Source organism: Tympanuchus pallidicinctus, unplaced genomic scaffold, assembly GCF_026119805.1.
Source record: "Tympanuchus pallidicinctus isolate F22 unplaced genomic scaffold, pur_lepc_1.0 scaffold2, whole genome shotgun sequence".
Taxonomy (NCBI): domain Eukaryota; kingdom Metazoa; phylum Chordata; class Aves; order Galliformes; family Phasianidae; genus Tympanuchus; species Tympanuchus pallidicinctus.
In genome coordinates, this window is record NW_026294721.1 from 24,889,511 (window position 1) to 24,958,946 (window position 69,436).

The following is a 69,436-nucleotide window of genomic DNA, read 5'->3' on the forward strand; positions in this document are numbered from 1 at the left end:
AAAAGGAGAACTGAGAGCATTTAGCAGAACAGTGGCCCACATGGAATACGCATTTGTCTAGAAGAATGCAGCACAAAGCCTAAAAGAGAGATGCTGAAAAAATCCAAAATTAACTCACACCGAACAGTTACTCTTTTTTTCAAAAGTACACAATTGGCTACATTAAATCTACCGTGCGCTTTTCTGCTCAGCAACATTGTATCATACCGCTTTGCAAGGCGAAATTACAACACGGAATGCTTCACAGCCCCTGGCCGAGCACCCTCCCGCACGCACTCGGTCTGATGCGCGCTGCGTTGGCGCACACACGCAGATAAATCATACACACACATATCACACACGCACCGTACGAGGAAGGTGCTAAGATTTCTACACTCGAATAACCCAAGAGCTGTAAAGCATTCCATATGCAGGAGGAAAAGCTAGCTCCTTATGTACCACACCAAGCCCCACGGCCCCGAGAGCACAGGATGCCTTCTGTTCGCTGGGTTCAGGTCTGCCTGCATCTCATGTCGGAGCCCCTACGCATACTGGAATTGCACGAATGGAGTGATTCCCTTGTGAATAAACGGTGTCTGCCTTAACGAGATGTGAAGTGCATAAGGAGAAAACTAGCACATTAAAGGTGTGCAAACGGCTTCAACATTATCACCCAACCATAACGGTAACATACACAACTGAGCTTACCGGCATTAGGACCTGAAAAGCTTGAGCAACTCCAAACGCAGACTTGATGCTAGCCTGACAATTTTAAGACAGGCAATTCCTCTAAGTTTGGTGACTCTTGGACTAGAGTTAAATTACTGTTTTCCTTTCCTCTTCCCCCACCCCTGCAGTCCAACCAAACATTGACTAGAAATGAGGAGAGAACGTTGTGTAAATTTGAGGTATTTCATTCTTTTTTCTTATTCTTTCCCCTCCACCCCAAAAACTACATAGGCAAAAAATAGTAAGGCTTAGCAGATAAGTTAACAAACATTTTATTAGTTTGTAATACAGACAACAACGCTTTAAAAAAATCATATTGGAGTCCATTCCAATTCTGGGTCAGGTCAGGAAAAACAATGCTGATGTATTAAATAATATTCTATAATTCAACAATAGATTAACTTCAGTAATTTAGCAGTTGTGGTTAAATATTCTTAAATACGTGTATTTACAATTGTGCAGCCTTAAAAAGAAGTCCCGTTCTTTCTGTCTTCTCTCCCCAAAGCCCATGCCCTGTGAACACAGTGCTGGCCTCTGAATTTTAACAACTCTCATCCAGACTTAAATATTTGAAGAGGAATGTTACAAACGCAAAAATCAGAGCAACCCTATCTTCCTAAACTCTTCATTAAAGGGAATCCTCTGCAGGCTTTATCATCGAGTCCATATAAATAGCAGCTTCTTAATATCCAGTTCTATGTTAAATTATTGCTTATGCTTTTTCTGCTTCGTAGATCTAGCATAGATGCAAAATATTTATTTAGAAGTTTGCCATCTTGAAAGCTACCCCCCCTTAAGTGACTCACTTTCTGCTACTGCTTTTTATGTTTAAGAAGTTCTTCCTAAGCAAAGTCTGCAACCTTTTAAAACAAAATGAATTACATAGGGCTAGCACACAACATTTAGGCACCATTTTCTAGTTTATTATTCTTTTTATATTTGGAATTAGTCGCATATTCTCTTTGCCACATTCAGTCTCATATAGAAAGAATCACTTTCCAAATCTCTAAGTGCCCTGCATTTGTTGTTACCCCACTGAACCAAACCACTCATGGGCAAAACTACCACACAGTTAACACACAGAATATCCCAACAAGTTAGAAAGCCTGTTGCAAGCACAGAGGAGCAGAGAGATTTACAGTTGATGAGTGAGATGTGTGCACTGGTACAGTTAAATCAGTTTAAACAGAGCCACTAAAAATATCAGTTATATTGCATCTGGATATCTGACTCCTGTTTTGTTCAATTTCTAAGCGTGACCATAAAAAATGGATTCACAAACCTAAAGCACTGTAACAGAAAAAATCATCAGCTAATTACTATGTCTAGTTTCCAGCATGAGACAAAGAAACTATCAGTGATGTAAACGAGGAGAAAAAGCATGTTTCAGCAAAGCATTTAAGATCCGCTCTCCAAAAATGAGGATTTGTTAATGGCTCCCTTCTCCATAGAACTGAAAACTAACTACAAAGATCTCTTTTAGTTACCTGAACCTAAGCTATCCTAACTGGATGCCACCCCTGGCACTCGGATATACAGTCACATGACAGGAGCTGCCTGGGCAAGAAAAGAATTTTCTTTGGGAACAATCAGCCGTGCATTACAGGCCCCAGCCTAGGGAAAGACTGGTCTGCAATCTGTGCAGCTCTCACCAGTGATTCCTTTTTGGTCTGGATATTTTCAACTGAAAGATGCTGAGTTACAAAGTACACTTGTCTCCCTATCTGCATAACAGCACACTTGTTATAAAAAAACTACAGTAGAAATGAAGACACTTCATATGATTATTGAAATGGACTGTTAGCCTTTACTTAACTTTCATTATTTAATATCATTTCATACGGTTCAAAACTGTTTTCCAATACACACAAATTTCAAACCTAAACCTCGAGTTCAGTCTTTCATGTGTTGCTTCTTCTAATTTCCGTGTTTCATTAAATTTCCCCTAATGGTCTGCTGTATTTTCAAGAGCCAAGCATTTATTAATCTCTTTCAAGATAATAAATCTTAATGAAATATTAATGAGCTAATTGAAGCAGAAGAATTTTAAATAAATTCAACATTCAGTTAATAAGAGATGTTCTACCCAAATGCCACGTGGTGGAGATGCACACATCAGAACAAGTCAAGAAACAGTTTCATACAAGGACTCCTTTTTAAAAATTTGCAAAAAATCATTGCTAATTCAGCCCATGCTGACTGAAACACCATTGTGAAATAAGTTTTAAAAAAATTCATCAACTACGAAACACTGTTAGCAACAGAACAACCTGAACGGATATCTGTAACGAATCTGTAATGAAGAACAACTGCAGGATGGTTTTGGTTGTGGTTTTTTTCTTTTTTTTTTTTTTTCTTTTTTTTGTTTTCCTTCTCCCAGTGAAAGCATTTGCTTTCGGGTACTTCTCCCCTTGTGAAATGTTTCTACTTCCCTAGGAATGACACAGTTTCCTCATTACCAGCACCTCCTGATTCATCCAGCCTGAAGAGAGAACTCGATACAAGGAACAAACACAGCAACGAAGAAGGTAGCACCGTTAGAAATAATCACTCTGTCCAAATCAGCGGGAAAAAAAAGTTCATTTATCCTCATTCAACATACTTTGACATTCAGCAGCCTAATAATACAGGGTAAATAGAGCTCTCATTGCCATATATTGGTAACATTCACAATGGTCATGCATAATACAATCAGAAGTTTTCCGGGGTGCCGTTTGCAAGTAAGCCTTCATGCAGATAGGCATTCAGCTCATAAACTCCATTTTCCTATTTCCTATTAGTCCCTGAGTAGTTAATATTTCTACCTACAATATGGCTATTAAAGGCATTATAACCACCATTACACCTAGTTGTTTGTAACAGAAATGCAATGTGGCTTTAGGAAGAAGCAGCATGGAAATTACAGCAAATCAGTGGTGACAAATAGAGACTGCATTTTTTAAATACTTTGTTTTTGTAAGCAACGTAGCTGAAAAGCAACATGAGTTATTTTAGTCATGGGTACAAACTAGCCAGCTCCTCTTAACCCTTCATTAATAAGTCGCTACTGTGAAACCAGAGATTCGGGGCTCTGAGACCTCTCTAATTGAGCATTTCCTTCACACAAAATCATCCAGATTGTGACCAAATGTAGGGTCATCAATATCCTTCTTTTAATTACCCAACAGCAGTGCTTAAAGAACTTAAAAGAACCAGGGATTTTCTTGCTTAACAAGTCTTTTGCCTCTTCAATTAAAGTGATCTCTAAATTATTCAGAATTCAAATGGTGGCTTTTTGGTGGACAGCTTGCATTATTGCCAGCTGCTCAAAAACTATAAGCTAGGGCTCCCAAAACAGGGGGACTGATTGAAAATTAAGACTCTAGGATGGGGGCTGGGAGGAGGGAATGAAGACAAATTCTTTCCCTTTGACTTCTGCCTTCCAAGCAGTTACAGATTGCATTTTAAAGCTCTTCCCTGCAACCTTCAGGGCTAGACAACGACTGCTAGAAAAATGAAAACTGACTTCTAAGTAAGCATGTAACTTAAAAATATGTATTTTTTCAGCACATGGTCTTGACAGTTACAAAGTAAAAGTGTCATTTAACAAATTAATTTCCAGATTTAGCTTATGTCTAAGTACTGTAAATAAGTTCCTATAATATACTTCACCTGGTTTTGTGTATCATAGGGAATTTTTTAGATTTACTAGAGCTGTTTCTGGATTTGCATACACAGTGTATTAAAACTATTACACAATGTAACTTATTCCCAAACATTACAATTTCTGGTGAAATTTGCTAATCCCATTTTAAACTTCACATTATAATTATTTATCAAGAGATAAACTCTACAGAATTCTTATATATGGTCAGAAAGAAAGCCCTCCTGCCTCAAAACTTATTTCTAGGTATCACTAAAAGAATAAAAATATATTTTTTAATATTATGTTACAGAATAACTCTTAAACGACTAGCTGAAGGCCACTATACCTACAAACAATAATTAGCTTTGACAGAGTCAACGATGCCTCTACCAGTAGTTAATCAGGCTAAAGGTGAAACAGACATAATTAGCAACAATCATTTGTTAAATGATTAATACCAAGTGGCTATCTAAATTTCACTACTCGAGGAAAATGGGAATAGACAAGATCTGTAGGAATTGCTGAGTTACTAGAAGCTGAATAGGTTACTCTAATGTAATAATTATTTTAGCAAAGAACAGCCTGTCTTACAAGTCCTACTACAGCTTCTGATCTGCTCAATTTCAACCCTGGTCAATTGAACAAAAACAAGGTAAATATGTATTCTTACTGGCATACAAAATAAAATTAAACACTTTAGAAAAAAATATCAAAGAAAAATCCTGTTGACTGCTGCAGGCTTTAAGTAGGAGATTAAGTTTTTCTTCAGTTCAATTTTTGTTACTGTAATTACTGAATGGAAAGGCATTGTGCTAAAATGCTTGCTAACATTCTTACTAGACAAGGGTACTACCTCAACAGGGAGCAATGCTTTTGAGCTAAACTCATCTATATATAAATGCACTTTCCCAAGTTTTCTGGGTAGTACGCTCAGTCAGAGATATTAATAAGACAAGAAATGTTTTGAAAGGCAACTAGTCTACCACCTTACTGTGGGATTTAGGCTTTTATTTGCTCGAAGCCCTACTTTGGACCCTCTACAAATAGAATTCTCAGAGAGTAAGTGATAGAGAAAAATACAGAAATATCAAACAGCAGATGCACCTAAAACAGATGAGTTCTTAGAAAGCATTACTACTTATGAGGTATTCTAACTAACAAGGTGTTCTCCGCAAATCTTAAAGTCAGACTGCATTCAGTGCACTTGTTTCAGCACACATCAATCTCGGAGTACCTTTAAGAATCAGGTTTGGCAAGGTAGTCACAGTGTCACAGAATACAGCATGGGAAGCTTGGGGAGCAAACTAAGATCACTGGCTGACACTGAAGAACTACCAGTAAAAATCTGCCTGCGCTGTCAACTGAGAACACTGATAACAAAATCTAGGCATGGCATATTCAGTATTCATTTTATTGGAAACTGAGAGAAATCAATATACATTTCTGGTCACCAATATTAAACACTAGCTATTATTTAAGTTCATTTTCAACCTCATCACTGCAACTCTCAACCCCCAGAACTTCAGCTGCCATCAACTTTAAGCTTCTGTCCTCCTTCATAGGCTGAAATTGGTCCAAGATTACAACAATACTTCTGAGTGTGAAGAGTGCTGCAGATCAGATTTGTACTAAAGAAGAGGCTGTAACTGATTTTAAATGAAAATAGAAGTGAACATTGTAACTAGCTTCTTTGGAAGAAAACCACTGCGGGCCTCAGAAGACCTAGACAGCACAAAAGTGATACTTGTTGATTAAAAAGTCACCTTCAGTCAAATCAAACAAACACTCGTAGGCTGTATGAAAAGCATAGCTGAGCTATTTTCAAAGTAAACAGCAGGAATTCACACACAAAAGCTGAGCAATGGGTGGCTTTAGGGAGCTGATACAGAGATATGAATTTAAGAAAACTTAAAAGTTCCTAGATCACTCCCACTATCAAACATTTAGGAACATAATACTCACTGGAGAATATTTTACAGAGAATAAATATTTTGAAGACATAGAAAAATAGTTCACAGCATCAAGGTACCTGTAATATATTACCTTGAAATAAAACTTGTATTTAAAAGATTAAAAAGAGAAAATTACTCTTGTAGTGGTATCAACTTCTCATTCATACAAATATTAAGCAGAGTGTATCTGTTTTTCATATATTCACATTATTGCTTGCTACCACAACTGTACAAGGAAGATATTCATAGCTTACATTAATGTTCATGTACAGTAATTTTAGATATATAAAGCAAACCTTAAAACATAGGTAGCAATTTAGAAAAGCTATGTTTGAAGATATGTACAACTAAGATACAAGCAGAAGAAATAAAATACAACTGGCCTGACCCAAGCAAACATCAAATACCCAGTTTAAAAAAAAAAAAAAAAGACTTCGTACTGTGCAGAAAATAAGATTTGTAAACCAAAAGCAGACAATGAGCAGAAGCAAGGGTGCAGTACATAATTATTTAACATAATTACATTTACACTGCTGACCAGCATACCATATTTTGATAACTTCTGACATATGGCACCTGCATTTGTACCCAGAATTGTACTATTCAAAATTAGCCCAATAACTTTCTAACTTTCTTCTGCTTATGTGGCTTAAAATAAAATTAAAAATGGGAAAAAAAAAACAAAAAACAAAAAACCCACCACCCTGAAAGGTATGCCTGGAGAAAAAATTTTAGTAAAACAATCTTCTGCACCCCTGTACACCGTATGTGTCTGGTAAACAATACAAATAAAATGATACATGGCATTAGCCTGAATTAAAACTGCTACATTATAAACCAATATAAAATATTGGTTTACATACTAACATACTGTTGAAATCTTGAATTCTACTAATCAGATGCATGCAATTTGTTCAACAATTTTCTAATATGAGTAATTCTATTTTGCTTTTTTTCTTCTAAGTTTAGAACTTCTTCAGAACCAGCTGACAGGACTTCTTCATGAAAAGCACAGAGATTCCTATTAATGCAATGGCATATGGGTTCCAAAAAGCACAATTTCAAAAGGAACTTTATTACCCTCTTTTGTTGGAAGAAGCTAGCCAATATCCGAAAAGAAATAAAAATATTTACAACTGACTAGTCACTGACAAAAGTTTAGGTAGATCTTTGATGATATTTCAGCACATAAACTAATAATCAAGAGGACTTACACAATGTACAATCAAACAGTTTTGTCATTTGGGGGTAAAAAAAAAAATACCTGCTCACTTGTAGAACATTTTCAGCTGTGTATTTATAGTAATATATGTACACACGCGCGCACACATAAAAGACTCTCTGAAAATCAAGATACATTAACAAACAGAAGTAGTAAAAGTAATAACTTAAGTAGTAGTTAACATTTGCATGAAATGACTTTGCAGAGTTTGACCAAATGCACTTAGAACATGCTCTTATTAAAACAAATGAACAAAGAAAAACAAAACAAAAAAAAGAATGGAAACACCACAAGAGTCTGTAGAACCAATGCTATGTCACCACCAGGAGAGCACCAAGCAAGGCACCATTGGAAAGACAACATACTTGAATAAGTCTCTTAAAAATAAATCAAATGCTAATCTGGTCGAAAAATCGGTGTCTTTGGTAAAAATTCTATAAGGATGACCTGCACAAAAAGAAAAAAAAACAATATTAAATGGCAGTAGGAACCCTATTACTTATCACAATGATAATGCACTTTTTTTTGTTAGTTTTGTTTTGTTTTGAAGTCCATCAGGTAATAGTATTTTCAACAGGTGCAGAAATCATATTAAACAGAATGTTTTGGAGGAAGAAAACCATAACTAGGAAAGAACCAAGAGGAAACAAAAGTTTGTCTGGTAATATTAAACACATCTTAAACTGGAAGAACCAAAAACGTGTGCAACATCCATTTTCAGTTTCATATGCAATTCTCTTGGAAATTGTTTCCACTCAGTATAGGATTCTAAAGACAAGTCTACACTTCAAAACTCATGCAGAAATTTGTATCAACTACAGAAAAATTTGCATATCAAGCAAACCTGCAAGTGGTTAACAGGAAGCCTAACTAATGTTTCTGTATGATTATGCTTCAGGTCCCTATTCAAATTTTAACTACACAGATCCAGTATTGTAAAGTCAAGGATGCAATTCAAGTAGTTATCTTGTTTTATATTTAAACAGAAAGCTCCAAGAAAATATTTAAGTGTGCACTTTCATTCTTCATAAGACTACAAACAGCACGATGGTTGTATTAGTAAAAAATAAACATTCTCAGTAATACAAGTAAATGAAATCTTTAGTTATAAGGGGAGCCTGGTCTTCTATAGAGTTAAAAAAAAAAAAAAGAATTTCTAAACATTTTTTTATCAAAAAGAATAATAGAATTTGGCTGCGTAGCCAATGCTCCAATCTGATTATGTACCAAACACAAGAAAAAGTATCTCTGATATGACTTATGAGGCCAACTCTTTCAAGAAAATTGAATGGAATATGAATAATTTTAGAAACACTCAGAAGTGGTTTGATATCCTGAGAGCAGAATGCAATGCAAGCAGCTCAAATCCCACTGATGGCTGACAAGAGATGACCACTGGGTACTGGAGAGCTCCCAGGCCTTCTGATATTCAGGCAAAGTTTAAAAAGAGCAAGAAGAAAAGCTGGAACTCTGTGTTTATGCCAAGGAAGCATGACACCTTACACAATTTAGCATCTCCAGCAGCGGGTGTAGAATGTGTTTGTGTACAGGAACCTAATTTAAAGTACTTGTTTTGAAAAAATATATATACTTAAAATTAAACAAGAACTACAACATTTTGGGTAGGTTTTATAAGAGACAAGCTAGTTAACCGAAACTAAGGAAATGACATAAGGAGGTTTTTAAAATCTGATTAAACGTATCCATAGATTGCACATTCAATGTTTCATTTCACAAACTGAAAATAAAATCTTAGACCATCACCCTGTAAAGCTCTACATTTATTCTTACATATTAATGCAAATAGTTCCAATCATTTAAAACTGTATTTAACATAAGAAATGATCATCTTAAAATGCTGCTGAGCCACAGTACTTAAAAACTATCTGTGTATTTGTCGTTTTTTGTTGTTCTTTTTAAATTGAATCTGCAAAACACTGGATGAAACAGTTTTTCTTCAGAAAAATGAATCAGTGAACTACAATTCTTAATTAAAGAGAAACTCAAATTTACTTTGTGAAGTTTGCTTTATGCAAACTTATCTAAAGTTTATGGAAAAGGTGATACAAAGTCCCTACTTACTCAGTGAACTGAGTAGAGCTACTCTGCAAAAGAAAAAGGAACTTGAAAATCTTGTTTCTGACTAGAAATCAGATCTAGTGTAGAAACAGGGATATAAAAAAGGCTAAAGGGAAAAGGTTAATATAATTTCCTACTATTTAATCAGGCTTTAAATCAATTTTACACGCCTGATAGCTTTGTTGTTTCAAAAAAACAGAGTATCATTCAACAAAAAATCATAGATAAGTTGGAACTAATACAGTAGATATTTCTCAAAAATTCTTTATTTTTTCAAAAAAGTTAACTCCTCCTGTCACCTACTTCCCAGAGGGCTAAATGAAATTCTGCAAATTCAAATAAACCTTACATTTTAGCAGCTTAATTTCACCTTCTCTAGTACCCTCTGTGCAACTCCAAGAGATTTTCAAAATGGAAGCATAAACAGCATCAAGAACAAGTAAGAATGCTGCCAGCTAAAAAAACTGAAATCCCACACAGGACATGATATATTATACATATAAGTTATCACTGTGCATTTCTTAGAAAGGCTCATTTGGTCTCAGCCAAAGACTGGAATTTTGATTTTGAACACTAAACTTAAAAATATTTAGTGATGTCAATTTGAGATAAAAATACTTTCAAGACATTTGAGAAAAGGGGCAGTTAAAACCCAAAAAGGCTACTAAAGGTTTCTTAAGCTCCAACAGCTTAATTGAAAGGTCTTCCATACTTTTAGACTTGATTAGCATCATATAAAACAGCCATATCTGACTTGCTGCGTAACCAAAGTTGTGATTATTCTTTATACAGCATCTAAAATTTCACACTCCATCAGCACATGTTCGAGCTATTTTATCTTGGCAATTAATTTATTATTTTTTAGAACACAGTGAAGCCTTGTTTTCAAGTCATTCATAACTTTATAAATCAGTCCTGCACATGAAACCATGCATCTGTGAACCGTAGAAAATCCTTGCACTCAGGCGATTAAGCTCCTGACACCTTTACTGATTAATAATCACGAAAAGAATAAGATCAGAAGCAAAATAAATGATCATTTAATAGAGAAACTCACAAAACAGCCCTTTAACTTACATATTCCATCATGTTATTCGTTTCACATTTCCTTTTGCTTAGTCTCCAATGCAAGCACAGCTAGACAAGGAGGAAAGAAAAAGAAGAAAAATGAGCTGTATTTTATTGCAGCACACAGACTGGCCCATTTGTCCACCTTTCATATTTTTCGTTCAACAAAAGCATCTGTTTCCATACTGTGCAATTCAAACTCCAACAGTACGAAGCTGCTCCCTGCGGCACTCACCTTGTGGTATAACCTATTGTTTTCCCATTCTAATAACTTCTCAATCGATCTTCGTGTCTGGAAGACAAATGAGAAAGAATTTTACTCTTGAGTGGTTTTAGAAAAACTTTGTTTTGCAGCTGCTTTTGTGTGAAAAGGAGAGAGGTACAGGACAGTGACTGAGTACAGGGTGGTCTGTAGCACTACCAAAACTTCCCTGGTTTTAAAAAGTAACCAGTGGAGAAAATTGCTTTTTATGACAAGCAAATAACTATTGTCAAAAGATTGTAGAAAGATATAACCAGTTTGGAACAAAATCTGTTCACATATATACATCTTCGTAGCAGTTACAGCTTCAAAACCTATTTCAGAAACTTTAACATGACCTAAGCATAAATGCAGGAGCATAGCTCAGTGGTACCAGTGGTCTAAACTTCACTTCTTAGAAGGTCAGTATTTCAGCAGACAAAAGTTGCAAACAGTATTTTACAATGTCATAGGTTGAGTACCAACACGCAGTAGTCCATTTGAGCAAACAAAACCAGAGCCGTTACATTTATGCTCAGATTTTAGGGAGCAAATCCAAAACGCAAAAAGTCCCAGTAACTGACAGAAACAAGCGTTAGAAAACCTGTGATTTGCATAAAGAGCAAACCCAGTATTTAGGACTCTAAAACCAAGTTTGAATGCCTGTCTTTTCCACAGTTGACGCTTCAGATAGAGAATTCCGAAATCTGTTTCTTCACAGCTTTTCCAAACCACACACACAAGCATTAAAGGACTTTCTGCACTGTAAATTTCACGGCATTTTGAATATAATTATTCTGTTGTATTTACATTTGAGAAATACATTCTGACATTTATGGTCATTTGACTGCCAAAATATATATACTGCTCAGCTCTAAATGGGATTTGCTACTGACTATGAATAAATAGAGGATAATTCATGGTGCCAGGTGTTAAGATGAGACCAACAGAGCTGCAGGTGCAAAAGGACGGAGCAATGACAAGGATCAAATACAACTTAGTGCAGCTGCAGCTTCCTTACAAGGCACAGAGGGGTGAGGGGAAGGGATGAGAAAGCATCTTGCTGCTATTACTACAAAACATAAGTACTGTAAATGAACCTTAACAAATCAAGCAAAATGCAGCCCTGGCAAAAAAGCATGTCTGAACAAAATAAAAATTAGACAACAAGTTATTCATTTCCCATCAAATTCTAACATTTTCTGCTTTTAAACCTCCAGTTACTCTCCAGCATAATATTGTGGTGGCTACAGGGAAGCACGTCTAAGCATGGGCTGCGGTCACGTGATAAAAATTAGATCACTGCCATCCATAAATACTCATTAAACTGAATTTTTATTATTTCGTATTTCAAAAAAGCGTAAGTCAAGGAACTACCCAAAGGTGGAGGTGCCAGCGACTAATTTATCACTTCAGTTTGGAACTAAGCGTTTTGGGGGTTATTGTTATTATTATGTTTTTAAAGACAGTGCCCTTTAACAATAATCAGTAGACCTCACTTGTTTCTTTGTAAAGATAGCCTTTTAGAGTCTGCTCTCCTTTTAAATGAAAATAGGGCAGCAGTTATGGTCACACTTTTGTTAATTTAGTTGCCAGTCAGCTCCAAATCAAAAGAAAATAAGGCTGCAGAGTGTAATTAACATTCAGTTCAGTCGTTTTGTCCCTTGTCTAGCCCCCAAGCTTTGTTAAAATTGCCATCTGAATGCTGAAGGCTGTAGGGAAATCGATTTGATTCTAATCGCACCATGAAAAGAACATGATCTAACTGCTTTCAGCCCTCCGTAAATCTGTACTAGGTCTTTAGCACAATGCAACTTCCAATTTAAAAAGCACTGAATGTCTCGTCAATGACTTTGTGAAGAAAAAAGAACAAGGAGCAGACATAAAAATTCCAATAGTTGTTTAAGCATTAAAGTTCATTTGCATCACAGCAAACCTGAAAAGGGCTGACCTCTCAAACCGCCTCTCAGGTCTATGAAGTTGTAGCCTTGACAAGCTCACATTGACAGAGCTCATTGACTCTGAAAGGCTACTCTATCAATGGTGAAAAATGGCAATAGGTTCTACTCTGAGCAGGCATCTGCCTGCCCACCCGCTGCTAAACCAATGGCAAAACCGATTCAAAACCTGAATCTACCTTGTAATCTTCCTTGCCGGGACCTCTTAATAATAGATTAAGATCACTATACAATTTAATTTCATTGTTTGCCCAAAAGAGTGTGAAAAACATTTAAGCTTTTCAAATTCCAATAAAATTACAAATATATTACAATGCATACACATAAATAAGAAACTGATAGGTAGTTATGTAGTATTAATTGGTTGTCTTAAAAATGAACCCAGTTTAAAGTCATTTGAGCAGCATTAGATAAAAACACATGCAGCCTTGCGACCGTGATCATTTGAGTTCCCAAGGATGCACATCTAAACCCTCCAGTAGTATAACTTGGGATATTCACAGCTCCCAAATCATACCACATTAAATATACTAAAACGTTAATGAAAATTAGACTGTAAATTATTTCTGCAAATCTGAGCTTGGAATAAAAAGAAATGAATTAAGCAGCATCACACAATTCACTATAGTAAGTTTTCTTCCTACTTGACAGGTGAAAAAAAGCACTTGCACGTGCAGCTTAATTAATCACTGCTCTTGACATCTCAATGATTTACAGTGAGGAGCAGGTGAGGATATACAAAACCAGAAAGAAGCACTTGATTTGAGTGTAGCATTTCCAGCGCACCAGGATGACAAGCTTATATATTCTGTCAATGGTATACAGAAAAACCTATACAGCAAATTATTTGTTAGCCACAACAAAAGCACAAATTAAGTGGAAGAGAGACTTGCTAGCATTAGAAAGATCTAACACTATCCAGCTTCTACATTTTTTTTCTAAGAAAACACATTAATATTTGAGCAAAGCTGAAACTGCAATTTAAATATAGTTCTTAGTATACCAATGATATGAAAGTGTACTTTGTAACACGCTCTGTAAAATCGCACGTAGTGTTTAACGTTGGCTATACATTTTTGAGGCATAGATCCCTTCAGTCTACATGCAACCTTTAACAAAAGAATTTTTATTAAATGACTCTAAAGATGCTAATGTAAGACTGTATTCTTTGGATATTCAGACTACCAAAAAAGCCCAAATCAAAATGCAATTTACCAATTCGTGTTACTCTCAATCAGATACAGTTTTGCCCTGGACATGAAAAATATCAGAAAGACTATGAACTCATTGCACAGAGAAAAGGCAGCAATTATTACAAATAGAGCGCCACTTGTACTATCAACCACAAGAGCTTTCTCCTATGTCTTCACAGTGTCTAGTGACGTTAGGTTGCAGTTCCAGATGCAGTTATGATCTGGACTGCAAGGCTGTACAGACATAAGGCTCCCTGCAGTGCGTAACCTGGAATATAAACACTGCATCACGCAGTACTAGCAAATGAGTCAAAGCCCTTCCACCTCATGCTGTAACCCAACCAATGAGTAACGTAATGTTAAGCAAGAGGTCTTATGTGATACCCAAAGTTGTGATCATTTGAGTAACTCCCTACGCTTTAAGTGAAGAAACAATACAGACGGTGACAACATTATTCATCATTACCAATTTTATTCATAGGTGTCTGGAAACAGCAGAAGAATCTCCCCTTACGTGCATTTGATCTGAATCTGAAGACTTCCAACATTTATGCAAATGTAGTGTTATGCTAGTCCCATAAACTGCACATGGAGATTTTCAAATACAAAATCTTACCACAATCAAGTATTAATAATCTCAAATATTGCTTTGAAAAAATAAACATACTTTATGCTCAAATTTCACAATACAAGGAGACCAATTCAATAAACTTTTTGTAATGGTCATACTGCCCAAATTTCAAATACATCTCTAGGAAAATAAGCTGAGAATCCTATCAGAACTCTGACCTCCACCATCTCCTTTCATTCAAAGGAAAAAAAAAAAAAAAAGGATAGAAGTAGGAATGAATCCCTGTTAATTTTCCAGACAAAGATATACTGGTCTACAAAATTCACACCCAAGTAATTTCGTTATCACCCCTGATAGTGAGGTTAACCAAGTCACACAGTTGTATGCTCACTTTCAACAAGCCAGAATATCCCTAAACCACCTCTCTCACACACAAATGCTTTCAGAGATTTAATTCTTTCACAAAGAGTTTGAAAAAAGAAAAAAAAAAACACACTAAAAGTGTGGGTATATAGTTGACACTCAGGCAATATCAAGTATCTATTAACCATATTTGTGTGAGAAATGTAAAAACATACTGTAGACAGAGCTTAGATGGAGGAGGTCTTGGTATGCTGTCACACAGCATGTTGCTTCTAGTATTAAAATGCCTTCTGTAGAGTTCGTAATGTGTGGACTGTGAAAGAAGTCTAAACAGCTTCAAGTTCTATATTAGTGGCATGAAAATACCAATATTGTAATCAAAACATACATAACTGAACTACAAGTATCTTGATAGAGGTTTGAAAAGCTGTCTGTTAGATCACATTAGTGCACTTTGCACAACCTTTCCTGTTGGCAGCTAGGATGCTTCTTACAAGCTTAAGAGTGTGTACTCATATCAGAAGCCACTGCACTAAGAAAGCGAGTGAAACCCATATACGCATATTGAATAACATCTGGAAACAAATGTAGCACTTCTGGTGGAAACTTCCTGCTATGGAGAAGTCTTGTAGTGAAAAATTTTGACCTTGGCAAAACTGTGAAGCGCATAAACATTTCATGGACAGACATATATTGACTGAATCCCTGAAGCATCAAGATGATAACTAATATTGTTACTCCAAACTCAAATTGGTAAGCGACTTAATTCTTTCATTCCAAGATGAAATTCCATCTCTGAATCTGTCATTAAACCCACAAATCTCCTTCCCTCCAAATAGATTTAATTCTGGGCACGATAAAGGCATTCACCTCCTGCTGAAGGACACTCTCACAGAAAGGGTCACATGGAACATGGAAGGTAGAATTGACCACAGCAGGGATGAGAACAGAACAGAATCTACCAAATAACTAATCTGGTGTTGTCCACTGTGAGAAGTTATAAACTGAGTGCAGATTATTAAAATTCTACCTCCACCTCCCCTTTCAAGATTACAAAGATGTCAGTTTGGATCTTGATCATTTATTTCCAAAGTATCTAGTAACATGCCACAGAATATAGTTCAGGGCCAGAGTAGGTGGAGAAACTCAATGATCTCAGGTTACAACTGCATTAGGAAATGAAGCTGTGCCCAGAAACTTTCCCATTCAGTTGAAGCCAGCTGGCAGGGAAGAGCTGACATCTCCATCAGTAAGTTTTCGTAACTTCCAAACCACCCATAGTGTCTGAAGCACCCTGATAATGCCTAGAAATTGTTACACAACAAATTGTTACACAACACAGGACCAACACCTGCCACAGACCTTCCTACGAGTACAAGTTATAAAGCTCCAATTCCTAGGAACATTCCCAGGCTTCATTTATTAATAGGAAGCCTTTCATTCTTGCTGCTACGATTATCTAAGGGCAGGGTCAAAGAATGGAAGAGAAACTACATGAGAAGCAGCACAAAGCAACAAAATAACTTCAGAAGGCCCCGTAAAATCCAGCATGCACACTGAAGATCCTTCTAAAGGGAACAAGTCTCTAGCATCCTGCCTCTCTAGGACTGAACCAGAAGATCACAGAATTCTAAGTGTGCTGATTCTGTAGATAATCAATTAGCTGGGAAAAAATAAACATTGCTACATTAAAATTCAGATTTTTCCATCAATACCATCATTGTTCCAAATTCAAAAAAATAAGTTAATAGGGAACAAAATGAACAGTAACTTGTCACTTTCCACATGCATTTGGTACAATAGCAGACTTATGATCTCCTGCAGTCTTCTCTTTGTAGGAGAGCTGTCTCATCCTTCAGAATCAATACCAAAAAGGAGATGATTTGAAAAAACTGTATATTAGGCGCATACAAATTCTTCTTTTTAAAAAGTTTCACTAAACTGGCTAGACCCAATATAAATTTTGCATGTTTTCTGTTAGAATAAACAAAGAGGTTACAACTTTCCAGAATCTTCCAAATTAAATTACAATGTGAGCTTATAAGAGATTCTAAATAGAAAAAAAAGCAGCACCTTCTGTTTTATATGATTGTCCCTTGAAACTGTTTGGAAAAGTATTACCACATCAGAGCATCTCTAGTGTCAAGTTCCTGGCAGGTATGCAGAGAAGAAAATCTTTTTTTTCTTCAATTGTGTAAATAAATGAATTGTATTAAAAACAGCAATAAACAGAACTAATGTGGTTTATCACTATCACCCATAAATTTAATCCTGCATCTCTACTGCATGTTTAATTTAATCAGCAGTTTAGAAGTTGTAATTAGCTTATGTTTATACAGCACTCTGAAGATGTAAATTGCTATGCAAGTGGCAATTAATAATAGGGTTTAAGCAGCATTCATCAGCTTTGTTTGAACTCAAAAACAAACAAGCAGCTCATAAAAGTATTAGTACAGATTGCTCTTAAATATCTCATTCTATTCATTTTAAGAGACTGCCTATGAACCTCTGAAACATGTAATTTACATGCAGAACACTATTAAGAAATCTAGAGGTATGGCAATTTTATCATAGCTTTCACTATTACAGTTTCTCTTGAAACCATTTACCCCATTTACACATCGAGAACAACAGCACTTAGTACTGAAATGACTGTCAATTAATTTGAAAAAGTGGCTTCAAATGGGCACCTCAGCCTGTACACATTTTTGAATTATAACTCATTATGTCATTCTTTTATTTAAAGAAAAAAAACTCAGACTTACTGTCCATCTGTACAACCTGGAACTTGTCCCAGGAAGGATGGTACAATCTGTGTATAACTGCTGAAGATCACTGACAATCTAGATCTGCAAATAAGGAGCTGTACTTCCTGCAATTTTCTTGCAGATTTTATTCATCTAAATCCAATCAAGACCACATTAAAGGAAAGAGGCAATAAGATATTTAATCAAATTAAACATTTATTCTACTGGTGAAGAGTACCAGGCTCTTTCTCTAATACCTCATTGCAAAAGAAGAAAGGCTTGCAAATGCCTGTGATTTAAAAAACTCCTGGTTTAAAGGACTTGCTGATCTAAGGAGACAAATCCATAACTTAATTTTTACACAAATGCACAAAAATAAGCATATATTCCCATTATACAAATAGTCATTCAAAGTGTGTAGCTTCAAAATGATTTACTTTTGTGATAGCATTCAAATATTAGAATTCAAAAAGCTATTGCAAGCAGTAAGGAGAAAATAAAAAAGAGAATTACTGTGACTAATTCAAAATTCTGATGAAAGTGCCGTTTTCATTTCATCAAGTCTTTCTCAGCCAGATCCAGGATTAAGAGTTTCAATTTGGGAAAGCACTCCTGTATTAGTCAGTTAATTAATTCTCCTCTATATTATAGTCATCAACTCACCCAACTGAGTTCCCAGCTCTTATAGACAATAACCCTTTAAACAGACATCTATATGTTGCGTTGCTGATACAGACAAATGAAGTTGTCACAACATCTGACTTTAAGGATTTTCATTCCACAGCAATAATCAAACAGCCTGAACGCATGTATTCAGTGCTATCACAAAGGCTGTAGGTATCATGTCTAGTGCCACTATGCCACTCACAGTGGCACAACAGTGTTCAGGCAGCTGAGACCTACCTTTAATTTCATCAGGTTCTAAGCTTGTAAGTCCAGCATGAATCACCCATCTTCAGTGCAGGAAAAGCTGTGGAATTCCTTAAGTAATACCTTCTGAACAGTGTATCCATGCCTTTTTTCCAGATTTATCCTTCTGAAAGAGAGCTTACCAGAACTCCCATCCCAAGCTAACAACAACTGAAGCACTCCTCTGTTGCTTCACTGGGTTCCTACACAGAACCTCTTTCCTCATACTGCAACTCTGTTTCCTGGCGCCAGATACTTTAAGCCCTTACCTTTTTTCCTGACTCTGTTAAACACTGCATTAAGAAGTTGATTACTAGCGACTTTCAGTACTGGATTCCAAGACATCAGCCTCCTCCTCCTCCCAAAAAGCAACATTACTTTCTACCACCACCAAAAATGAGATTACATTTTTAACAAACAGAGCTAGACTTCAAATAGAAAATAGTTATCTCTGCAAGCTGGCTAGGTCACCAATCTACCTGTTGAAGTAATCAGCTGATTTTCTGCAGCAGACTTTCAGGATGTAGATGTATGGTCATCCTACAGGAAACTCACTAGTTCATAGCAACTTAAAGGTACAAAACCAAGGGCTTGAAATAATTCAGACTGAAACTGTATCTCTCCATGGACTCCAATATTACCACCAGGTTATTTTGCATACAGTTAAAACTAGTTTAAAGTAATCCCTCCAAGAAAATACTCATTAAGATTTACGCAAAAAAATTAGACAAAAGAAATATGCACTGGTTTTATTATGCTCTATTCTTCTTGTTTGCTTTCAGTACCTGGGGGTTTCAGGAGTTCAGATATAGCTTTTATAGCATATAATGGTACTACCAATACTAAAACTACAAAGTAGCTTGCACAGCTTCTGGTTTTAGCAGCACCACATGCTTGAGCAGATGTGCATTTGTGCAGGAGCCTCCATCTGAAAATGCTTGATCAATATTGAAAAGATGAGCAAATAAAATTATAATATAAATATAAATTATAATATAAATAAATATAATCACATTGCAGAAGCATATAATCACTGTCAACCTCAGAGCACTGATTTACGGACTGCAAAATGAGGTCTGCTGTAAAGAAAAGCACGAAGGTATTACACAGGATGGAATACACACAAGCGTCATCATGAACTTGAAAGCATTACAGCACCAATATAAGGAGAGGATGGTGATGCACAAAGACTTCTTGCAAAGAAGTAAAATCACATGAGCCAAAGTTTTTACACATGAAAACAGAAGAGATGGGGAGGGTTGCAAAATTACTTGCAGTGGAATAAGGGAGGGGAAAAAATCAGACACATGCAAGAAGCTTCTGTTGTGAACAATACACTAAGAGACACAGACAAAACACTAATTTCTAGCTGTTGATGCAAGAAGAAATATCTTATTCATCTACAGCTTGGAAGGAAGATAAAACAATCTTTAAAAAAATTATTTGTAAATGCAAGCATATGGCTACTTAGGTCACAGTATAATTAGAAACTCCTCACATACTCTTCACAACAAACAATGTCCAATTCTGATGATCCCAAACAGAGTATCACAGAGAAGCTATTAAAAGTGCTCAGAGTTATCTCTGTAACAGTAAGTGCTGCACAGTACACAGCTCTAGCAGAGACACTGCTGAACTATGAGTCACTGAGTTGTAAGCTCAGCATTCTCACTACCATCTACTTTAAGTTGTATGACAGACAACAGGGATTAAAATGTATGAAATCAAACTCATCTTCGTAAGCAGAAGTATGCTTTATTAAAGTTGACATGGAAAAAAAGAGGATATGAGAAATAAGAGAAAAAAAAAAAAGAACAAAGCCAATACAATTCTGACTACCAAAAATAAGAATAGTTCAACTTACTCTTTTACTGAGGCAGATAACTGGCCACATACTACAACCTAAAGTGCAGCAGCAGCAAAGGCATCCACAAAGTAGCCATCGTACATTAACTGGAAGGTTCTTCTTAAGACAACTGTTAACTCTACTGATGCTGGCTTTAAATTCTTCGGGTGCAACCTACAAGAAAAAGCAAAATACTTATTACCACAGCAGTGTGATTCATTACTCTTGGAGTGGACCACAGCTTAAGCTTTTGCTTTTATAATAGCAAAAGTCTGAAATCAAATTCTAATTTATTTTTTTTTTATTCACAGATACTCACCTTCCCAGTTAAAGATGAAGGAAATTCTGCTTCAAATTTGTTGCTTAGTCCAAACCTGAAAAAAACAAAATGATACTCATACCAGAATCATAAATAACCCCAATCTATGACACCCAAGCTACGAGCACCCAATATGAACCCAAAGAACAGTATTGATTTATGGAAAAAATTGTTTCCTAAAGGTAATTACTAAATGCTATCCTAACAGGCAGAAACACACAATCATAAACAGTCTGGAATTCACTTTGCCTCCAGCCTCTTTTAAAGATCCGTAGACACTGTTGACTCTTCCTTAAACTCAGCAAAATCTTCATAAGCAACAGTATAAATATGAAAAATCAGAGGTATTCAAGAGGAGAGAAAGGTAAGATCATAGTGCAAATCTTCCCACTCCACCCAGTACAGATGCATCTTGAAGAAAAGCTCATTTAGCAGGATCTAAATGGAGTAACACCAAACTGTTCTAAGCATAAAAATGGATTCAATAACACCTTGTTTATTCAGAAAAAAAAAATTACTAGTTTAATGGATGGTATTTGCTGTTCTCAAACTTACTAAACACAGTTTAAGCGCTAACTTGAAACAAACAAACATCCGTATCAATTGAGAATGGAAAGCTATGAAAAAACTGATATGGACTAGAATTTCGGGCTGACCTGGGCCACGGAAGATCTCAAGATTATGAGTTTCACCTTGACTTAAAAAAAAAAAATAAAAAGACAGAAAAGCCTGTTTGTTTTCTATCTTACAGCTGGCTGACAGGGTTCGTGAATGAAAACATCTCAAATAAAACTTGAATGCTTTCTGGCATCCAGTCTAGGTTGCAGCTAAGGGACTCTACAGCCTGAAAAAGGTGATAACAAAACTGTATGACAAGGTACTAATTTGGAAAACAACACTCAGGTCAAAATTTTATTTGCAATTAACAAGTTCCTGAACACAAACCAATGCAGATTTATCACCAAAGCTACAAATCAAATCAGACATTAAACTACTCAAGACTTCAATGTTGACAGCAAGACCGGTTACTCAGTTGTGCTCCAGCTAACTTGAGCCCTGACAGTTGACTATTTTAAATAAATTCTTTGAGAATACATACACTGAGCAGCTGGGTATTCCTCAGGCAATATTTTCTTACTAAGCAGAGTGCTCTGCTTGCCAATGGACAACTGTGTCCAAGTACGTAAGCGGCCAACGGGCAGTTAAGTGCTGCACCAATGGAAACGCACTGCAGACACACCTCACAAAACCAAGTGAACAAAAAATGGCACATGGACTTACATAAGAGGTTCTGAATCTTGGGAAAGCCAATGTAAACTACGCTTACATGATGCTCAACTTAGTTCAGTAGCTACATCTCTCAAGGCATGATTCTCTTAAAATATGAGCTCAACAGCAGCAGCCATGAAAAGTAGCAAGGAAAGACTAGGAACCATTAGCTAGACAATTAAGACCACAACATAGGGCATCATTTTGACTCTCCATAAAACCCTTGTATGCCCACATGTTCAGTACAGGTTGTTCTTCTGGCATCCACATCTCATGGAGAACTTGGAGTTGAGAGAAAGCAGAGAGAAGGAAGACTGATATAACTAAGGGAGTAGAAACAGGTGCCTTACAAGACCATGAGGCTGACATTAACTTGGAAAACAGAAGGCTGGGGGGAGGTTATGAGACCAAAGTACAAAGATTCAGGAAGAGAGTGGTTAAGGTCAATGATCAACTCTTAATCATCAAATCCCACAACAGAGGGCTGAAGCCGGCACGAGACTGGTTTTAAACAGATAAGACAAGAGCTTCTTTAAACTGCAAGTAGTAAACTTCTGGGTTTATTCTGACTTGAGATTATAGAGGCAGACTGTGCCAACAGATTTTAAGACAGATTAGACAAGTTCCCAGTCAAACAAGCACTAAAGGAAAAAGATGTTAAAGTATACATTACCCCTACACAGCTGTGGATGCCAGAGACTACAGGGCAAACAGATGCCAGGCACAAGTAGGGTTGCAGGCAGCCTCTAAGCAGCAACGTCCATTGCCACAGTTTGCAAAAGCATGCCAGGATAGATAGCTTATCAATTTGATGCCATAGGTAACCCCTACATATGTTCTTCAGAAGTTAAAAAAGTCACAGTCCTGCCACTTGACAGAATACAGTACCTGACTTACACCTAAGTCACCTAACACAGCGGAATACTTTAAGTAGAATGGCAGCTCTGCAATTCCTACAAATCCCTCAAAACTGAGGAATTAAATTGAAACTTAACTAGAGAAACGTAAGGCAAGTTTACCACTTCAACACAGAACACACACACACAAACTCTTACTACAACTCCACAACAGAAAGCTCTGTGGAATACTCTATGCCAGAAAGACCTTCTACATTTCCCCAAAATCTTGAGTGAAATCAAGCACCCAGGCAAAGATTATGTCAGAAGCACCACACCCTATCAGTTAAGCTACTTATAATTGCCAGTAGGCTGAAGATGAAACCAATTGCTGAAAAAAATCTCACGTATCCACACATATTTCATATGCAGCCACACCTGGTAACACCATTCTAATATATAATAAGTCCATCCACTCAATAGAGACATGTCCTCTCTAAAACAACTCATCTTCAAAGAATGAATCACAAAGCAATCTTCATGTACCTGATACTTCAACACCCAGAAAAGATTAAATATGAACTCAAACAATAGAGGAGTGGCCAGCTGTAAGGATAATTCCATTCAAAGCAACTCTTGTTCCCAAGAGGAAGTGAGGCTGAGCCTTGCACCAAGAGATGCCAAGGAAAGTCTTTACCCCGAGGCACAAGCAGGTAAAGCAAAAGCCCAAGTCCCCCCGTTCTCAGTGAAATCACAAAACAACATAATTGCAGTTTCATGCTGAAGTTTGGTTGGGAAATCAGCAGAACAGAAACAAGGATTTTTTGTAAATGCACAATCCAGAAGTATTTAAATACTGACAGCTTCAAATATTAAAGCGTTGTGCCTGACAAAGACAATCCAACTCAAAAGCTCCAGAGTTATCTTTAGTCTTTCAGAATAAAACATCAGTATTTAAAGTAGACAAAATATTTTTCCCCACTCTCCCACTTGGAAACAGTCACATTGCCTCAGTGTGACTGTAAATTACTTCAAGTGCAGCTTTCTAGCACGGAAACTTCTGACCAATACAGATGCACTTCGATAAAGCTACAAGCAAATGAGACTAAGGTTCAGTATTCAAGATTTCTGGCAATGTTTAATACATGTAGGGATAGCTAAACTGAAACATCAAAGCTAGCCAGCTACCAATAGCACTCTAAGCTTTCTATTTTACAGTTGCCACATGTAGGTGGTAAAAACGATGACTCCATACTTCAAATGCTTTGGTAAGTAAATGATATGATCCCAGTGTTATCGCTGTTGACTGCATGCTATAATTTGGAAATTAAAAGATTAGGAATTACACATAACACTGCTACAGTTTCACTGTAATTACACAGGAAAAAGCTGCAAAAAATGTCTTAAAATCACTTGAAATAAAATTCCAGAGCTGCATTTCCTCAGACAGCTGTCCTCATGTAGCATTAAGTGTATTTTGTACAATACCCCATTCTCAGTAAAGCATACGTTCCTCTGCTTGCTCTATGCCCTTTCTTATTTCATACCATGACCTCCATGTTTTCAACACATCCACGCTCACCTTGTGCATGAGCACTTCCTTTAACCTTCCTGGAACCTGAAAAAGTGTTTCTTGAACATGTTTCTGCTTGAAAGGCATAGCTGAGTTCCTCCCTTGTTTACACTGGGGAGAAAGAAATGGTGAGAAGTGCAATCTTCAAAGGAAAAAAATTACAGTATAGAGCTCAGCCAACATACAACTTTTTCGCAGGCTGCAGCTCTGATCTTCCTAACACGTAAAACTGATGGGCATTATCTTCCTCCTCTTTGTCATCTCTTATTGAGACACTAAACCATTTTTTCCATTCTTCTCATCTATCACAGAATCATAGTTGGAAGGGACCTTTAAAGGTCATGCAGTCCAACTCCCCTGCAATGAACAAGGACACCTACACAGCTAGATCAGATTGCTCAGAGCTCCATCCAGCCTGACCTTGAATGTCTCCAAGGATGGGGCATCCACATCTCTGAGCAACCTGTTCCACTACTTCAATACCCTTATTGTAGAAAACTTCTTCCTTATATCCAATCTACATCTCCCCCCTTTTAGTTTGAAACCATTTCACCTTGTCCTATCACAACAGACCCTGCTAGAGAGCCTGTCCCCTTCTTTCTCATAGATCCCCTTTAGATAATGAAAGGCCACTACCAGGTCACTCCAAAGCCTTCTCTTTTCCAGGCTGAACAGCTCCAACTCTCTCAGCCTGTCCTCACAGGGGAGGTATTCCATCCTTCGGATCAATTTTGTGGCCCTTCCCTGGACACACTCCAGGTCCATGTCTCTCCTGTACCGAGGACTCCACATCTGGACACCACACTTCAAGAGAAGTCTCATGAGCACAGAGCAGAGGGGCAGGATCACCACTTTCTACCTGCTGGCCACACTCCTGATGCAGCTCAGGACAAGGTTGGCTTTCTGGGCTGTGAGGGCACATTGCTGGCACATGTCCACTTGCTATCCACCAGTTCCAGCAAGTCCTTTCTGGGCTTCCACACGTTCACAGCTCTTACAAAATACATACAGATTCCACACACCTTCACACTCTCCCATGCATGATTCTTCCATTACCCTCTTTTTCACTCCCATGAAAATTTATTTTTGAAGGTTTTGCCCTGCCACAAACAGTTATATTGCATCAACACAAGAAGTGCTAAGATGCACAGCACAGAAAGGCATTGAGAAGCACATCACAACAGCTCTCTATCAGTCTGGTGCTGCAGAAGACAACTAAACCCAACCTTACTAGCTAAAACAGCCTGGGATAAGGCATGTATGTCTCAGCTGACCAAAGAACGGGGAAGCCCAGAAAAAGTCACTGAAAATACAGTAAGATAACATCTATCACAAATATTCTTTTAGCAATTTCAGACTCATCCTGAACCTCTCCTTCCACTCCAACAAGATTTTAGGAAAAAAAAAGTGTGAAATACCCTGGATTTTTCAATTCAGTTAACTAATGTAAATAATATTCTGTATTCTCTCAGCTCTCAAGGTTCTTGTCACTAGAGATCTCTTCAAGAAAAAAAAAAAAGCCACCTCAAATACTACTACTGAGTACCAAAATATCTAAATTTTGCTGGTGTGAAAATGACTTACCTGAATATTTAAAAAACAACGCTTTTACAAAATATATATAGGATTGCGTGCAGCATGCTCCAAACAGTGAATTTAAAGAGGATTACTCTTAGCATCAAACAAAAGTCCCAAAATTGAAGGCAAGGCCTTCGTACATTTTATCTGGATAATATTTACCTGAATTCTTTTGACTCTCTTTTAACTACTTAGCTTAGAAAGGATATCCAACTATCTGTTGGATAGTGGAATAATGCCTTTCTGACATTAATCTGTAGTCATGAAAATGACATATTTCAAACAAAACATTATGACTCCTATAGAAGATCAGAGGATATAACAGAAGACAACAAAAAAGAGAGCATCTATTTAAATACACACACAGCAAAATCAGTCAGCACCTCTTTAAACAACAGAGTCAGAGACAGATCAATCCATATTCACTTTATTTAACCACTGATTTTTTTTTTTTATTTTTATTTTTTTGGCCAGACCTTCAAAGCACATATATGCTTTTATACCACGCAAAACAAACTAATTAGACACGTACACTTTGACCTATTTCTTAAATTCAAGAAGCGAGTGTCCTGACAGTGATCTAAATACTAGTAATAAGCTTCTCATCCACTAGGAAAAATGTCATAGGCTGCGGAAAGGTGAAATGGGCTAACACTATTCAGGGAACTGTTTGTGCACCCAGTGCAATAAAAAAAAGTACATTCAGATCTAATTGCATGATTTGGGAGGTCCATGCTCACATATCATTACTCACCCAGAAGCTACAGAACTAATATTTTGAGGAAGGTGTTACAGCTGTGAGCTAGTGATCATTAATAAACAATTAATGAGACAGCTATCCTTCAGCCACAAAGTCCATACCAGTCACAGACACGGTATGCAAGCTTCCTCAGGGTTTTATTAACGGATCTCACACAACTTCATGTACTGGAGAAGAAACCAGTGCTTGCCTCAATTTCAGTTCTTGATACATTTCCATCCGTCAATAAGACAACCATCCACATTCTTGATCTGCTCACCAGAAAAAGATCAAGGCTACCAGCTTATTTTCACAGATGGCAAACAGCCACTGGATGACAAAAACATCTCGATCACAATGGAGTGAAATACAAAGTCATACACTGAATATTTTGGATACATTTCCCTTCAGTGGGCTTCACAGCCTCCTGCCCACTCCACACCCTCCCAAGCTTCTAAACCTCTCTGTCTATCACATCTTGTTTCCTGTTTATAGCCAGCTGGCAATCTCCACCATCTGGTTGTCAGCATTTCATAATATCAATCAATTATAGCACTGATGAATCAAAGCACCACCAAACTATTCCAAAGTTAAACCCAGATTTCTGGACAGGGTGGTATATGGAAATCAGCAGAGGTCAGGGGAGTCAGAGAAGTAGAACACAATACCTTCAACTTCGATGCTTCTGCTACGAGGCTAGTCCCGATGAACAGTTAAAATATACTTCTTTAATGCATACAAACTTCTTTAATACACACACACACAAACATAACTATTTATATAAAGTTTGCTGTGCAGTGCTTTGTCTCTAGGTTGTTATGTCAGTACCTGAAGCTGGAGACAACCTTATGCTTCAGCAGGGTGCGCCCGATGGAACCAACTGGAGGAAAGTCACCCTCACCTGTTTAATTATTGAGAAGCCCCACGCCAACTCACAGCGTTAGCGCCAGGGATATTTGCAAACCAAAACTCGCAGCACCTCCCGTGTCAGACAAAGTGAAACCACGTGCACCCACCGCAACCCAACCCTACCGCAAAGATACCCGTGTGTCCTGGGGCTTCTTCCGCCCCCCCGAGAGCTCTCGGGGCGGCCCCACGTGGCCGCGGACGGGCAGCGGGCACGCAGACAGCCCTGCGGCGCGTTCCCGATCCCACACGCAGCCCCACGCACCTGACTTCCTGACACCTCACCGCTCCGGACCCGCGCTTCGCATTCCTCTCTTACTCACAGCCCCGCATCCTCCTCGCCTCCCCGCAGCTCCCCGCTTACCCGCGAGTCCCGGGCGACCCCAACTGGCCCCAAGCCGGCACCGGGACAGCGGCTCCGGCCGCTGTCCGCAGCCCGGCCCGCCGCCCGTCCTCCGCCTGCCCCCGGCCCGCCCCGGCCTCCCCTCGCCTCCCGCCCAGGCACCCGGCGCGCAGGCCCCGGCGCGGCCCTTACACGGTGACATGGCCGGAGCCGCGCACCACCACCGGGTCGGGAGAATACTTGAGGAGCTGCTCCTCCAGCGCTCGTTCCTCGTCCTCCTCCTCTTCGTAGATCTCATCGAAGTCCGCCATGGCCGGGCCCGGGAGGGGGAGGTCGAAACGAGGAGCCGAGGCGGCGGGCCCGGCGGGGGGGGGGAATGGAGGGGCGGCAGGAGGCCCGGGTCCCGGGGCCGGAGCGGGCGGCAGCAGGGCCGCGGAGAAGCGGCGGCTGCAAGACGGCGGCTCCGGGCGAGGAAGCGCCCGTCACCCTCCGCGGGGGGAGGGGGCGAGGGGCGGGGCAGGAACAACAACAACAACATCCGGCCGGAGAGACGCCCCGCCCCGCGCCGCACGGGAAGCGCGGATGGGCGGCGGGGGAAGGCGGCGCGTGGTTGGGTGGCTTGTGCCGTGGGTTTGGGTGGGTGTTGGTGCCCGTCTTTGCTCTACGCTCTTTTCTGGGGCGTCCACTGAAGTGGTGGGGCTACGGGTGTCTGTTAGGCCTTCTGGCTTAGCTGAGGGCTCTGTAAGGGAAGCGGTTTCCATCCAGCACGGCTGTTCTGCCGCTCGGATGGGGGCTGTGCGGAACGTGTGTCTGTCCCTTGGTGTGCTCAGTGTGTCTGAGTACTGCAGCCTTTCTTCCGGCAGCCTGCCCATTCGTCTGCTCGTGGACAGCAAAGCAGAGAAATTGCAGGAGAATGGTCCTTATGCATGTTAAAATAAACCACGGAACCCTGAAAGAGTGAAATTCTCATTCTCGACACAGTTTGTAGAATCATTAAGGTTGGAAATGACCTCTAAAAGCATCTGGTCTGACTCTCAGCCCATCATCACCATGCCCACTAACTGTATCTGTAAATGCTACATCTGCACGTTCCATGAACACCTCTAGTCACAGTGACTCTACCACCTCCCTGGGCAGCCTGTGCCAATACATCCCCACTCTTTCTGAGAATTATTCTTTCCTAGTGTCCAATCTGTACTTTCCCTTGTGCTCCAGACCCTTCACAGCTTTGTGGCTATTCCCTGGACATGCTCCAGAGCCTGTCTTTCCTGAAGTGAGGAGCTCAAAACTGAACACAGTACTCAAAGTGTGGCCTCACCAGAGGCCACCCCTCTGGTGAGATGATCACCAGATCACCCCTCTTCTCCTGCTGGCTGCACTACATCTGATACAAGCCAGGATGCCATTGGCCTCCTTGGGTACCTGGGCATACTGCTGGCTCATGCTCAGCCAGCTGACAGCTAACACCCCTGGATCCTTTTCCTCCATGCCACTTTCCAGCCACTCTGCCCCAAGCCTGAAAAAATGGATGGCACTTGTGTGATCTAAGTGAAGGACTCAGCCTGTGGGCTTGCTGAACCTCATAAAATTGGCCTCAGCCAGTTGCTCCAGCCTACACAGATCCCTTTATAGAGCCTTCCTACCCTCAGTTGGATCCTCACTTCCTCCCAACTTGGTGTTGCCTGCAAACTACTGAAGATGCACTCAATCCCCTCATCCAGATCATCAATGAAGATATTAAACAGGACCAGGCATTATACTGACTCCAGAACCTAAAGTAAAGGCTAAAAAATGGCAGTGAGAGTGTAACAGCCCAAACAGCAGGTGAGCTCTTGGCTGTTGTGAAGGCAGAGGAAGGCAGCACTGAGTAGTATTCAGCTAGGTGATGTTTCAAAAGAGATAAAAGATATTTTTATTGGGCAGGGAACTCGTGGATCATGTGTAGATAATACAGTTATGGAGACATGGAAAACTTCTCCAGAAACTTTCTGGGGATGAACTTCGTTTGTTTGTTTGTTTTTGTTTGTTTGTTTGTTTTGTTTTTTTTTTTTTTTTAAGTGAAGCGAGAACTCCACATTCCCCCCTTTTTTTTTTCCTTTTTTTTTTTTCCAGCTACATTTATCTTAATCACATCAATATCTTACTCATATTAAAAGTGTTCACCGTTTGCTAACCTCTAAAACCTACTGTTCTTTTTCCTTTTCTCTTACAGCATACATGTACCAATCAGCTTATTTTCTGAAAGACTATGTTGGCACCTGATTTCCATTACTCATAAAGATATTTATGGTGTATTTCTCAAGAATAAAGTCTATAAAAATATGTAACGGTGCCTACTGCTGGTAGAGGCAATACAGCTATGAAGTATTCTATGACGCTATCTTGCCATAGAGGGAAAAAAAAAGCATTATCTGTCACTGTCACACTGAAAAACTGTATTTCTATGTCATGACCTACTTGTGACAGGTTTCACTTACTAAATAACAAGATTCTGCAAAACAACACAAATTTCCCACTGATTAATGTCTTGCTTTCATAATAGCATGCTTATGTATTTGTTGTTTTGTTATTTGTGTTTTTTTGTTGTTGTTGTTGTTGTTTTTACCTAATGAATGTTCTTGCATGTGTCTTGCGTGTAGAAACTGGAATTTGTGATACTGATAACTAATTGCTCCTACCTAACAGTCCAAAATTTGGAAAAATTGACCAAACTTAATATTGGCAAAAGCTAGTAAAAACCCACTGGTTTCAGTGAAGTTTCTTATGCAAGTTCATTCCACAAATGAATTTGGTAACCATTTATTTTTTTCAAATGACTGTTTCACTGTACCAGCCAGATAACTGGAGTCAGTGCTGTGCAGCACCATGCTGGAAATAGTTTTGCAGGAGTGGGTTTTACCAACACTATGTATGAGTTATTATAGCAGTACTGCACAAGCCAGTTATCTTGTTTGAGGTCTGCAATCCCTGTCTGCATGTTGTGGCAAGCTTGGTTTGCTGTCTTGATGGGTTTGAGATAAGACCAGGAAAAAAACAGTCCCAGGATTCTTGATTATCGTGTGAGGTATACATTCCCTGTTTTCTATGGTTAGCTTAACAGAGAGAGAGCTGTGACAAATATTGAACTGAAGTATCAAGTTCCTAGGCTGAGATGGCCATGATGTTTCAGCACACTGTGTTCTGTAGCACTTGACCTGCTCAGAGCTAATGGGTGTAGTGAGTACCAGTTACTTCAGCATCTCACAAAGTACATACAGCTAGCAACCACCTCTGAAAAGTTCAGTTTAAGTTCAGTTTAATTTTCATAATCTCACATTGGAACAGCCTAAATTTAGGCAATTAGGCAGAAATTATATGCCTTAACCACAAGGTTGTTGTGTTTCTTCGTCTCATTTGCCAAAAATCTTTCCCAATCATCTTATATACTGCCTTTAGGGGTAGCAAATTCCATGGTTTGTGCTTTTGGTGTCCCACCACATGCTGCAGAAGGACTTACCTTGGGCCTCTCTCCTGTCTTCCAGTGGATATCACAAAAGTTATCACACCTTCACTACTGTCACCTGGACCCCTGGCAACCACTTGCTGTCAGCTGTGAGAAACTTGCTCAGCCAGAACAGAGCCTGCCTGTGCCTTCATATCACCATATTTGCTTGCCCAAAATGGTGGGACACCTCTCCTATCAACAGTGCATCGTCCTGTCACCAGGAACTATATAAATAATGCCAGTCTTGTACTGATTGTATTTTTAAGCCACTTTTTGTATCTAAATAAAAGATGATGGGTTTAAAGTTCAACTCGAAAGTGCTTTGCTGTTGTTTCAAGCAGGATTTCCCTGCCCCATTAGTTTGTTTTCTGCACCTGCTTGTTCAGTGGGATAGAACTGGTGCCACACACAACTGCCTTTGACCGAAGTACTAACTGCTCTCAAGAGCTGCCCTGTAAGAACCATGTACTGCAACCTAAGGGGACTCTAAACTATTGCCACTTTTTTTTTTTTTTTTTTGTACCTCATTATACCACCTCCCTTTCTTTGTCCTTTTCTGCCTGATATATTTATTTGCCTCTCCTTCCCTTACTGCTTCTTCCTTTTCTGACTGTGCTTCTTTCCCAGTTCCACCTTTGTCATTTTTCCTTCCCTCCGTTTCCCTCTAACATCTCTATTTCACTTGCCTCATTCCTGCCAAACACGTTGGCTTGTTTCTCCCTGTCTTTTCCTTTGTTAATTAGCGCGGTGTTCAGCTCCTGAAGGAAACTCTTTCACTCAACGGTGAAAAATCAAAGAAAGAGCAGTGGGTGCAGTGGTAACCTTGTTCTTTGAACTCCTACCACTAAACAGCAAAGCAAAGCTGACAGGAGCTGCTTCTCTTTTTCTTTCCCTGATTAATTAAGAGAAGAGAGGTAGTAAGAGGGAAAACAAGAGTGGACAGTGATAGCAAGGGAAGAGAGCAAGCAGGGAAGGACAGGGCATGAAGTCAGAGATAAGAAGGTAGAAATAGTAGACTACAATTAACAACACTTAATGCTGCAAAGGGAGTTGAGAAAAGCTACAGAACTATAGCAGACTTCTGAGGATGCTCACTTCACTTTGTGCTCTACTTTTTTTTCATGTAGACCACATCTCAAACCAGCCTTTCCATTGCCACACAGCCTCTCATCTCTGAGATGGCTCCTCTGTCCTGCATAAGCATTCCTTTGCTATCTACAAACTTGATTGATAATGTACGCTTATGGTATCAGTCACCTAGACCCCTGGAGTTTCAACAAAATGAGTATCAGATTTCTGTTACATTATGGAAGCATTACTTTTGGAGCAACCTGCATATAATAAAGTGAATAATAGGATTCTTGCAGTTTCAAGTCTACTAAAACTGTGGAGAGATGCAGCTGAATGCTTCTGCTCCTTCAAGAAATACATGAGAGCACATTATTGAAGGCAGAATTTCCTAACCCAAGACGAATTTGGAATATTCTGAAGTTAAAGGCTTTCTCATGTTCACATAACCTGCAGCCAAGATAAGTTCCTGAATATTTTTAGACATGAGTTTCTTTTTAATCTTCAGTAGAACTTGCTGATGTAGGAAATGTGCATGGTCACATGTTTCATCATCAGTAGGAAATAGGAAATCTATAGGAATAGGAATCAACAGGAAAATCTAATGGAGCACTGTCTTTATTGGTTATTTATTTATTTATGCATCTATTGATAATAATCACATCAGTTAAGCAGAAACACACAAAGTCTTCATCTGTCATTTGGTGAGATGGATGTAGCATTGAAATTGATGGCATATTTTCACACTGCAGGTACAAAAGTGTGAAGTTCACTAAATACAAACAGAGCAAATCCATTTAGAAGTACAAACAGTCCTGTAAAATCAAGGTTTTTAAGATGTACAAATGGCAAATGTGCAGTACTTAACTTTTCTTCTGAAGATCATCTTTAAGAACAATATTGTTGGCACTGTTGAGAACAAGTTCGAAGGATTACTGAGGGCCAGATTCTCTGCACTGTAAGAGATACAGATGCTGTTATTTGAGTAAAGGTGCAGTTGACTTCTAAGTTAAAAAAAAAAAGAAAAAAAAGAAAAAAAACAGAAAAGGCAAAGTTGAGGATTTTCTAGCTGTTAATGATGTGATTACTCATATCCCCTTGAATATCATCATTATTTTACCTTGTTTTACTGGTTTTACCTCCTTTAAGGCCTCGCCTGACAGCTTGTATTTTTTTCAAGGGCAGTATTTTTCTCTTAGTACACATGACTGAATGCCTAAGATGTTTACTCACCATCTCAAAGAGTCAGTGTCTGGCTGGGATGAATAGTGATGAGTAGCTAACTACTGCAAGCGAGCTGTAAATCTTCACTATAACATTATGAAAATTCAAAAATCAGATATACTAATCAGTTGTTAGGATGAAATGCTTTATTATAACATATTTAAGAGAGTTAGATAATTACTCTGCCCACTTTTGCTTGAAAATACAAAGTGCCAACATTTTTATCCTGCTTAAGGGCAAATACCTTCTGCTATGCCACCCACATCTACCCAATCAGTCGGAAAACTAGAACTACGTATTCTTTTAGGATTGAGAACATAATTCTTTGCCTGTCAGATTATTCTGACAAATTACACTATAATTACTTTCTCATTAATTACAGTGACAAATGTTGATCTAAAGAGAATAAGGAAGGATGGCTTTCATGGAAAGTCCTCAAAACATGAACAATGAAGATTTTCCGTAAGCACTTTAATGTTCACTGATATTTGGACATACTAACATGTTCACACCTTCTGCATGCATGCAAAAACATATTCCTAGCATGTCTGGTTGAGATAGAACGTTATTTCTGATCATCTTTGAATACTATCTTTTCTGCTTCCAAGGAAAAATTTTTTTCTCTCTGATACTATCAGTCTTGACCAATAATTGCTCTAAAACCATGAAAGAAAAAAAAAAAAAATAGATGCTCTTGTTCTTGGAATTATTTGAAGCACTTAGAGTGGAACACGTTACATTCCTAGAGTATGAGGTCCTCAAGGATTGGAAGAGTTACCCAACCTCTATGGTAAAGCATGAGAGATGGGAATAATTTGCAACTCAAAAAGACAACTATTTTCCTTTCAGAGCAAGAGAGATATTGGAAGCATAATTGCCTGTCTTTGAGATATTGTTCTTTCTTTGGCTCCAGTTCATTTTCGGCTGCTGGCAGCCTTGCACTGTCCATCAAGACTGATGTAGCAGTCATACTTTCTTGATGAATGTGTGAAAAATAGAAGAGTGAATAACTGTCCATGTGATTCAGAGGCAGTTTGTAATCAGATTTGTAAATCTCGTTGCAGATTGGTATGACACTGAAACTGAAAGAGTTGTTTTCTCTCCTTGAAGAGAGGAGAGTAACAATTCATGCTTGCAGTAAAGAATAAAAAAACTGTAAGTTTGGGTACTGATCACTTTGTACTCAATGGACAACTTGTTCCAGAATCTACCTGAAAGCAGAATAGCCTGTAGAAAATCTTACCCACAAAAAAAGGGGGAAGCTGCATTAGGTTTCCTTTATGTTAGCAGTTTTTAAAGTGCAGTCAATCAGGTTCAACAGACTGCGGTTCTGAAAAGATCACGTGAGGCACTGTTACTTACTGCAAGATCCTGAAAGATAAGAGACACTGGGTCTAATTGCAGTGCTGAAATGATCTTATTCTGGGACCTTGGACAAAATCAATTGTTTGAATGTGTACAAGTTGGTTGCACTGGGTGAATTTCTGGCAGAGCTCTCACCGACCAGAGTGCTCCCAGGGCTTTCCTCATTGGACAACACCTTAATGTACAAGTGTTGTTTCTACATGTATCTAGGAAGTGTGATTGTGGCTTTCATTTTTATTTATTTCGTACCCTTGAAAGACCTTTTGTAGCTGTGGAGAACGAGGTGACCTCTTTCATTCTCTTCACCTGAAAAAGGTTGTATTTTAACTAACCTTTCAAAACACCCGGTCAAATTCTACTCCCACTGCAGTATTCAGCATAGCTGCTGAATAGCTCTATCTTACAGCTACATAATTAAGAGCATTATTTTGCCCAAATCTTCCCACCTTCTGATTCATTACAAATCTATGTCTCCATGTGCTTGAGGATACATACAGCCATACCTCTTACATAAGATAACATTAGCTGTATGCTGTACATACAGGTATCTAACAGGAATGTTTGCTCTTTGGCTAAGCTGCAGTGAAGCACAGAAGAAATGTTTGAGGCTGAGATGTTCTTCAAGTTTCAGACGTATTCTTGGCTGATTTTCTTTTCATCTGGTTAATCTATAATGGTAATTATATTTTTTTGCATTTTAAAATCATGGCTTATTTTAACCCTCCTAGTTACATATTCGTATGGTTTAGATTTCAGTATTTGTTCTATTTCTTCCTTTTTTAGAAGCTTCACACTGTATATTTTTCCATTTCAGTCTCTTTTCTTACCACTAAGGCAGAGCTTTGCATCTCATAAACTTCTGCCACTCAGCTCCCATGCCCTGGAAAGAAGGAAGGAAGGGAGGAAGGGAGGAAGGGAGGAAGGGAGGAAGGGAGGGAGACCACTTTTTCATCACTCTCAAGCAGAATGCTTCAATCTAAGTGTGACTTCCACGGGTTGAAATGCTTGAGGGTGTAATTTCAAGAGCAGAAATGAAATAGGATAATTAACATTACAGAAGCTTATATTCTTTGTCGCTATTACTATGAAGTGTAGCACTCCTGTGTTACTTTGTGATACATCAGTGTAAAAACTAATTCCATCATGGTTGGTGTGTTCAGTCATCTGTGGTAGGTAACAATTTTAGCTGCAAGAGCAGCCATACTGAAGTATGGCCTGACATTGTCCCATGTACTTAGGGACATGGCAAAGCCTCTCAAGTCCAAGACAAAAATAACAGAACTGTAGAATCATAGAATGGCCAGGGTTGGAAGGAACTTCAACTCACCTAATTCCATCTCCCTGCTGTGGATGGGGCTGCTACCCCGTCAGGTCAGATTGCCCAGTGCCCCATCCAGCCTGGCCTTGAATGCCTCCAGCGAGGGGCAGCCACAGCTTCTCTGGACAGCTGTGCCACTGCCTCATGCCCTAAGTAAAGAATTTCCTCCTAATTAGATTTCTAACCTAATTTTTCCCTCTTTTAGTTTGAAACCATCTTGTCCTATTACTATCAGACCATGTAAAAAGTTGGTCTTCATCCACTTTATAAGCTCCCTTTAAGTCCTTAAAGAAAGTTACCACTAGTAATAACAACAATAATAATAATAAACAGCGGGAGAATAAGGTCATTGCGTTAAAGAAAGTTGTCTGCAATCAGCCCTGCAGGCAGAGAAGAGAAAGGCGCTGGAAGAGCAAGCCAGGGCCGCATCTGTGGGCCAATGGGGATAACGGGCTTCCTTTGCTCCATGGGCAGCTCCCCGGGGCCGGGCGGGGACATACGAGCGCCTGGAGGTGGGGCAGAGTTTGAGGGGTCTCAGCCTGGTGAGCTCTCGAACCCAAGTGCAGTTTCTCCCAGTCGCCGCCTCCTGTCCCTGAGATCCTTTGAAACCCTCAAAAATAAAGGGGGGCGGGTGGGGAGTTTTCAATGTTACACCCCTCTCTTTGGAAGGAGTGCGGTTTTCTGGCCGCTGCGACATCCCTCGTTAAACAATCAGCTCCCGAGCCCTGAAAGGAGAGGCATTGCACCCTTCTTGCTGAATGCACTCCTTAGTGCATATAACGCCAAGGCCTTTTGATGTCTCACAATGCGTGTTACGCCCCAAGATTGTCTCTTTGGACAGATCTACAACGCTTGGCTTCACGTTTGGAAGTTAAATGGCCAGCGAAGTTGTCGAAACTCCCACGTCTGGAGCTGCGCGGCGCTCCGGCCGCTCCGTCCCCGCCCGCCGCCGGGGCCGTGGGGCTGCGGGGCGGCGATGGAACGGCGGGGCCGGACCTCGGCCGGCTCCGGGGAAAGGGGAAAGCAGCCCGGCCCCGACTTTTTCTCTCTTTTCTTTTCTCCACTTTATTCTTTGGCAGCCTTAAAAAAAAAGAGGCCGTTTGCAAAGCGTCCTCCCGTGTAGGTGGCTTGTGTCTCGAAGCCACTGGCAATGCTGCCGCTCCATGAAATCAAAATTTATGATTATTCAAATGTTGGGGAGTGTGAAAAGAGAGGAAGAAAGAAGGAAAATTAATATTGCAGCTGTTCTTCTGATTAATGAGAGATAATTGCTCATGAAAAGTCACCCCTGTGGCATTTTGTTGTCTCCTGGATCTTTGTTCTTTTCCACTATTATTGAGGACTTTCTTGAAGACTAAGCGGTTCTTTTCAATTTTTGGTATTCAGAAAGTGTTGCTTGGTTACAGATAATGGAGAAATCTCGGGCTATATCGGGTAAGATGTGCCACAGACAGCAATATCACAATGCCACTCTCAGAAAAGGATGGATACAAGTTAACGATGCGCTTTCAACAAAACATTAATAGACTTGTTCACGCTTTTATAATGACCTCATTAATGGGAGCTGTGGCCAAGTCCTGTCTTTTTTTGCCAGCGCTCCCTTCACACAGCCCGGCTCCGAGATAGCCAGCGGCTTAGGGAGCCGATCCCAAATCGATGTAAGACCGAGGAAGGAGCGCTCCCCCGGCTCAAGGGCCTGCGGCCCCGCGGCCACACGGGGTTTTTTGGGGGCGAGGGCCGCGCCCGCCCAGATCCCTCTTCGGGTCACGTTCGCCCCGCAAACTTTTATTTTTTCCCCTTTTTTCTCCTCAAAACGCGGCCACGAGGTGCGGCTTCTCTCTGCCGGGTTTGCACCGGGCGGGCAGTGCCTCTCTGCAGCCGGGGCTGGGGGAGGGAGGGGAGAGAGCCGCTTTTGTCGCATAAGCCGTGAATCTCCCCGACATAAAGGTGTTGGAGACATCTGGGAGAAAGGAGGGACCTGCGCCCAGCGCTGCGCTCCGCGGGCCGGGGGAGCGGCTCTGATGTTCTTTTTGAACTGCTCCACTTTCAAAAGGGGGCAATTTCGTTACATTCTCATTTGTTACACTGCCTTGAACTAAAGGCAGACAAAGCTATACTCTGTCACCCCGAGCAGAATGAAGGGAATCAAAGGATTTTCCCTTAAAAGGACTAATTTTCTCCTTGAATTATGAAAGTAATGGCTAGGTAACAGCCTGTGCTCTGTACCCAACCGCTTAATACCTTCTAAATCCTTCCACGTGGCTCTCCCAGTCGTAGCAATTAGAGCTCATTATAGGCTCATAAGAGCTCTCATTTCGGGGATTACTTAATGGACAATGAAATTTTATCGGACAGAATTATTGAAAAATAAAATCGTAACGAGGCCGATGTGATGTGGGCGCACGCCTTACATCATTCCGCCTGGTTTGGGATATCTCTGCTCTCAAATGACTTCTTTTCTTGCTCCTGCTTTCAGGGCTGAGATTTGCTTTGTGCTATTTTTTTTCCTCCTTTCTTTTATCACCGCGCTTGGTTTATTATAACAATTAGAAATCGCAACTTTGATCCGACTCTCGCTGTCCACCCCACTTACAGCAACCCCCCCCCTCCCAACCCCGCTCCATTGCTGCACACTGAGGTTTTCCACGCACACTGGAAGCCCTTCTTTCTAAGTAGCTTCTCCTGAAGAAAAAAAAAAAAAAAAAAAAAAAGAGAGAGAGAGAGAGTGAGAGGGAGAGAGAAGAAAAAAGGAAGAAAAAAAAAAAAAAGACAGAGAAGATAAAACTGCATTTTAACCGGAGAAAGTCCACTGCGTTCGCCCTGGGACCTTAACTACAGAGCCTTGGGAAAGGCTCCGGCCGCCCCGAAGCCTCGGCAGCGGTTTGGGGAGAGCTAGGTGAGGTCGGAGTTGACCCGTCGAAAGCCGCCGGTCCCTAATTGTTGTCACAAGACGCGGGATTAGCGCATTGCTGGAATAGCTGTCTGTTTACACTCCGGAGCCCCGCCGGCCGGTAAACACTTTCTAATTGAATTCTAATCACATTCAAATAGCTCCATAACCAGCCTCAGCTGCAATTCATAAAACTTTAATTGCCATCCATAAATCCTCAGTTCGCGGCTGCGGAGCTTCCCTAAAACTCTACGACATCGCGGCCGTCGAGGGGAGCCAGGGTCGTCCGTGTCCCCTCTGACGGGGCTAGGGCAAAGCGCTGAGTCCCAGACCGACGGAGAACCACCCCGATCGGAGGGCGGGCAGCGGTGTCGATGCCTCTGGTTTTGTTTTTCTCGATTTAAAGAGTGAAGGGGTACAGGGGATGTCCGCGTCCCTGCTCTGCGCGCGCCCACCGCCTCTAAAGGCGTGAAGGCTGCCGATTTCTCCCGGGCCGCACTCCTGCAATCAGCCGTGCTCTGCGTTTTCTGCCTTAGAGCACAATTGTCGCTCCCCTGCGCCAGCCGAGCGTCGCAGGATGCGCGGCCGCTTCCAAATGCCGCGTCGTATCTGCCCAACAGGAGTGCGATCGCCCTTCCTCCGCCGAGGACTCTTTTTAAACTCCCATAAAACAGGTCATTGGAAAATCGCGTAATATGCCGCAAATACCTCGGCCCTTTAATGCAATCTGAAATGCTCGGGAGCCACCGACCGTATTTAGCTGTTTATTTTTTTACTTTGAATGATTGCTTCAGCACATTCGGTGCACATCAAAGCGGCTCCGGCACGGCCGCCTCTCAGCAGCGCTGCGCGCCGGTCCCGGAGCGACCGGGCACTTGGCGGGGCAGTGGCGTTGTGGTTGCACTGGGCCGAGACTAGCGCCGGTGGGGAAGGCTCAATCCCAATTTGGAGAAAGCTTCGGATGCGGTGAGAAGGGTGAAAATAATAATAACAACAATAACAACCAACGCCAAACCCTGTGAGCAGAAGTGTTTATGGACACACGTAGGTGCACCCAATCCCGAATTCCCTACCTACATCTACATCAGCGACCCGAGCTCCTCCGCTTGCAAGCGGCCTCCCGGTGCCCCGGGGGAGCCCCGGTCCGGCCGCGAGGGCAGCGCTGCCGTTTCTCCCTACGCATCCCCAGCTCTCCCCTAGCTCCCTCCGTGCGGGATGCGGAGGTGCTGCCGGGCACAATGTTTCACCCAAGTTTATCTCCCCTCCGGCTCTGCTGCTGGACGGATGCGAGGTCACCGCTCCGCTCCGCACCCCTCCCCCTCCCCCCCCTCCCCCGGCTCCCACGCTCTCACAATTTGTCTGGGACGAAGGCGAAGACTGAAGCCATCGGGCAGCGAAAAAGCACGCGCGCACACTTGGTGCCCCCCTCCCCTCCCCCTCCCCTCGCCGCCTCTCCCGCCGGCCTGAGAAGCTGGGCAGATTTAGGTCCGAGAGGCTTTCAGCCATCACGTGTTTAAATAGTTGATATAAAACCCTCAGCGCAGGGGATCCAGGCGGGGGGACTTTAAGACCAGCCCTCTCCGGGGACCCTTTTGTTCGCCTCTCCAACATAAGCACCTTCTCGCCTCGCCAGGACTTCAGTGGCAGCCCGGTCGGCAGCAGCGCAGCCCGCCGCGATGTCGCGCTCCTTCTATGTGGACTCCTTAATCATCAAGGACTCCTCGAGGCCGCTGCCGGCCCTGCCCGAGCACCACCACCACCACGGCCAGGACTTCTTCATCCCCCTCGGCGTGCCGTCCCCCCTCGTCATGTCGGTGACGGGCCCGGGATGCCCGTCCCGCAAGAGCGGGGCCTTCTGCGTCTGCCCGCTCTGTGTCACCTCTCACCTGCACTCCTCCCGCGGGGGGGGCGGCGGTGGCGGCGGCGGCGGTGGCGGCGGGGCCATCCCGCTGCTCAAGGGCCAGTTTCCCCCCGCCGCAGCCTCCGCCGCCGGCGAGGCCCAGTGCTGCCCGCGGGGCAGCCCCGTCGCCCCTCCTCCGCAGCCCCCGCCGCCCGCCGTGCCCGCCGCCGCCCTGGGGCACCCGCCGCATCATCCTCCCGCTTGCGCGGCCACCGCGTACAGCGTCAGCGACCCGCGGAGGTTCCACTGCCTCGGCATGGGTAGGAGCCCGCGGCCGGGAGTCGGGGAGGCTGAGGCGGGTTTCCTTCCTCGGGTGTCCTTCTGCTCTCTTTTTTTCCTTTCCCTCTTCCCGCTTAACTTGTCGCTTGCCTCCCAAGGAGGGTCCGATTCCAGCCAGATCCAGAACGGGAAGAGGATGCGGACGGCGTTCACCAGCACGCAGCTCCTGGAGCTAGAGCGGGAGTTCTCGTCCAACATGTACCTGTCCCGGCTGCGCCGCATCGAGATAGCCACGTACCTGAACCTCTCCGAGAAGCAGGTGAAGATCTGGTTCCAGAACCGCCGCGTCAAGCACAAGAAGGAGGGCAAAGGCGCCCCGCGGAGCTCTCACGGCGGCTGCAAGTGCAGCACGGGCCAGGGCCACTTCCCCAGGTCAGAGGACGAGGAGTCCCTGTCCCCATCCTCAGCCACCGAGGAGAAGGAGATCTCCCCGCTTTGAACCGTCGGGGGCACCTCGAGCACCGCCGTCGGAGCCCGCGGGCAGAGGCTGTCGGTGCGGTCAGCCACGGCGCTGTGTGCAGACCCTGGGACGGGCACCTGTCCCGCCCAGCTCGGAGCGCGGACCCGGCCAGGGGTTTCCTCCCCGCCTCTCCCCAGAGCGATTTGAAGGAAGAAAAAGCCGCCCGAATTATTTCGGACAGAAAGCCGAGACTTTAAAACCTTAAAAGAACTCGTAGGCTGAGAACCTCCTGGACGAACTTTCTGAAAGTGAATAAGGAAGGCAGTAAAGCACCAGTCGCTTGGGTTCGGGCCGTCGGTTTGTTTGTGAATAGTTTTATATAAAAGTTCTATTTATATTTATTTAAATAAATGAGATCGGATGAGAATTTCTTCCTCCTCTTCCTATTCTTTATTTCTTTTGCCCGGGCGAAGGCACAGTAGCGGCCGGGGCAGTGTGCGCTTCTGGGCGCAGGGACAGCGCGGCTCCGTGTGCCACAATTCCGCTATAACCCAGCTGAGCTCCGCCGCCAGCAGCCGAGCGGCTCTTTGCCACCAACGGCTCGGGCGGGGCGGGGTGGGGGCTCTGGCAACAGGGTGGAGCCGAGTATACGAACGAGGCCGGGAAAGCACGGCCCGAAACCGACCACAGCTCTCTGCCGTCAGGGAAGGGAAACAGGGTCGGGGGCAGACAGCTGCCGCTGTCCCGAGTCTGCCGGTGCCGGCGTGGGGCTGTGCGCCTGGATACTCAGTTTCTGCCCTCAGTTTCAGCCTCTCGAAGGGGCTGCATGCACACAGCAACCTCGCTACTTTTATCCCATGCTCAGCTGGGTGGTGACAATCAGAGATCAGATTATTTAAAAGAACATTTTTTTTTAACTTCTTTTTCTGTGGAATGGAGAGCTGCTCGGTCCCAGCCGTGCCTCTTTATAACTTTTTCTTGGTTCCTCTTGTCCTGGAGGATGTGTGTGCCTCTTTCCTGCTGTGCTGTTCCCCACTCGCACCTTTCCCAATCCTTTCCCAGTGTGGCTTTTCCACTGACTCCATCTACACTTCTGACTTCAGCCCCTGAATCCAGTGCAGAGCCTTTAGGAAAATAATACCCCCCAAACACTTTCTGTGCTTGATTCATAACCTCAAAAGTTCAGCTCAAAGCTCCAATTCCAAGTGCTTGCCTTGCTTTTAATCAGAAAATGAGGAACAAGACCTCACACAGCTCAGCAGGAACTGCCAGTGCAGGGTGTAGTTGCTGAGGGCAGGAGGAGAGGGCCCAGGGTGGACTGCTCACAGTCTGTGCCAACTGAGGGGTCTGGGATAGCACTGTGATCCTTCCGGGAAGGTTGGCAACCAGCCTGGGATTGGGAAATAAGTGCAGAACCTCAATCCAGTGTTTCAAGATGAGGGCCTTCTCAGAGGTCGGCACCCAGCTGAACGGGGGGGCACACTGTTTCCCCAGAGGCTTTCCCTTCACAGCCCAGGCCATTCCCTTATGTAATAGAACTGTAACATCATTAATCTAGAAAAAAACGTTTTAGACCATCTATTCCAACTGTGTCCTCTCATAGCCCTTATAATTTCCTCACAGAGGCTCCTAAAGTCACACTTAGCCTTCCCCACCTGGAAGCTGTGAGAGGAGAGACTGACACCGTGGATATCACAGTAGTGTCACCATTGTTCCACAGCAGAAGGAGCTCCAGGCCTGAGGATCACTGCGCCCTTCTACATCAGGATGATGCTGTCACTGAAGCTGCAGGGGTGCTGCTTGTGTGCGTGTCTGTCCTCAGTGTAGTTCTGTGGAAGTAATTCAGGGTACAAGTAGGTGTTTCTGTCTCCTAATGTTCAGCACCAGAGATGTGGGAATACTTCCTTGAAGTATTTAACAATTTCTTAAAAATGAGAAGGAAAAGAAATGAGCTTCTCTTACCTGCAGTGTGAATGGTAATGTGTGCTGTTCAAGGACTGAAAGGAAACAGTGACCTACACTCAGTGTGCAAGCTGTGCCACTGAGGCAGCTGCTGCCATCACCAGACTTGTTTGATTTCATAGCGAGCATCGGATGTGAGAAGAGCTCTCCCCATTCCCATACAGGAACAGAGCTATAGGTGTGCCCTGACGCATCCTGAAAGGCCGTGACAAAGGGAAGCAGCGTTGCCAGGGCAGCCCGAAGGCAGGGACAGCAGCAGAGGGGATACAGGAACTGTGGGGGTGGCTGAAAGACCGTAGGACAGAACTCAGACAGCAGGTTTTTCCTTCCTTGATTTCGTGCTATTCTATACTCGCTGCAACCGCAGTGAACGAACAGCAAACTCTGCCCTCTTACTTTGGCACTTGTCTCGGCGGTGTTTGGAGGAGCTGCAAACGCGGCCGGATTTAGCGCTCCCGCGGGAGCAATCCATCAACCACTCTTTAGGAGCCCGCGACGGAAGGAAGGCTCAGCGACACACACACGGCCACTGCCGCAGCGGCACCGGCACCGCGCGGCTCCGCAGCACCGCCTGGGACAGCCGCCGGCCGCGTCCCGGTGCCCCGAATACGGGCGGTGACCCGACGGGCACCGGGCGGAGCGGAGCGCCGTGGGGAGAAAGCGGGCGCGTCGCCCTGGGGAGGAAACACTGCACCGGCTCCTTCGGGGCCCGAGGAGCAGGAGAGAGCTCTTGCCGCGGGTGACAGCCCCTCATTATGATACGGCCCGAAGCATCCCTCCTCAGGCATAAGAGATGCTGCAGGCGAACCCAAAGGGACCGGCAGCGTGTGCTGCGCGCTCTGGCAAAAGGACTGCTTGCAGATTAATGAAGGAGTGACAATTTCAAGGCTAACGTTGGCACTGCCCAAGCCAGAGCGTGGGGAGCTCGCCAGGCTTTGCTGTATATTGTCTGCTTTTCTGAAGAGCAGACAAAGATGGATAGAGGGACATTGAAAAGCGGGAGGCGTATTTCAAGCAGTCCCATAAAGGGAGTTGTCACTTAAAGACAAGAACCATAGTGCTTTGATGACTTTGTATTAGCCTCACCGCTTCACAGAAGTGACTCCGCTCCCTTCAGGGAATTCACCGACTTTCAGCAGATGACACGTTGGTGCCACAGCTTCGGGCAGTGACCGCAGCCCCTCGCCGCGGGGCAAAACTCCGCCCGGGACTTATTTTCTCACTCCGGGTCTCGCTTTGCTTTCCGTCCCCAGACCGAGTGACCTCTACAAAAACCGAGGTTTGCAGTATATGAGGACCTTCGGTGCAAACAGCGCCCGCAGAGCCCTCGCGGCTCAGGGAAGCCCCCGGCGCTCCCCGTCCCTCGTGTCCGCTTGTCCCCGTGTCCCTCTGTCCTCGAGCCCCCGACTCCCCACGTCCCCCTGCCCCCGTGTCCCCAGGGCGCCTCCCGAGACGCCCCCGCCAGTCCCAATCTCCCGTCCGTGTGAGGCGGGGAGGGAGGGCTCTGCGGCCGGGCAGGGTTCTCTGCCAAAACCGAGCATTTCTTCTTTCTTTCTTTCTTTTTTTTTTTTTTTTTTTCCTTCTTCCCCTCCTCTTTCCTAAGACAGGGACCCCCGACCGCTGCAGCCCCACAGGCTTTGAAGGCACAGCGAAAGGGCTTCGCTGTGAGTTTGAGCGAACCATTTAGTCACTGTTTCATTAGGCGCTATTTGAACCTTGCAACATGTGGTAATTTCTGGGGCAAGCTGAAAAGGGGGGATTACGGAGGAGGGACACAAGGAAATTAGCCAACGGTTAATTTAACTCGTTTTCTGGTAGAATTTTCGATACATTCCTAATTGACGGAGGAGGCAGGTGAAGTCTTCGGCTCCCGGCAGACTCATTCACGGTGAGAATAAATGGCTCTTTTTAACTCACACTGCTCACAATATATCATCGGGGAAAAGACATGCAATGAATATGTTGATTTTATTATTATTATTATTAATGGAATTACACCCTGCCACGCAGGTGTGAGGGTAACAACCCACACCGCGACGGAATCAGATTAACGATGAAATGAGAATTTTATTGGCTTTCTATGTCTCATAGACCCGCATTCAAACTGTCAAAACAAGGGACAAGAGGGGGAGAGAGATACTGTGAAGACAGAGGTGCCGGTCAGCAAGCAGAGGCAGCGGTATCCAAATCTCGCTATCCAAATAATAATTAGCCGTAATTCGCAGTGTATATCCACAGCCCACGCTCCACTCTGTTTATACAGCCGGTATGACGCGTGATTAGCCTATAACGGCCAGTCTCTTCCTATCCCGGACTCTGCCAATAGCTCCCATCTCCTCTCTTTACTACGAAACCCGCCCGCGGGGTCCCACATATATCACCCCGTGTGGGACAGCGGAGGGGCTCCTGGGCTGGGATCGGTCCCCCCGCGGGCGCTACCTGAGCGGTGCTGGGCCGCCCGCCCGCCGCCACCTCCGCTGGGGCCCCTTTGGAACCTGCTATAGAAAAGAGAGGTACTCTGCATGACAAAGCACAATTAAGCTCGCTATTCAGGAGCGCTGCAGCTGGTAGCCCATTGGGAGAGTGGGAGGAAACGCGAATATATTAATTATGCGAAGGGGAGGTGGAAAAAAAAAAAAAAGCCAACAACAACTCAATAATAACAAGAAAACCAACAACAAACGTAGGTATGGGCTGGAAATGTGTTTAGGTGGGTTGGTTGACGTGCGTGTGCCGGCTTCTGTTATTTGTTGAATATCTGATGGCACAGCCCCAGCCCTACTCGGCTATAGGTAAATGACACCCAGCCAAAACTCGTGTATTTTACCAGCAACAGTCCACAGAGGAAGGAGCACTCAGTAGAAGGAGGCAGCAACGGATCAAATCAAAGATGTTTTCATGCTACAAGTGCTCCTGACCTTCTCAAACAGTGTGAAGCATAGGCCAGAATTGGCCAACCACACATGCAGTTGATGCAGGTTGCTTTGAGCTAAGAAACCTTTGAACTAAAGTTTGTCGCTCTAGCTATTCACCAGTATAGTCAGCTTTTAACCAACCTATCACTGTTATTCCATTCTGCAGAGCAGTACTGGAGCAGTCACAGCTTCAGACTCTCAGTATGGCTACAGAAAACCTCACCTCCAATCCAAGTACTGCAAGGGAGGTGTTTGTAGTTCAGCTCCCTAGAAGACTCAACCTAGCCTACATATTCTGGAGTGAATAGACAAGGATCCTGCACTGGCTTTCATTAAGCTAACAATCATAGTAAAGACACCATGAAATTTTTAGACGTATGAGTGACTTCAGTGAGTACAGGGCAACTCTGATCATAAGTCGATTCTGCTTGTGCAGACACCTCAGTACCTCTAAGGGAATTGTAATGAGATAAAGGGAAGCAGACAGAAGTTCCTATTTTTTCCAGGTATCAGTACCTACCAGTCTTTCACAGGTAAAAGATATGATCTCAAAAATCATTGTATCAACATGACATAAAGGAAAGGTCATAAGACAGGAGGCATTTTGTTATATCTATCATCAAGTTTCCTCCTGATAAAAAGCCATTTTCACAGCCAGATTTATCTTCTGTAATTACTGCAAGACTGAGTGGGCTTAGGCAATATGTGATGTAATAGATTGTGGCAGTTCAGCCCACTGGGTTTTCAGTGAGAGTTGTCAAATTGCAGTGAAGTTGTCAGAGCATTTTTTTCCCTTTCACAATTGCTGTTAAATGTGAGTGAGTGAATGACTGCACAGAAAGTATCTCTTAAGTTTAGAATTTTCCTAAACCAGGCACTGAGTTCTTTGAGAGCCTTGATTTGTGGCTTCAAGTTCTTTGAATACTCATGAGCAAGACTGGGGGAATCATTTCAATGCTTGGAGTGTGCCTGTGTGGCAAATGCCAACAGAATGCACAGGGGAGCAGATGCATCCCCATATGGCCCTACGAGGAGTTGAGCTTGGTGTTTGCATGGATGCTGCTGGGCTGAGAACAACAGCATTGGAGCTCCTCATCCTGAAGGCACTGCCATGCAAACAGAGGGGAATGTGCTGCTTTTCATTCTGAGGGAAATTCTGTGAAAGTGAACTGCAAGAAACTTAGGCTGCCAGGCTGGTGTGTATCAGCCTTGTTTGTGCTGGAGGGTCATGAAAGAAGACAGCAGAGTAGCTGGAAAAGATAGAATCATACAGAACAGCTTGGGCTGGAAGGGATCTCAAAGATCATCTAGTTAAAAAGGTGGCATTTGCCTCCTGCCATTGCCCATCTCTTGTTCTGCGGCCCATCCCCTCCTTTACTCCTCTATTTCATACCAAAACTTGTGCCCTTGTCTTCATCCCATTCCCCGAGAAGCACAAGAAAGCAGAGGGTGCAACCAGGTCATCCTGTTTACAGCTCTGCCTCTGCAGGGAAGATAGGGCGTGAGCATATCCTTCAGACCTCTGCTCTTTTCCTTACCGACACTGGCTCATGGACCCCAGAACTGCTGAGCTGAGTAGATGGGACAAGTCTGGGAGACAGACGGAGGGACTGGCAGACTGCTCTCATCCATTTCATCTCCCTGGAAAATGCAGTATTACAGCTGCTGGCAGAAGCTGCACTCCCAGAGTTGCTGGATCAAAGTTGAAATCTTTTTAAAAATCGTCAGTGCAATTGCAGCTTTTGTAGGAGGCATTTCTTGCAGGAAGAGGCTGCAGATGTTGGGTATCAGTAGCAGTATCAGCAGCACTGTGCTTTGCCTAGAATGACAGTCCTGAGGTCCTTTTACAGCTGGGGATCTGACTTGCAGAGAAAAAGCTTCCATAAAGCCTCAGGAAGAGGAGAAAGTAAACTGTGTGTATTCAGAGCAAAGGGCAGCACAGACATGTTGTTTTTACAATTGTTTTTTCCCCTCTTAACTTTGTGCTCAGCTCTTTCTATAACTCTGAATGGAAGTGGAAGGATTCTACTGTTTTTTCCTTGTGTCCGCATTTCTCCCCCTAGGCAAACCCAATGGCATATAAAGAAATCCCATCATCAAAATTAGGGAGTAATTTCTGTTTCAAAAGTCAACATGAGAAACAAATATTTGAAAGTTATTTCTGTTTTACATTCATTTGCAGCATTCAGATTCAACCTCCCCAGTGCTGGGACAGAAAACAATCCTCACCAGGGCGTCTGTACACCTCACATCTCCCATTCTATTTATTATGCAGGGACCTGGGAAACTCCTGGATCATCTTTTGCAGGAAGGAAAAATATAGGTGTATCTATGATCCTATGTTTTTTTTTAATGTGCTTTCCTTTTTCCTTTTTCCTTTTTCCTTTTTCCTTTTTCCTTTTTCCTTTTTCCTTTTTCTTTTCCTTTTTCCTTTCCTTTTTCTCTTTCTTTTTCCTTTTCTCTTTCTTTTTCTTTTTCTCTTTCTTTTTCCTTTTCTTTTTTCTTTTTTTTTTTTTTTTTTTTCTTCCCCTTCCCCTTCCCCTTCCCCTTCACCTTTCCCTTCCCCTTTCCCTTTCCCTGTTCTCTCAGAAGAAAGCTGACTGCATTATACCCTGGATTTTCTGCCACATCTTTTTACTGTAAAGAACCCAACTGCATTTTTCAGGAAAAAAAAAAAAAAAGAAAAAAAAGAAAAAAAGAAAAAAAGTTTTGAATGGTTTGCTTTTTTTCCCCTTGCTGTTTCAGGATTCATTAAGGAAAGAGATAAGGAAGGACTTGCTTCCCTCTTACCTTCTGACATCTTTCCCCTTTGAAGCAAGCAGAGTAATGTTGGACAGTGGTTTATAGTTAATTGGTTGGCTTTGTACACGTTTTCAGTTAAACACAGAAGTACACGCACCGTTCTTTCTATGCACTGAAAGTAGCTCGCAGAAAATGGTGTGCTTTAAAAGATTATTCACACACACACACAAAACGTGTATATTTGCAAATTGTTGCAAAGTTTTGGCAAGGAACGCTGGCAGGCCTGCAGAGCTCGCAGCGGTGGGGGTGGGAGCCATGCAGGAGCGGGGCGAGGGGGGCGCCAGGCTGCTGCTGGGGGCTGTGTGATGTGCAAGAGGGAACCGGAGCGAATGCCACCTAATGGAGAGACTCAACCACTGCCAGCCAGGAGGTCAGCGCTCAGTATCAGGCGAAGCTGCAGCCGGTCCCTGTAAGGCCTCTCTGGAAGGTGTGGGGAGGGCAAAAGGCATGATTTGTAAGGGCAAATGGAGAACAAAAGCTTGCCAGCCAAAAGGGATATTCTGATTCTCTGTCGAATTTACTGTTCTGCTGCCAAGCTATAAAAGGGGAAAGGGAGTGACAGTCAAATTAAAGAGCAGACAGGGATTTGAAAACTTCATTCTGATTGTAGTCAGGACAGAAAATAGCACAACGTGAATCGATTCTATTCACAATGATTGTAAATGAGAAAGGGCCTGGCACAAAGGTAACCCCTTACAGCCTTAACAAGGTGCCCTTGTGTGGTCCCAACACCCTTTGGCTCTTTATGTTGTGGAATTTGCTGGTTTCTTTGCTGGACTGACCGTATGCTCACAGCTCTGGAACACTGCATTAACAAATAGGTATTCATCTTTGAGGAGCAGGAGCTTCCACTTTAATTACATTGATGCTGATCAGTTAACATCTTCATACTGTTCTATAGCATTACAAAAGTGATGTCACGGTGGTTAAGAACACATTTGCCATAGCAGCCTATCCTGGTCACTTTGAGTGCTTCAACAACCAGATTTCTGTCTAAAATATTCTGTGCTTATTTTCAGCAGAAAGTCAAGAGACAAATATTTCAAACAGCGTGCCTTAGATAGGACACAGACAAACAACTGTACCCATGAGCAAACAACCCATGCAGTCTGCATGCAGGCATGCATTTGCACATACAAAATGGGATTCGTGTGTGTAAACAGGAGTCTGCTTACACACACTGATTAGCCGCAGCAGAAAACAGTGGGAAAACGTTGCTTTAATTGTTTTAGAAAGCGAAACAGGATGGTAATATTTGCCTGGAACATTTCATGCTGTTATCCACTTCCCACTCTCCTGGGAAAGAGCTGGGAAGGTTTTGTTGCGCTGCAGATAGAGCTCGCTTGTTTTGCATCCAGCTGGAAGAGAAGTGGGACGCAGATCCAGGGATGAGTGACAGCGAGAGTCAGATGGGTCTGTGCAGAAAGGCTCCCAGGGACTGTTTGGGGGCTGCTGAGCCTCCAAGCCAAGGGTGGAGTAGTGCTGGAGCAGTACCGGGGGAGAGCAGGGGCAGGATGGGAGCCAAGGCTCTCCAATTAGGTGATGCTCTAACTCTTTGTGGTGTATTTCTGTATCACATCCAAATTTGTAAGGCAAACTTGTTAGAATTAAAATCTATGTGATTCCTGTAGGTGTGCTTGGCACCTAATCCAAACGCTTTGGGAATCCTAGCATGAAGTGCCATTTAGCAAAAACACAGAGACAAATTCCAGAGATAATTATGGGGAAAGTATGCCCAGATTAAATTTATATCACATATTGTTTTAATGAAATATTAATACTATAAATAAGGAAACAGGGGGGGGGGAAGGGGAGGATGGCTTCATATTTAAGGTTGAATTAAGCTTTCCATCTAACACAAAAGATACTTTTATAAATTTGTTTTAATTATCTATGCCAAAGGCGTTAGCTATTTTATTTCATTTGCATTTTTCAATATTTCTTGCTGCTTCATAAACAAAAAATGCTCCTTTTTTTAGGATGCTATTGTCCTTCTGCTGGTGTGGTATTGGGAAACCACCCACCATGTACATACACTCAGTGACCTCATCTTAAATCTATTATCAGTATTCTGAGGAAAAAGAATAGATTTGGAATAAAACGAAGAAAATGCATCTGTTCATTTGAACAAATCGTAATGCACTCACACATTTCAACATTAGGGAAAAATAGTTTTCCATACACAGATTATAAAATGTCTGGACGTGTCGAATTCTTGCCTAAACAAAATGGCTTCTCTGTGAGGTTTATATTTGAATGCAAATTTGAAGAGTCTGATGTTTGCACTGCTTTGAGATACCTGTAGGACATAGAGATCAGTGCTACCAGAGCATGTCCTCAGTACTGTTGTGGGCAACCAACAATAAAAACAATGCGGGAGATTTTACACAACTTTCCTTTTTCTGTTTATTTTCTTAAGCCAGTGTTAAGTGTTTGTCAGAGCTTTCACTGGCCCAATGCTTGGAAAAGAGCTATCAGCATGCTTAGTTCTTATGTTGGGTGATGGGGAATGAAGGAGCACCAGTTCAGACTGATGACCAAAGGCCACATTTTGGAACTGCTGTTGGATGTGTTACTCTCTGCTCAAGATCATCCCAGTTCTGAAGGCTTGCTGTGCATTTATCTGTATCCTTGATCTGTTTCCATTTCTGCATTTAACAGATTGCCACTTCCAGCTTTAACAGACTGTCTTCCAGTCTTCCACATCTTCCTCTAAGTTCCCTAAATGAATATGGTTATCTGAAACCAGTGACAAGGATCTCTTTTGGTTTCATTTGCTGCAAGCTCACATCCTAAGGCAACGTTGACTGACATAAGAACATTTCACATACACAGTCTGGACTGCAGTTGCACAGAAGTCAGCTGTTCTTGTGATCTTCTTCAGTGCATTAAAACATGTATTTTTCCATGAATGCTTAACCTATTCAGACTGAAGATTTTTTTCTGCTCTTCAAACAATTAAGAGAATGTCTACTTATCTACTTCATTCTCTCAGAGAGAAAATTCTTACATCAAATTGCTGTGCACAAAGGTTGTCCCATGTGACCAGTAGATCATTGCGTTTGGAATCCAGGAACACCAGAAAGCCTTAATGCACATTCAGCAGATAACCACTTCTCTGGTATTTGTGATGAAATCTTGCAGCCTTTGTTCTGAAGATGATGTGGCACCATGTCCAGCAAAAAACAATTATAAATATAGAAACTAACAAAGTTTCATTCCTATCTACTTTGTTTTGTCTGTTTTCTAGTGGAAATATGTACATGGATTTTTTTTTTTTTTTAAATATACATTAAACAGTAAAAAATAAAACGCACATTTGAGAATAATTCTGTTGAAAGCATGGCTACTCAAGGACAGTGAAATAACATATACAAAATACAGTTTGAGGTTCGCTTCAGCTCACTTCTTCCATAGGCCGTAACCCAGCCTGTATATACGAATAACCCACAGTGTATGCCTGAAGTAAGGCAATATGGATCCCTCCCTGGCCAGAAAGAAACAAAAGCTCACGAATTGGCTATGCTGTGTATTTTACAAGGTGTCAGAGCTTCCTGTTTTTTCACATTTACCCAGACTACAGAAATGTGAGACTCATGAAAGACCCCTCTGCCCTAAAGAATGATCGTAAAATGTTGTAAGTATGCCTAGGCATTTGCACCTATCTTACAAATGTATATATATATATATATATACATATGTAAGTTATATATGTATATTTATGTGACAAAATCAAGTATAAAACATTGTCAAGGAACATTTTTTCTTTCTTTTTTTTTTTCTTTCTTTTTTTTTTTTTTAATTTTTATCTTTTTTCTTTTTTTTTTTTTTTTTTTGGTGCCTAGAACACCTGGAATACCCAGAAGCATACTTAAACTCTTTGAGAAACATGATCACGATGCTGCATAGAGATTTCACCTTGAAGTACTCAAAAAAGAGAGAGGTAAACACCGTATACACACTCCACTATAAACAAACATTTTTCTGTAGTGTTTCAAGTCAAACATTAGTAGACTTGGTGCTGCTGTTGCTAACTTCCCTCATCAGTCTACAAGGACTTCCCCTTGGAATCAATCCAATGTGACTTTGAACCAGAAGACTTTCTGATTTGACTTTCCATACCCAATTCTGCCTCCCCTCAGTTAGATGCTCTCCTGCCACTTTTGCAGTAGTCCAGATGCAGGCTGTGCTTAGAAGAAGGCACGGCGTGCAAGGGCTCTTAAGAAATCTTGCAGAGAATTTACATCATAAGGGAAGACTAAATTGATGCTCGTAGTACTTCATGTTCATTGATTTGTCTCTCATCACTGTGGCTGTATGCTGGATAAGTACCCAGGCTTTTAATTAGAAAATTCAGTACACACTTCAAAGGTTAAGTATGTAGTGAAGTGTTTCCCCAACTCACTTTCTCCACCTCAGCTCAAGAATTTTTATGGTTCTCTTTGGGAAAGATTATTCCTTAGAGTGGATGGTATCCTCTCAAAGGAGGTTTATTTTGAAGAAGGGGGTCTAACAGATGTGCTTCAGAGCAAGCTCATAGAGCAGCTCATGCTTGGCTGCAGGTGTGGTGGAAGAGTAGGTGGGATTTTATGCTTTCCCTGTCAAGGAATCAAGAGCAGCCTTGGCAACGTGGCCAGGACTGGGATGAAACCAAAGAGATTTGATTAATAACTGCCATATTATTTTGACAGTTTTATAAGGAGAAAAAAAAAAGAGGGGGTAGTACTGTAATAATATTTTAACTGCACATTAACTTCTGTGTGGTTTTATCTGGAAGAACCTACTCATGTGATAGAGAGCATTTCTAGACGGAAGTAGGGCACACGGCATAAAATGCTAAATGTAGTTTTATTGAGGACATTACTTTTTTATATCCATGTCGACCCTAGGGTAAGGTCACCTCTGTAAGTTTCTGTATTGTGCCCCAGAGTTACTCCACTGGTGTGTTTTCCAGACCAGAGAGATTTCTTAGCATTCTTTGCTTCCTGTTCCTAAACACTACTGTACCAGAACCCAACCACACTTGGGAAACCTACACTGTGCATGAGAAATCAAGGCAGGAATGATGGGAGAACTTGGAATGGTTAAGAGAGATTGATGACTTTTTAAACAGAAAGGAAACTGTATTTTAATATGCTGAACACATCCACATGCCTATAGATACACAATAGGATAAACGTATAGAACATAAATTCCTCATACCTTTTTTCCCAGGAAAGTAAAACTATTCCTTGATTTCAGTGGTGCAGAATCTGGCCTATCAAGACATCAGTGTAGTTCCCAGATGGCTTACCCCATTTTCAAATTTATGGGGTTAACTCCCTTACAGTTTGATTTAAAATACTGTTATAATAGGCTGTGTGAATGTTTCAAATGATTCATTATTGGAGTAATACTGCTTTCTGCAGTAAAAAAAACAACTGTTATTCCATTCCTCCAGAGTACTGAAGAGTTATAGTCTCCTGGCATAATTTGGAAAATTGTGTCAATTTGCTTCACTTTAAAAGCAGTTTTAATGTATGATGGGAAAATGACACATACTACATCTCCTTTTGGTGAAATTGCCATTGCTGTCTTTTAATATTATGAAAGCACAACACTAGAAATGATGCATAGCCTTTATTTTTACATAATTAACTGTCTTGAGAGAGAATGATAAACTAAAGTCTGGAAAAATGTGTTGTTGTCTCTGTTCATGATGAAAGGAAATTTTAATTTTAAAGCCAGAAACAGGTGGAACAATTGACTCTTCTACATTTGCTATCTCTTCTGTAAAAGTTAACAAATAACAAAAGAAGACAGTAAAGGATTCTTCAGTTATTCTTTGTTTCATTTGCACTTGATACCTGCTTATTGATTTCGAAATAAATCTCACATTCCTGATGTCAGCCTGAGCTGCAGCTCCCCTCCAGAGCAGAAGAGCAGTGCCTCTGCCTGAGAGTTTTGTAGAATCATGGAATCATCAAGGATGGGAAAGATCCCTACGATCATCTAGTCCAACTGTCAGCCCACCACCACCATGCCCATGAAACCATGTCCACGTAACTCAAATCATGTCTGAGTTAGATTCAGCAGCAACAAAGTGCTAGAATAAGATACTCAGGATTTGGTGCAGAGCTTCTATCTGTACCTGAAGCTGCTCCTACTTCACTTTACATAGTCAGCCCTTCATGTTACATAGTCAGCAGAGATGGACCAGGTTAACTTAGTCACTTCAAAGAACAGAATCTTTCTGAGCTGACCTATTTTGTGGAAAACATCAGAACACTACAAACAGCTCAGCAGATAGAAACTGGTGCGGTCTTCATACAGAAATGGGAACATAAGAGATGAGAAACTATAAAGGCCAAGCTGCTCTGATGCTAACAAGCTCTGCTGCTCAGCAGGTCTTATTAGCCTGGGCACAGTGCCATGCAGCTGAAGAACAGCGTGCAGGCTGCAGTGCCCCTGGGAGACCTGTATCGTGCCCCACCACTTGGTGTCTGCGTCTACTTTGTTTTCTTCACACCTCTTGTGCTAGAACTGTTTAACAGGCTAAAAAGCCTCAGAGTTGACAAGGTATACAGAGCTGATGTCTGAAATGAAATCATTACTTCATCCAAAGTGTGCTCCCATATATCACAGGATACTAAATTTCACCTTTTTATTTTCTACAGCCTGGAACTGGCCCAAAGCTGACTGAAGCCCTTGGAAGTGTTCCAGCCGATTCAATGGGTTTTGATTCAGACTTTGAATGAGCCTTAACTTTATACATTTTTGATTATTGAAAAGACTCTAATTCCCTCCTGCCTCCAAGTGTGCTGATACAGAGACCTCATTCTCCATTGGTCCACGCTAGAATTTGCCACTCCACAGGAAACATGCAACACTTTAAATTGTTGCAGCCAGTCAGTGTACTTTTCTAATGGAGGTGTTAGTGGAGCTGTGCGATGTAGACTGAGGGCACATTGACAGAAATTATTTCTAACCCTCACAGAACTGTGAGGTTGGAAATAGGAAAATCGTCCTTCAACTTCAAAGCACACGAACCCCCACGAGCCACCTGTGGGGGGAGAGTCACACGCCCACAGATGTCAACCAGCATCCCTCTGCAAGCACCAAAGCTTTACAAAAACTTAGCTTCCTGACTGCTAGAGCAAAGAAAAGTGGACATTTCCATTGCGGCATTAGAAAAATAACAGTGGAGAGCAGAAAGCCCGGGCCAAGGCAAAACATTTTGATTTCTGGATGCAGCAGAGAAAGAGGAGATTGGAGAGACAAGAAACTAAATGCACAGAGAAGGGGTGGCATTTGCTCTGGGAGTCTGAGCAAACATAGGGAAATACTTACTAGCACCTTGGAGAAATCTGGGTTTTGTGTCTCTCAGCAACCAAGGGGCAACAAGTACACATGAGTGAGAGGAGACTGGCACAGTACCAGCCCCTAGATACTCTTATTTGGAGAAATGTAGATGTGAGTGCTGAAGAATGAGAAAGCCCCGAAGCAAGTAATGATGGCAGCTACATACAGAATTACCTATGAAATATCCACAGATGTAGTTTTACTGTATTATTTTTAGAATAAAACAGGACTGATGTGTTGAAAGAGGAGTGCAACGGTTAATCACTTTACAGATAAAAACAACACGAGGTCCAGATCACTCCAAGAATATAGCTTCCAGCTATGCCTGCTTTAATATCTTCCCTTTACTCCTGGTGGTGCAATAAGGCAATTCAGCATACAGCCAAGGTATTCTGTGATATGCTGTCATCTCCAGCCAACTTCTGAAAGGTTGTGTGGTGAGAATGGAGGATTCACAAGCTGATACTTCTGGGCTGCTTTCAGAGAAGTATGCCAGCTCACAGTGGAGTTACCAGGTTGCAGCCTTGGTTTCAATCCTGTTGGTTTTTTGCCTCCTTCTCCAGACTTTCTGATGATCTACTCAGCAAATGAGGAAATCCTGACCGAATGCTGAACTTCAACAAGCCAACTGATGAACCAGCAGCACCACTGCTTCTTTCCCTTTATTTAAGACAATTAAACATCAGGATGAAGAGATTACTTTCTCTCCACACAACGACTTTTATTCTTTCCTTTCTCTGCTGTACATTCCTGCCCTAAGAAATCCTATTATCTGTTTGCCTCTCTTCTGGCCTTCACACATCTCAGAGCTCAAAGTTATGCTGTGAATCTACAATCTTTCTTCTTCCACAGCAAAACTTCTAACAGTCCACTGTGATATGCCCTTGCACTTTCTTATCATGGATTTTATCTAATTTCTCTAACTCCTGTCATTAAGTTCCTCTTTTTGCTGCTGTCCCAGTCCTCCTGCCTTTCAATCAGTGTTAATACACTGCCCAAGTCTTCGAGAGACTTTTGGGACTGTGTGTTGTTGCTGGCTGCTCAGCTCTAATATTGAGTTTGGTTACAGCTTTTAGATAGGCAACATCTGGAACTGGCAACTTAACTGCCTGTAAACTTTAATTTCTTCTGACATTTTAATCTTCAAGAAGATCTCATATTTCTTAAAGGAAGTAAGCAAGTCCAGTGCAGGCATATTTTCACATTTCTGATGATAGACGTGGATGTAGGGAAACTATTTAGTTCCTCAGCAATTTATTTATTTTGAGTATTCCCTTCCCTCCCTCATGATCCAGTGGGCCCTCGGATCTTTCAGTGAGACCCTCTTTCTAATATAGGTGAAGAATCTCTTACTGTATTAAAATTTTTTGTACTTTTCCTTATAAAATTTATAATTAATCTTTCAATTAATTTCCTTATTTATTGCCTGCTGTGATTTATGCTTCTCTTTAGTGGCATCCCTAAAACTTTATTTCTCCATTTTGACTTTGTATTTGAGCCTCTCCAACCTTGCTGGTAACAGCTTTGCTGCCAGCAGTAATCATTTCTCCAGAGTATCTCTGTTCGGTAGCACTCAGCCCTTATCCAAAACAAGGGACAGAGCAGCTTCATTTCTTCTCACGGTGACTGAACCAGACCTGAACTCCACTAAATTATTCTGGGTCCCAAGGGCTGAGACAGAAGCAAGGGGAGCATGTGTTTGCAGGCTCTGGGACCCCATCTGCAGGCTCTATCTATCCATCCATCCATCTATCAATCCATCCAGCAATCCACCCATCCAACAATCCGTTCATCTGTGTGTGTGTGTGCGCAAAGCATCCACCACTATAGAGCCCCAGCCTTGCTATCTTACTGTCATAAAAAATAAATAACAAAATATTAGGTAAATAAGCAATTGTTGGAAATGAACAAATAAATGCAGGACAAATCTAAATGAAAGCCTAGAGAAATTAAGAAAGTTGCTGGAAAAAGTATGCTTGGACATCATGTACAGAAAAGTGGTATAATAACTGACTTCTGAATGTAGCTGACTCATACAGTTCTCTTTTTAAATATATATTTATATTCATATTTTTATATATAAAGCGCCTATCACCTGATTGATAAACATTCTTTGGAACCATTTTGGTGGCAGGGGTAAGAACAGGAGTCAGCCTATCAGTACCTCAGCATTTCTGTTTCCAACCAATTGAAAAAAAAAACAAACAGAAACACAAGACTGCTGCCAGCCTGGCATGTTGGCGTTCAATACTGCTACTCCATCAGGGTTGTAGGGAGACTTATTGTGAATGGCAAAATTTTGCACTGTGACTTCTCCATGTTCTTTACTTTTTTTTTTTTTTTTTTTCTCATTCATTCATTCTGCAGCCAATCAATTGGCTTTTGACACTTCTTGGATTAATCAGAGGAGGAAATAATGGGTGACGGTAATCTTTCTCCAGAAGAGATGCCTTGCAAAGTTACCTACATTGCCCCAGAAATGATGCAATGCCCTTCTGTTCTGAAAAAGATCTGTGCTAAGGGATGGCAGTGCAGAAGCACTGCAAAACGTCTCTAGTTCATGGGAATCTGGCTGGTCATATTAATCAGTAGCATTCTTGAAATCAGAGTCTAAGGTTACGCTGCCAACTGGAAATTTATATCTGTTCCTGCAAAATACGTCATCATCAAAGGGACAGGTAATGTATAATACACTACACAGACTGGGTACATGCATTTTTTCTCTGAGGTTGCTACTCAGATTTTTCTTTGCTAAAATGACCCTTATTAGAATATAAAGCTCACAGATTAGGAAAACAAACTAGTGAAAGCAAGTAGTGTGACCAAAATATTTCAAAGAGATTTCAAAATAAATCCCAGAGATAATGTTTCAAAACTGTGCTGTTGGCACTTGGTTTTCTTTTTAAAGTTTTTCTGTGATAGGAATCATAACAGGCTGATAGTGATTAAAGTTTATAATGAAGCAAATCTGATGCCATGATATAATTTTTTGATCTATAGCACCACACCCACACCCTTCACTAACCTCTGCACCTCCAAATCCCTTTGATACAAGCATAGGAAATGAAAGATCTTTCAAAAATGCTGATTTCTGTTCAAAGTGGCTGTCAAATAAAATAAAAATCAACTTAAGTTTCTGGTATAGTCACATTCTTCTAAGTTTTTCTGGTATGACTTATCTGATTTACTGGAAATACTGCATATCCCATTTTCTTGAGGCAGCATGCTGTGCACCTTTCAGTACTGTAAGGAAATTAAGGTACTTTGTTATTGTTGTTGTTGTTCATTCTTCTTTTTCCAGTTGCCTTTCTTTTTATAATCTTTGGATCACTTGGGATTACAGTCCCTAACTGTTGAGCCCTTGTCCTACACCTCAGCTTTAATCAGATGAGGAGGTGACAGTGGAGGGAGGAACAGGAAAGGAGCTGTATCTGTTTCTGCATTTCACCATTTTACAGAATCACAGAATTGTAGGGGTTGGAAGGGACCTCCAGAGATCATCGAGTCCAACCCCCCTGCCAAAGCAGGTTCCCTACAGCAGGTCGCACAGGTAGGCATCCAGGCAGGTCTTCAACATCTCCAGAGAAGGAGACTCCACCACCTCCCTGGGAAGGAGTTCTGTTTTCAAAACTACTTAGAGAAGCTTTGGACCCGTACATTGACCAAACCCTACTGTCACAGATGTGAACACCTGTCTCAGTGTAGCAACCAGTATGTGGCCCACCTGTGTCCCCAGAACATCTTGAAGGCTTGGCGCTTTCTCTGGACCTAATTTCCCTCTGTTCCTATTCCAACAAGTGGGAACATGCTTCAGCCTAAGAGAAGACAGGCAGAGGGAGCAGACAAGAGGCAGCTGTTGCAACAGCTTGACGGCAAGCCAGCAGGCTGCATCATTGCATAAAGGAGTAAACAGGGACAGCTCAAGCACATAGCTATTGCTAGCAGGACAGGCAACCTTTAAAGGGGACTTCTACCATTCTCCTTTCTTTCTTCCTTTTTCATTTTTTTCTTCTGCATGTCCTGGGTAAAAATGGAGAAAAGGAAATTCATTAAGAATTGCAGAAGATGAGGGTGTTTAAAATAGGTTTTTCTATTTTAAGGATTTGAGTTCTCATATTTTTGACCAAAAAAAAAAAAAAAAAAGAGAGATTTCTTGGAGAAAACTTAAAACTTCCACTAAAGCCTTTTTAAAATTTCCAGGAGTGATCTGTTTTGGCTAGTTGAAGTTTTTCCATTTCTGTGAGCAGCTCCAAGGGGCTCAATGTGAGCAGTGATTTTGTAGCATTTAGCCATAGAGGGATGTTGGATGGGAGCCTCCTGCCGAATTGCACTCACTGCCTGAGTTTCTTCCACAGCTATGCAGAAAGGGGACCTCCAAGATCAGGTGATGTATGCATGCATGCACTGCGCTGAAGTTCTTTATTTACCTTGTAGATTGTTTGGGAACATGGATATTAACCCAGCCACAGGTGGTATGGCCAAGCAGAAAGGCTTTTGTATACTAGGCAAACAGTTCTAGACAAAATGCTTATAAAATCCTCAATTCACTCATGTGCCAAGATATGCTATTGTGTATAATTGTTTTTTCAAGATTAAAAGCTACTACACTACCTCTGAGTACTGTTGTTTGTTGTTCACTACATAAATATCTCAGCAACTTCAAAAAACATTCAGTAAATTAATTAGTATAATATTTAGGATATTATAGCTTTTTTTGTGTGTGTGTGATTTTCTTTTAAATCTGACATCTGTAGAAACTAAGAGGAACCCCACAGACTTCAACATGCTTTACTCCTTGTTACACTACAGTCCTGCACTCTGCGACATCACAATCAGCAGAATGTGGTGACATGAGGGTAAAGCAGCACGGCCAGTGTACAGCAAGCATAGGGATCCCACTAAATGTGAGGTTTCAATTGACCTTATTTTCCTCTGGATCAGAATCTCTACACTTTAATAGCTGTCTGGCTTCTGTGCAAGTCTCTCAATTCACATCCTTCCTCTACGTGACAGCATCTCCACCAGATGCAGCCTATAACCTCTTTGAAGAGCATCAGATGTCGCTGATGCCGCATGCTGGGAGAGCATCATCCCGTCATTCTGTCCAGCCAGTCTCTCCTCTGCAACACTCTCATGTGTTGAGCAGGAGGAAACATCAAAATGGATCATCTCCCTGAATGCGTTGTTCAGTCTGTATCAGGGCATGGGAGCTTCATACCACTGCCCAGTGCTAAGGATAAGGCACAGAGTTGCTCTGTCTCTGTGGGCAGAGTGGGTTATAGAGTTGCTAACTTGGCATCACTTAACATTACCTTTCCTACGGATGGCCTGGACCAAGAAGCAAACCTAGCAGGATTTGATAGCAATGCATTCATTGTGTCACAGAGCACTAAGATCTACACAGGAGACATCTGCTCCAGACAAGAGAGCTTCTATATGTTTCCGGGAGGATGCATGCTAGAGGGATGGAATGCCCACTGCCTGTGCATTGGAAGTAGTACTATGGAAGATGCTATCAAAAGGAATGAAAAAAGCAATAACTGATAGCACCATGGAAGGATTTCACAAGGTTCTGAGTCTTGTTTATAAGCCCACTGCCCTATTGTGACCTAGAGTGTTGGCATGAGTTCCAATAGGATTTCCTGTCCCCACTGGGAGATGGCTCTATGCGGGTGTTGCGACTCCAGCCTATGCCATGGGATCCAGATACTTTCCTCCCAGAGGCACCTTTATGACTCCATGGGCAGGGTTTGGATGGCACACAAGTGCACAAAATGCCTGGGGAGAGCACTCTGCTCTGCTGTGACAGGCCAAGGAATCTCAGAGGGCAGTCAGCTCCTAGAGATGAAGGAAATAGTCTGGTACTTAGGCTAGAGCAAAAGCAAATGTTGCTGGAATGGCAGATGAGGACAGTGTGCTCCACTTCCTGGAATTTAGGGCTGGCAAAGACATAACCATTTTAATTTGCATCATATCAAGGTTTTCTGCACATTCCTTGTGAATAGGAGATGCTAGAAGTGGAAAGTTGGCTCTGTTTTTCGTGTGCTTTCAAAGCAAAGCCTTGTCGGTTGTATTCTTAACATAGACCAAATGAGTAAAATGAAAACAAAAGAAACTTTTCTTTGAACCCCACCTTTCGGACATGGATTCTTCTCAGAGACATCTAGCAGATCCTTGTAGATAACAGCTTGTTATGCATAACATACTTAGAGATTCTCTGTTTCCCTATTTCAGCTTTCCAAATGTGAAAAACATGGTGACTGATCACTGTGACCTCAAGGAAAACACCCCCATCTTCTTGATCCCCTTCTCTCCACACTCACACGGTGCTGTAACTTTAAGGATTTCAACAGTTCCCCTTCCTTTACGTCAGTAAATTCACTGCACTGTGAAGCCTTCAGTTTTCTTTCCCAATACAGCTAGCACCAAACACCAGCTAACTTGTTTCATTCATCTGATTAATGTTTATAAATATCTAAAGGGAGATGGGAGACAAATGGATGAGGCTCTCCTTGGTGGTGTATAGGAATAGGACAAGGAGTAATGGCCTAAAACTTGAACATAGGAAGTTCCATACTAACATGTGAAAGAACTGCTTTATGGTAAGGGTGACAGAGCAGTGGAACATGTTGACCAAAGAGGTTGTGGACTCTCCTATGGAGATGTCCAAGACCCATCTGCATGCATACGTGTGCAGCCTATTGTAGGGAACCTGCTTTAGTGGTGGATAGGACTTGATGATCTCGTGAGGTTCCTTCCAGCTCCTGCAATTCTGTGATTCATTCAGCCCAATCCAGTATCTTGAACTGAGTCTCTAAGACAGCCCAAAGATTTTCCACAAATGGCAAGTAGTTTAAACCTGCACCTCTGTAGCTGTTCTGCAGAATTTCTGAGTGCACGATTAACTTTAATCCCAGAGAGAGGACACAAACCTCTGCCAATGCTTTCTCAATACAATTAGCTCTTCCTTTTACCCTAAATTTTCTCTGTTCTGACAAACTCATCCTCCTAATGCTGACAATCACTATCTGCTCTAATTGTCAGCAAGATTACTCTTCTTCTGTCCAAAAAGTTTGAGGACTGACAATACATAACAGTCAGCCTGGAGACCCATCACCTCTGCTGTAAAGAGTGCGTGAGTGCAAGTTCTGCCTGTGCCCCCAACATGGGGCATTTCTCATACTGTGTTCCTGACCAGATTCCAGGTACCTATGTAAGTCAGGAGGCCAGACTGAGCCAAGATCTCTCCAACAGAGCTGACCTGATCTTTTGCACTGAGGACATCCTGCCAAGTTCTGGAAGCAGGCAAAGCTCTAAATAGCAACAAGCACAGCAAAAAGGGAGAGAGATGCTTTTCATTTCATCACCAGCACATCCCCCTCACTTACCTGTATAGAGAATACTCAGTCCCACTTCAGCAAAAGATGTTAGAAGGAAACAAAACACTCTTGGCCATTTTAGAGCTTCTGTTGCTCATTATGTTGACATATCCATGTATTACACTCAAGTTCTGACGTCAGGGTGACATCAGATCTATCTCAGTGCTGACTGCTTGCCAAAGAGAGCCACAAAGTAAGGATGCTTTCAGCTCCACCACCTGCTTTCAGAATCAAATCAAGGTCAAAGCAGTCATTCCTGGTGCGCTTTAACCTTTGTGAAGCTCTAGAAAGGCATTGCTACGGAGGACACCTTGCTGTGAGCCATTTGGACCTGATTTTGTGGTGCCTCTGTGCCATCACAGCTCCTGGTGATGCTGCAGGCTGAGGCAAAGTGAAGCCCAGGCAGCCTGCAGGGCCATACTCAGCCTCTGCTGCTTTATTTTTTGCTTCTGGGTGGGAGTCCAGCAGTTGGTTTTAATCCTGCTTTGAAGGCATCTCTCTCAGAGTCTGGCTGTCTTTGTGCAGTGCAGAGATATTTCGGGACACTCTTACAAACCATGGCAGAGCTGCATTCCCAGAGGCTAGAGTAAGGTGTTTTTCCATGCAGGCCCACATGTTTGAGTGATCTCAGCTGGGAAATCCACTCTCCCTGGTGGCCCAATGGAGCTTACTGCCCTTCCTAAAGCCATGCCCCCTTAGCAGCCAGCCCCATGGTCTCCTCCCAGCCAGGCACCCTGGGATCCCTGTGCTGGGCAGAGCAGCACGGGGCAGAGGGTGGCACTTGAGGTGGTGTGAGGACATGAAACAACCTGTCCATGGCAATTGGCTTTGCTCAGCCTCTAGTGATCTCCTCAAAGGATCCAACATGCATTTTTGAAGGCAGCTTTGTTACTTCTTTAATGCCAAGTCATCCCTGCTGCTGAGATGAGAGTTAAACATTCTCAGCTGTGATTCCACTCCTTTCCAACTCCAAATAATTGAGAGGCTACACTGACACAAGTAAGTGTATGTACACAATCTTACACTTCCTGGCTCCTTGCAACCCTACCACCATTCAGATGCTAATGGAGTTTAAGCCAATGTTTGCGATTTGGGGCCTAAAGCAAAGTGAGGCAGAAGGTCTGTAGGCATCGTAGAACTGGCTGCCTCTAACTCTCCTTCTTCCTTAAGTCAATATTGGGACAAGCAGCAAGGAAAAAGGCTTCAAACGCCTTCTCCATATGTCAGCTGGGAGAGGTTCAGAAGCCACTGGAACAAGCAGCCCCACAGGGCAGAGGGCAGCAGGGGCACCGGCAGGTGCTAAGTGGGCTGTGAGGCCATTTGTCTCCCAGAAAAAAAGGCACTCAACTCCTCAGCTATTTACAATGGCTTCTGTCCACCAGAACTGTCTCACTGCTCATATATTTTAACCTCCTATGAGCAGGGCCACATGCTGCTGACTCCCCGTTCATGGCAGAGGACACGGCCATGCTTTCCAGCACTGATCCAACCAGCCCCTGGCTGAACAGCTGCTGATGTTCTGGAGGGAAGCATTTCCTCAAAGCCTTCCCGTTGTCATCTTGACTAAATCCTACTGCTTTGGAAAAGAATAATCTCACAGGCATCCTAGATTCATCTGGATCTCCTGCCTTCTTAATGAGATGTTCCCTACAAAGTTTTGTAGAGGTATGGATTTAAAAAGCAGGTTCTGCAATAGAAATCTAACACAAATGAAGAGAAAAATAGCTAAGAGTAGGAAACACGGGTTTGGTGATGGATAGGAATTTCAAGAATTTATTTGGATTTGCTTTGGCTCCACAAATGTTTTCTCTCGTCACAAAAAGAGAAGAAATGGAAATTCTGAATTCTCTTGACACTGAGGAGAACATGTTTCTATTCCCCCTGACTATAAAAATAGAAAATAGGGATGAAGCAACCTGTTCCTACCCAACTCTTGTTTTGCAGTGCCCTTGGCTGACAAAGAGAGCCAGCAAACAACATTGCTCTGATTTAGACAGTTTTTGTATCCTTACTATGTAGGTCATTCCAAAAGTAATGCCTCCTATTTATTTCAAAGGATACTACAACAAACACAAAGAACACAATAACACTATTTGATAGAGCAAATTCTCAGCTACAGAGCACTACCTTTCAACATAGTCACCACCACAGAGCCCATGTCATCCCAGGGTTCCAGCTCATAGATTCAGAGAGAATTTCTCTGGCCAGAACAGGGTGGACAAGTCTCCATGTTCCCGTGCTTTTGAAATAAATAAGATTTAACTCCCCCTACTTCTCCATCTGACTTAAAAAGCTAAAAAAACCACCACACTGTGTTCTTTAGATGCCACAAAGAACCCACGTCAGGCACAGCTGATGCAATTTTCCACTCTTTTCTTCCACATCTTGAAGAATGTTCTTATTAATCTCTGGTGAATGTCTAGGACCACTAAAAGAAACATCAAACCCTGTGATTTCATTAGGGCTGAATGGCAGACCTGGGACACTCATCTAGCTACACAAAGCAGCAGCACCCTCTCAGCAATTGCAATAAAATGATAGTGAAGTCATTTCGACTGGGGACACGGGTCTAATAAGTGAGGTGGCAGTGGACACAATGACCATTAAAGGACATCTTGCCACGTGGTTCAGGAGAGCTAGAAAAATGCTCAGTAATTTAGGGGTCTTCAGTTTTTCAGCATTCCTTTAGGGACTCCATTCAGAGTTAGTTTCCCAGAAATACTCAACAACTGCCTTCTGAAAGTCGCTCCACCTCAGTAGGGAGTTTAACATTCAGATAAAGTCTTCACCATGAAAAAAAAACAAAAACAAACCCCGTTGACAAGCAAGCATAAATTCAGAGCCATTGCAATGCCTGAATTTCTTTGGGTAGGATAGTGAAATGCGTGGCTTTATCCTCAGAGAGAGGCTTGCTACAGCAACTATTTTAACACTTCCAGTGAATTTTTGAAATAATTTGGAGAAAGTCCTGCAAAGTGATGTTTGTATACATAAGGCATTTTAGCCACACTTGGTTTTCAAGGGTTAACTCAGATTGTGGAACCAAAGTGAAAGTTTTAAAATACTGCTGCCACGGAGAACAAATGCCTTCAAAGAGCCTATAGCGTATGTTATTTAAAAGAGCACTGAAACAATGTTCTGGTTTGAATTATTTTTCTTCACAGTACTTCTCTAACTTTACTGCCAAAGAAAAGACTTCCAGAGCCAGTTTTTAATCTTAATTATACCAGATTCAATCTGGAATATTTTCCTTGAGGTTGGAGTTACACCAGATTTACACAACGCAGAATCTGTCCCAGTTTCCCCATTAGACGTTTTGTGTTTGTTTCTAAAAGATATTTGAGACTAAAGCCAGAGATACGTGACCAGAACAGCTACCAGTTTGAGGGTGAAAGCCTACCTAGATGCTCCCACCACCTCATTCTTGAGTGCCCCCTGAGCCATCGCTTCCCCTCCGTGGTTGGGGGGAGCGGGGCTGTGCCTGCCTTTTCCTCATCTCACTTTCTCATTTCTCCCTCTGCAACCGCCCCACTCAAGTAAAGTGCAAACAACTAAGCGCCCTAAAGGACTCTCGACAATGGACAGGCAAATAAACACGTAACTGGAGCAGCAAGTACTCCCTGGAGAATGAGATGAAGGACAGGCTAAAACCTGTTGACCTCAGACAAAAGGAAAAACCTCATTACTCATTTATTGAAGTGACAATAAAGAGAGAAAGGATTTTCCCCTACTTTTCAGACTTTCTACCTAAGGAAGGTCTCTGACCACCTCCTGGAACTGCTCTAGATACAAATTCTTGATTTCCTCTGTCTGAGATCAGGGTTATAAGAATAACCCCAGTGTCATGCCTGAGAGCAGGAAAAGCATAGCACTGCGAGAATGGCAGCTCCTGCTGACGCACCTCCAGCACAGCCTCAGTGCTGCAGCAAAGGAGCAGCTCAATTCACTTCCCTGTCTGGAGCTCTTGCTGCATGTGTCAGCACAGATGTTTATTATTCCAATCCCAAATGGCTGAACTATTTTTGAAGAGCACTGGGTGAATCTTGCAGCTTAGGAATCCCAGTTTTACAAGCTTTTAGGAGGCACTGAGGGCTTTTCCTCCTCTTCATCCACAGGAGGGGTGAGACCCATACTCAGAATCTCTCCATATCACATAAAAGGAAGGATGGTGCTCTGTTTGCCATAGTACTCAAGAGCAGAAAACATCCAGGGAAGAGAAAGATCCTTTCTGAAAGTCACTTGCTACTCAGAAACTGTGGCGTTAGCTTCAGTTACGCTAGTGCAGATTGATCCAAAGAGATGTGTACCAGAGGAAAAGTTACCATGGAACGGTGCCCTCCAGAGCTGGACACCTGACGGTGCTCTGTTGCCTCAGTCCTTCCCTGCCCACACAAGAGACACATGGTAGACGTGGCAGTCCAGACACATCCAAGGGCCCAAACCCAGGCTGGCTGTGTCCAGCGTAAGGGTAGCGTTGCCTCAGACAGCCCTGCAGCAGGCAGCTCCTCTGGGCACAGTTGAACACCCTGAGCACAGCAGCCTGGGGGCATAAATCCCACACCAATAGGAGCCAGACCAAGAAACAGAACAGCCTGGCTCAGCTGTACCTGTGTCCTGCTACAAACATTTAATTGCTACAGATCCAAAGAACAAAGGCAGAAATAATCGTCTGGGGACCTATGGATCAAAACCAAACCTGGGCTGAACGAGCAGAGGACGTCCAATGATTGCGCAGGGAAAACATCTCATTTGCGGCGGGGCAGAGACTGCTCTTGCAGCTTTGCTCGCCACATCCCAACAGCCTGGTAGCTGCGCAGGGCCGGACCCGCAGGGATAAAGCCCTCGCGCTGCTCTCCGAACCCACTAGTCCTGTAACTAAGACCAGCAAAACCAAACACTCACCAAACAACCCTCTAAACCTCGCCTAAACGGGTGCTATTTAAGAGATGAGTTAATCAGCCCCAGCTGCGAGCCACAGCTCGCACCCAGCGCTGCCCCCTCCCTAATGCGGGGGGCGGCCCGTGCCCGCTCTCCCGGCCGGGTCGGGCCGCTCCTCTCGCGGGC

General features: G+C 42.3%; 2 protein-coding genes across 2 annotated transcripts; one reads left to right on the plus strand and one right to left on the minus strand.

The window, feature by feature from the left end:
- Positions 1-964: 964 nt before the first annotated feature.
- On the minus strand, positions 965-28,514 carry CHIC2 (cysteine rich hydrophobic domain 2). Its single transcript, XM_052682922.1, has 6 exons — positions 28,238-28,514; positions 20,802-20,856; positions 20,501-20,656; positions 10,890-10,946; positions 10,664-10,723; positions 965-7,954 (listed from the first exon to the last, which is right to left on the minus strand). The coding sequence occupies exons 1-6, from the start codon at positions 28,354-28,356 to the stop codon at positions 7,904-7,906; spliced, it is 498 nt and encodes a 165-aa protein (XP_052538882.1). The 5' UTR covers positions 28,357-28,514; the 3' UTR covers positions 965-7,903.
- A 12,556-nt stretch (positions 28,515-41,070) lies between these two features.
- GSX2 (GS homeobox 2) lies at positions 41,071-42,012 on the plus strand. Its single transcript, XM_052682921.1, has 2 exons — positions 41,071-41,554; positions 41,672-42,012. The coding sequence occupies exons 1-2, from the start codon at positions 41,071-41,073 to the stop codon at positions 42,010-42,012; spliced, it is 825 nt and encodes a 274-aa protein (XP_052538881.1).
- The last annotated feature ends 27,424 nt before the right edge of the window (positions 42,013-69,436 follow it).

Excerpts from the sequence above, each read along its gene's own strand:
- CHIC2 (XM_052682922.1), bottom strand. The coding sequence starts at position 28,356 with ATGGCGGACTTCGATGAGATCTACGAAGAGGAGGAGGACGAGGAACGA. Across the intron at positions 20,857-28,237 it reads GGCTCCGGCCATGTCACCGT|GTTTGGACTAAGCAACAAAT; the intron begins GTAAGGGCCGCG and ends TGTTTTTTTCAG. Across the intron at positions 7,955-10,663 it reads CGAATAACATGATGGAATAT|GTCATCCTTATAGAATTTTT; the intron begins GTAAGTTAAAGG and ends CTTTTTGTGCAG.
- GSX2 (XM_052682921.1), top strand. The coding sequence starts at position 41,071 with ATGTCGCGCTCCTTCTATGTGGACTCCTTAATCATCAAGGACTCCTCG. Across the intron at positions 41,555-41,671 it reads GTTCCACTGCCTCGGCATGG|GAGGGTCCGATTCCAGCCAG; the intron begins GTAGGAGCCCGC and ends TTGCCTCCCAAG.